Below are 72,089 nucleotides of genomic sequence, written 5' to 3'. Positions count from 1 at the left end.
AAGAAGGCTTACAATGCTCCCTTAACCACCAGGTCCTCATTGAAACTTCAATTCTAAGCTGTAAATGCTGGGCCAGACCCTCATACCTCATGCATGGCCTATGGCTGACTGCTGTGCCTTGTGCAAATTTCTACTGTGGGTCAATTGATGCCACTTTTCGTGGTGTCTGACCCTAATTTTAGCTGTTTGGAAAGCTTAAGATGTTGTGTATATGTTTGGTTTGGCCTCCCATTGAATCTATTGGGGTTTGGATACGTTCGTCGAACCTTTTGGTTCAGCAAACATCTAAATGATTGGCGAATCAAAGTGAACCTGTGCTAGCTCTGTTTGCTTTTCAGTTTACCATATTGTGCTGAGCACCTCGTTACAATTGCAGGAATATCTGTTTTAGTTCTGTTTGCTTTTCAGTTTGCTGTGATTTCCTATATTGTGCTGAGCACCTTGTTACAATTGCAGGAATATCTGTGTTAGTTCTGTTTGCATTTCTAATTTGTTTAAATACATCTTTTTGATGCAGCTTTGTTCTCAGACTGGTTTTATCCCATGCTATCAGATTCCTTAGTAGCTACATAATTGTTATACCCCCATCCTGGTATGCATCGGGTGAATATTCATTTCTCTTAAGTATTGGCACATGTGACCGCTGGCAGCAGCAGGAAGGCTCTGGATGACACTGTGCTCGCTAAAGAGCAATGAATACTCACTGTTCTCTGCGTACACAATCCCGGCATGCAGAGGATTGAGTATTCCGGCACCTGCCCTTCGGCTTGCAAGTGACACGCCCACCAGGACCGTGGGGTACTCAGATCCGGGTCGGACAGTTCTTTGGGGAAGTCACCAGGCTGTGACCCAACTCTGTGGCCCTGGCTGTGCCGTAAAATGGGGAATATGTTTAAGAGATTTAACGTGACACCACCTGTGGTGTTCGGCAATGGATGGTCGACGCTGCTAAAGGAGACTGCTGGGGCTGATGGTGACGCAGCTGGGATGGTTCTGCTCCCCACAGGTGGAGCGGTGCCCCAGAGCTACCGGTTCCATTTATGTCAGGTTTCGTGTACCTTGTGGTACAGGACTCAGGGAGCAAGAGATCACTGGAGGACACAAGGGCTGTAGTTTTCTTTTTCTTTACTTGATGGTTGATAGTACTGACCGGGGCACTGGTAATAGATCATAATGGAGAGCTGGGCAGCCTGGAAGCAATTTTTGATACACCTGGCCAGGTAAGTACGGAGGCCTTCCTTCTGCGCTGTACTCCCTTTTTCCTTGCTGCCTAACCGCTCACACTCCTGCTGCTATCTGTCTATCTCTGTTCTAATAACAAACCGTTACCCGCACCTGTGATAGGCATCTCAAGCCTATCACAGGTGCAGTTCCCTTTGTGTCGGCTCCAGGCTCTGGTATGCTGTTGTGCCGCCAGGTATTAGATCGGGCCAGGAGACCTGCAATCCCCCGCCCTCCGGATTTAGCTGCCAGGACTTCAGTACCCATGCAACCGGTATCCAGTTCCTAGCGCTCAGCTCTGGGGCAAGTTTAATCACAGCTCCACTCCCCAGGTTCTGCTTGACTTCTCTCCTACTAACACCTGGTAAGGGGACCCCTCCTTGCTTCCAGGCATGACATTACTCCCTGTGAAGGAGGCAATGCCACCGTGGCAACCGGACTCCTGGGGTGCCACACAAGTAGTGCATGACGTCCATGCAATACGCTGATTGTAAGCATTAAGCTGCGGCTGGCATGAGAGCAGGACACTGTGAAGGAGTATCGGGGAAGGTAAGTGTAATGGTTTGTTTTTTTAATGTTTTCTGATGGGGCCATGTATACCAAGATGAAGGTGGGGGCCAATCATACCATGATGGGGTTGGGGGCCAGTCTTACCATGATAAGGAAAGGATGAGACAATTTATACCAGGAACATGATGGGGGCCAATCATACCAGGATGCCATTAAAGAGGAATGAATATTCATTGCCCTCCATGCCATGTGCAAGGAGTACAGTGAATATTAATTTCTCTTTAGCAGTGAGCACAGGAATTAGCCGCAGCAGCCGGCTCCTGCCTCTGTGACCCACTGCTCCGCCGAAACTGTCCCCCCACCTCCCCACCATAGCCAGAGCCGGTACATCTGGACTATAAGACACACACGCCATTTTCCTCCACATTTTTGGAGGAAAAAAGTGCGTCTTATAGTCCAAAAAATACTGTAATCTATTTTTTTTAATTCTTCTATAGCACAAAAATGGATGCATACGTGGTGTAGTGCAAAGTGGGAGGAGAATTAGTTACTGGAAAAAAAAGTGCTGATCAGTGATTTGTGTTGCTGATCAGTGCATGGCAGCTGCAAATTAGGTGATGGTGTAGTTTTTAGTGTCATGAATTGATCTTGCATTATTGCCGTCTGTGCCACCTTTCTGGTATATTCTGTGCCTGCAGTTGCTACTGATGCTGATGCTACAATTTTTTGAATTGTGATGACTCCAAGTTGGGCCTTCATCTGGTGGTTTTCTGTAGTGGAAGGTGTGTCAGTGGAAATCACTGCCACTTATTGGTGTGTGACAATTTATTTTTTTTAAATGTGGAGACTCCAAGTTGAATCTCCATCTGATGGGTTGCCTGTGTAAGTAGGGCTCCCAGACAGGCAAACTTGTAGTTACTTTCAGTCAACAACCTGTGCTACTTTCCTTACATTTTTATACCAATATTTCTCTATGAAACTGATGTTTGTGCCATCTGAGTGTGACTGGGAAAAAAAATAATTGGAACTGTTGCATGTGGTATTAGGGCTCTCAGCAAAGAAGGCTTACACCGCTCCTGTAACCACCAGGTCTTCACAGAAACTTCTATTCAAAGCTGTAAATCCTTGGCCAGGCCCTGATACCTCATCCATGGCCCTTGGCTGACTGCTTCTGTACCATTATAAAATGTTCTACTGTGGGTCAATTGATGTCACTTTTCATGGTGTCTGCCCCTAATTTTAGCTGTTTGGAAAGCATTTTGTCACTCCTTAAGGTGTTGTGTATACATTTGGTTTGGCCTCCCATTGAAACTATTGGGGTTTAGGTACATTCATCGAACGTCTAAACGTTCAGCGAATTGAATCGAACCTGGAAAGGTGCGCTTCTCTAATCAATAGGACATTATCATTCTTGTGACTAGCTGCCACATGCTAAATTGTGCGACCACGCCCCCTCCTCTCCTAAGGAACTCATGTACACATGGAACATGGTGTGGTCAGGGTTAACTTTCTCAGCTCTACTACATGATGCATTTAAGAACTCTGATTGTGTCACAACAGCTGCACCCAGTAAACTAAGTGATACATGGTTGGACTCAGAGTCTCCTTGCTTACATTATGCTGCTCTCAGGTGAGGTAGTAAAAGCCTGATGACAGATTCCCTTACCGGTTTAAGAAAATATTACACACTGTTAAGAGATGTGTGTGAAAATGGATCCCCTAAATTTTATGGATGGTTCCCCTGATACCCATTCAAGGTACCAAGAGAACAAGAAGAATAAACCACTTGTTACCAAAGCATCAAAAGTTGCAGTGAAAAACATTCTAAATGTTTTAAATCAAGGTACCTCACGTTCATCAGTAAAATACAGATTTTTCTTTATTGTCAATAATATAATCTGTGTGAAATCAATAGAAATAAAATTCTTCCACAAATCAATATATAAAATAAAAGAAACACGGATACAACTTTGTCATTCTTTGCTACAGAAAAATCACACGTAATCCAAAATTCAATTTCCCACTCATGTGGCATGGGGATAGCTGCAAATTAAATTCTCTGTTGCCTCCTAGAGTGTTAGGGGCTCACTGAGCATTTCACTCCGGGTTACTCCTCTGCTTTCAACAACTGATCTTTATGCTCCAATAACTCCTCAATCTCTCATCTCAACCTGCCAAGCCACTAGGGCAGCCAGACATGATACGTGTCGTGTGTCTAGGGAAGAGGAAAATGTTTCAGCAGTATGTTACAACTGACGCCCTGTTATTGAACAGACCTTGACTAATGTCATGCCTCCTTATGCATAAAAACAATGATTTAAGCAATTTATCGCAGGTAGGTTTGTGACAAGGTTAAAATACCTACAGGCAAGAACGGATCCCATACACAGCCCACAAAGATCACTGTTCTATGCAAAAAAAAGGCTTAAATATGAAACGGGACTTAAAAATATGTTCATAATTTAGAAATAAACACTTTTACATGATATCCAAGGTGGTCAGATACATTACACTCAGGTTTTCTGAGGCCACTGATTTCCTCAGGACCAGTCTACCATCTATCGTACGTTAGGTGTTTCTGTTTACCCAAGTCCACTCCTAAGATGCTAAGAAAAAAAGGATTTGAACATACCCGATCAAGGAGATACGTCTCATCCTGGAGAGTCAGGCAATGGCGCTCTCCCTTCTACATATAGAAACCACATAGATTTTCAGCCAAACTGAGCATGAATGTGTATGAACCGGTTACAAGGAATAGTAGAAGGTGTATGGTCACCTTTATTAGGCCACATTCACACATTCAGTATTTGGTCAGTATTTTACCTCAGTATCTGTAAGCCAAAACCAGGAGTGGGTAATAAATACAGAAGTGGTGACTAGAGTTGAGCGAAACAGATCGGTCAGATTCAAAAATCGCCGACTTTCACCAAAGTCGGGTTTCACCGATCAAAACCCGACCCTAGCATCAGGTCGGCCATGAGGTTGCCGATCAGCACGCCAAAGTCACGTTTCAAATGGTGCTTTCAACGCCTTTTCTCACCCAATGATGGAGGACACACACTGTGGGCAATGCGATGACATGCGCAGCGGCCAGCACCATCTTAGAAAAGGGCATTGAAGTGATTGGCTGGCTTTGTGTGGCATCACAGAGGGTATAAAAGGCTAGCTGCATTGCTGTGTGCACACTGCTGTTCAAACTGCTTTTTTCAAAGCACTCCAAATTGTATTATTTTGTCCTGGTGAGTTACTGAGCGTTCATCTTTTCACACACCGGCTAGTGGTGTACGCTCCTCACACACTACCGTGTACCGACTGGTATCACGGAGAAATAGAAGCTATCTGGGTGTGACTCTGGAAGAAAAAGCCGAGGAGTTTGTCCATTTTTCCAGACCTACACCTTAGAGTTGTGTCTGTTTTTCAAACAGTTTAGTATATCTGCTGTTTGTTTACAGTCAAAACTAGACAGAGACAGCGTGTGTCAGTCGGCATACAAATACACGGAGCTTGACAATTTTCCATACAGATACCGTCTAGCGGTGTACGCTCATCACACACTACTGTGTACCGGCTGGTATCACGGACAAATAGAAGCTATCTGGGTGTGACTCTGGAAGAAAAAGCCGAGGAGTTTGTCCGTTTTTCCAGACCTGCACCTTAGAGTCGTGTCCGTTTTTCAAACAGTTTTGTAAATCTGCTGTTTGATAACAGTCAAAACTAGACAGAGACAGCATGTGTCAGTCCGTATACAAATACACGGAGCTTGACAATTTTCCATACACACACCGTACAGGGGTGTACGCTCCTCACACACTACCGTGTACCGCCTTCTAGCACGGACAAATAGAAGCTACCTGTGTGTCTTTGGAAAAAAAGCCGAGTAGTTTTTCCGTTTTTTCAAACCTACACCTTAGAGTCCTGTCCGTTTTTCAAACAGTTTCGTACATCTGCTGTTTGATGATGGTCAAAACTAGACAGAGACAGCGTGTGTCAGTCCATATACAAATACACGGAGCTTGACAATTTTACATACACACATCGTATAGAGCTGTCCAATTCTCCAACAGTACTGTATATCTGCCGTTCGCATTACAGTCACATTTATACCTTGTCAGCGTGTGTGTGACACTCCGTAAATACATATACGGAGATTGTTAGTTGCACAAAAATCGTATATAGCTGTACACTTCTGATACAGTTCCGTATATCTGCTTGTTGGATTATGGTCCAATACATACTGTGAGAGCGACTGTGACTAACATAATATATATGTTGATTTAATATGTTTAATACACCTTACACAGCTGGACGCTCCTCATACAGTACCATCTCTCTGCTGGTATTTTTGGTACATTTTCCAAACATGAGGAAGTATGGTGGAAGAGGCCGCGGACGTGGGCAGGGGGGCGCAGCTGGTACTGATGGTGGTGGTGCATCGGCTGGTTCTGGCAAAAGCACAATAGCAGCTAAGGCAGGAGGTGTTGAGCCTGCGTCATCCTCTGGCCCAAGAAGGCCTGTAAGGTTGCCTTTTCTTGGAGTAGGAAAACCGCTTTTAAAGCCGGAGCATCAGGAACAGGTTTTGGCGTACATTGCCGAAACAGCCACCAGCTCTATTGCCTCCTCTTCTGAACGGTCGAAAACTGCAAGCACGGAGTCATCAGTGCAGGGTTTAGGTCATAAACAACCCCCTTACTTGTGTCCTTCACCCCCACCAAAAATTAAGGATGCGGCAGCCCACACTTCAGATTACTCTATGGAGCTCTTTTCACATACCATACTTGGGTTATCCAGCCTAATCCTGAATTCCCAGGATGAATCTTACATGGAGAACACTGATACACAGCCAGTGCTAGATGATTCTGCTGGTACATTGACCCACAGCATTACATTGCCCTCGCAGTCTATTGAGCCAGAATCTGACCCTGATGAAACCCAGGTGCCCCTTCCCGCATACTATACCACCTTACACGGTGACACAGAGAAATTTAAAGAGGAAGGTGCAGATGACTTTGAAGAGGAGGTGATGGATGACCCAGTTCTGGACCCGGATTGGCATCCATTGTGGGAGGAGGGTGGCGCTGGCAATAGTTCAGATAAGGAGAAGGATCCGTAGCAGGCATTGACATCGCAGCAGCGGTTATCTAGCAGGCCCGTAGCTGTCCTAAAACGTGGAACAAAAACTAAAAGAGTTGCAGGACAGCTTGACCAGACGGTCAATTTAGCACAGCGTGCAAGGCCAGAAAATGTTTACCATAGTAGGAAGAGTACAGTGTGGCACTTCTTTGTCCAAAATCCTACTGATGAGGCAAAGTTTACCTGTAAGAAGTGCGGAAGGACCTTTAGCCGAGGTAAACAACTCAGAAATTTGAATACCAGTTGCATGCTTAGACATTTAATCAACATGCACTTGCTAGCGTGGATGGACTACAAAACCTCAGGTAGCACATGTACACCTGTTCTGACTGAAGGTAGCCAACAACGCTACATCGCTACCCCGACTGTAAGACCACCGCCACCATTAAGCACACCACCAGCACTAAATGTGGAGGTGTCGTTGCAAGGCCAAAGCACTCAGGGAGTCACAATGGTTTTGCAAAACAACACTGAATCTAGGCTATCACCACCAATACCATCACCAACCCCCTCTCACTCCATCCGGTCCACCGCTACTTCCCCCATATGCAGCTCTTCAGTCCAGCTCACCCTACCAGACACTCTGAGTAGGACAAGAAAGTACTCATCCTCTCATCCGCGTACACTGTGTTTGAATGCCTACATTGCCAAACTAATCTCATTAGAGATGATGCCCTACCGTTTGGTTGAAAGCGAAGCTTTCCGTGACCTCATGGCCTACACTGTCACACGCTATGACCTACCCAGTCGGCACTTCCATTCTCGAAAAGCCATCCCTGCCCTCCACCAGCATGTGAAAGACCGCATTGTCCATGCACTAAAACAGTCAGTGAATGGAAAGGTGCACCTCACAACAGATGCATGGTCGAGTAGGCATGGACAGGGCCGTTACGTGTCCACCACTGCGCACTGGGTTAATGTGGTGGATGCAGGCTCCACTGGGGACATCGGCGGTGGAACAGTGCTGCCTAGCTCATGGTATAGGAAACAGCTGGCTGTAGGCTCCTCCTCCTCGTCTATCAGCGAGAGCTCGTCCACAGAGCGCAGTCACACGAGCACTAAATCCGCAGCTGATAGTGTTGCACACGAGGTGTCCCACTATCGAACAGCTAATGGTAAGCGTCAGCAGGCTGTGTTAAAGATGATGTCTTTGGGCGACAACAGACACACCGCAGAGGTACTGGCCGACTACATGCAGCGACAAACAGAGTCATGGCTGGGCAGTCTACGTCTTGAGGCAGGCAAGGTAGTCAGTGATAATGGCCGTAATTTTGTGGCAGCCATAGCCCGTGCAAAACTCAGCCACATACCTTGCCTGGCTCACACTTTGAACCTGGTGGTGCAGTGCTTCCTTAATAATTAACTGGCGTTAACATCCCTGCTCCATAAGGTGCGAAGACTGTGCTTGCACATCCATTGCTCGGCCGTACACTCCAGTTGTATGCAGAAGCTGCAGCGATTGCTCCACCTCCCCAAGCACCGCCTAATCATTGACGTTGCAACAAGGTGGAATTCCACCCTGCACATGGTTGAGAGGCTGTGCGAACAGAGGCAGGCTGTAATGCATTTGTGGGAGGATACACAGGCAGGCAGTTTGAGGGAAGACATGGAATTGTCGGGTGTGCAGTGGTCAAAGCTGAAAGACCTCTGTAAAGTCCTTCAGTGTTCTGAGGAATGCACATGGCTGGTAAGCGCAGACGACGCCATCATAAGCATGAGCATCTCACTTATGCGTCTGCTCAAGCAAAGTTTGACGCACATTAAGGATCAGGCATCTGCAGCGGAGGAGGAGGGAAGCCTTGATGACAGTTAGCCATTGTCTGGTCAGGGAACTGTCCTGGATGAGGTGGAGGAAGAAGAGGAAGAGGAGGATGAGGGGGATGATTATTTTGGGCAGGAGGATGTTTCTCAGGGGGCAAGAGAAAATGTTGGCATTCCAAGGTCAGGTACAGTGTTTGTGCGTGACTGTAGGGATGTGGATTTGCCAGAAACTGCTCCTCCACCCACCACAGGTAGTGCATCATTGACACCAGGAACATTGTCCCACATGTGCGATTATGCCTTGCGGATCCTAAAAAGGGACCCCTGCATTGCCAAAATGATGAGGGATGATGACTACTGGCTGGCCAGCATCATCGAATCACGCTACAAAGACAAATTACACATCATGCCACAGGAGAACCTAGAGATAATATTGGCAAACAAACAAGCAACTCTGGTAAACCGTTTGAGGCTTTCCCAGCACACAGCAGTGGTGCTGGTTCTCCCACAAGCCGTAGTGGGCACAATGGAAGAGGTGTTCGTGGTGCACACAGCAGAAGTGGCGTTGGAGACAGGAGTTTCATGACCATGTTGTGGAATGATTTCTCAAGTACCGCTAACACGACTGCTAATACTGCATCGATTAAAAGTGACAGGAGGCAGCAGTTGTCAACTATGGTTACAAACTACTTTTCCTCCCATATCGATGTTCTCCCTCACAGGTCATTCCCCTTTGACTATTGGGCCTCTAAACTGGACGCCTGGCCTGAATTGGCACAATATGCCTTACAGGAGCTCGCTTGCCCTGCTGCTAGTGTGTTATCTGAAAGAGTCTTCAGTGCTGCTGGATCAATCCTGACAGAAAAAAGGACCCGTATGTCGACTCAAAATGTTGATGATCTAACCTTCATTAAAATGAACCATGCATGGGTTTCAAAAGATTTTGTCCCACCTTCCCTTGATGACACATAGGTTACCAGAAAAGTGCCTCGGTTTTTTCCTCCTCTTCCTCGGACTTACCCAATACCAATGGTACTCCATATTCTGGTGTGTATTTGTTTAGTTCTGCATTCATAGCTGTTTAGTAGTTTAGTTCCCAAACCCTTGTTGTCTATTAGTTTAGTTATCCATCTTATGGTGGTTTGGTTCTACAAGCCTAGCTGTATAGTAGTTTAGTTCTCCAACTCCTGTTGTCAAGTAGTTTAGATATCCATTTTATGGTTTATTTTTCCATCCCCAAGCGCCCTGAAAGCCTTGGGGATTGCAAAACTTGTGGAGCAGCCCCTTCCCGACTGCCCCTACAGCCACCAGAGTCACCCATTCATGTAGCTGTAATTCCCCTGTCCATGCTTGCACATCCAGGTTTCATTGTTGAAATGCACCCTGGCAGACATGGAATTTTTCTGGGAACAGGTAATGCTGTCTGCGACTTGTTGCTGTAGTGCAGGCACATCTTTCTTACAGAAGTGATGGTGACTGGGTAACTGGTATTGAGGGGACTGTGATGGCCAACAGATTGGAGTGGTCTTGTAATAATCACAGAGATCACAGCCCATGAGTCATACAGAAACAAGCGCTGTGATCTTAGTAGCAAATGGTTCTCAGTTGGCCCCTATCGTCCGACACGTTTAGGCCACAAATCATCCGAAGAGGCCACAGGCTGTTCACAGTTATTAGTTCTCAGAAAAGTAATAGTGAGTGTACGGCTTATCCATGTTGAGATTACAACACATGGAATATGCATATATCCCACTATATTATCACTACTAACTCCACGATAACCCTACACTCCTCGTTACCAACACTCCTGTGATTAACCCAATAAATAAATGCAGGCCGATTGGACAAAATTCTTCTTTTGACGTTCACACCATCAGGGTGTTTAATCCCCTCTCACTCAGAGCAGCAATCATATACTGGCCCCCAGGCTCACCTACCCACTTCCTTGATCACTTTTATGCATTGCGGCCATTAGAGTTGAGCGACTTTTGGTTTTTTAGGGTCGCGTTTCGTTTCGTGAAACCCGACTTTTCCAAAAGTCGGGTAGAGCAAGATCGTCCGATTATAGGGAAAAGTCGGGGTCGTCCCGAAACACGAAACCCAAAGTAAGTCAATGGGGAATAAAAGTCGGCAGTGAGAGGAGGACAGGAAACACACCTACAGTGCCCATTTGAATGCCAAAAGCATCAATTCTTCTTACTTAAGCTTGTCAACCTTAATTAACTTCATAATACAAGTTACGCACTGAAAAATGGGGGTTATTTGGCTAAAGTTGTGGGGGGGAGGGCTGGCTGCAGGTTTTCATGTGCCCTGGGCGAAAGAGCGCCCCTTTAACACATACCACAACTCATCATGCTCCGATACGGCAGAGAAATAGCGGTATAGTACAATGAAAAATACCTCACTTTTTACATCTCATGACGAGGCCCATCTATTTCTCCATACAGAATCAATGGTCCCATATAATGTTTGAAACAGTATATGATGAGCTCCACATAATGCTACAGTATATGTTGGTCCCCATGGATGAAGCTCCACTGTCTTATGGGCCCAAATAATGCTCCAAACATAATGGGCCCCATTTCTAATGCTCTAGTGTATAATGGGCCCTGTAAATGCTGCTCCAGTGTCTGATGTCCACCTTTGGAATTTTCCAGTGTATGGTGGGCCCCATCTATCATTCTCCTGAGTATAATGCTCCCCAAAAATTGCTGTCCCAACATTGAAAACAATCAAATAAGTCTCCTCGCTAGGGAATCCCTGTACTTGTCTGGACTCCTCGTCGTCCCCATCTTCCATCTCACTGCACAGTATTTCAACTTTGCAAGTGCTGTGATCCTGGGCAAGCAGGGGGGGCCCACTCGTTGGCGACGGCACTGGCACAGGGCCCCTGATAGTACGGTGGTGTGTCTGATGGCGGGTGGGCCGAACCTGCACTTTCATCTGCAACTTCCTCTTTGTCACCGTGTAAGATGGAACTGTATATGGGAAGGGTAACCTGAGTTTCATCAGGGTCAGATTCAGTTCGTGTAGCGTGCGAGGGGAATGTAGTGGTCTGGGTCAATGTATCAGCAGATTCATCGAGCAGTGGCTGGGCATCAGTGCACTTGTGTCGCCCCCAGGAGTACGGTCGCCACAGTGGCATTACCTTCTTCCTAGGGAGTGTGATGTCATGCTTGGGAGCAATGAAGGATCTCTCTAGCAGGTTAACTGATTGGGCGGCGTTATTCCCACGAGTCATGACCCTCCAAACAGCGTTCATGAAGGCAAAGTGTTTGTTTTACGTGGGCAGTATGGTTGCAAAGCTGAACCTTAAAGGAATGTCCAGAAAGGCACCACCAGGAGTGGAGCCTACGGTTAAATTCGACTCCACCTGGGAAACCTCCACCATGCCAGCTACAGAACAGATGCACACATTGCAAGCTTAATTCCGTTAACAAATGAGACTCCGTCATGCCCCGCGGTCCGAGTCCGGCTTACTAGAGGGACACGTGAGGCTCTGGCACATGAGATTGGCCAATAACTGGTGTGTCATGCCCTTACATGTCCGTGGCTGCATGTGCGCTACACTGAAAAGGCCAGCTTTTGTCGCTTACAGGTGCAGATAACCCGCTGAACAACGTTAGTGATGGGGATCACTGATTACAATTATTACCCGCGAACAATGATTTCCCAGTAAGTGCAGGTCAACCGCAGTTCCGGAATTAGGCCTAACCGTCATTCCTGAAAAAATGAAAAACTTACGTGTGCAAACCACAGGTGCTGTAGCTTGCTTAACAGCTCGCCAGCCGTTCTCACGCCCAGTATGGATTACACGTGATTGCACAAAGGTGAGAAAGGGTACCGTATCCCCAGATAACAAGTATGGATAGCGTACACATTCAAAATATATGTCTATACATCAGGAGGCAGGCTCAGACGGTGTTAGGCCCAGTATCGATTGCACGTGATTGCACAAAGGTTAGAAAGGGTACCGTTTCCCCGGATAACATGTATGGATAGCGTACACATTCAAAATATATGTCTCAGGAGGCAGGCTCAGACGGTGTTAGGCCCAGTATGGATTGCACGTGATTGCACAAAGGTTAGAAAGGGTACCGTTTCCCCGGATAACATGTATGGATAGCGTACACATTCAAAATATATGTCTCAGGAGGCAGGCTCAGACGGTGTTAGGCCCAGTATGGATTGCACGTGATTGCACAAAGGTTAGAAAGGGTACCGTTTCCCCGGATAACATGTATGGATAGCGTACACATTCAAAATATATGTCTCAGGAGGCAGGCTCAGACGGTGTTAGGCCCAGTATGGATTGCACGTGATTGCACAAAGGTTAGAAAGGGTACCGTATCCCCAGATAACATGTATGGATAGCGTACACATTCAAAATATATGTCTATACATCAGGAGGCAGGCTCAGACGGTGTTAGGCCCAGTATGGATTGCACGTGATTGCACAAAGGTTAGAAAGGGTACCGTATCCCCGGATAACATGTATGGATAGCGTACACATTCAAAATATATGTCTCAGGAGGCAGGCTCAGACGGTGTTAGGCCCAGTATGGATTGCACGTGATTGCACAAAGGTTAGAAAGGGTACCGTATCCCCGGATAACATGTATGGATAGCGTACACATTCAAAATATATGTCTATACATCAGGAGGCAGGCTCAGACGGTGTTAGGCCCAGTATGGATTGCACGTGATTGCACAAAGGTTAGAAAGGGTACCGTATCCCCAGATAACATGTATGGATAGCGTACACATTCAAAATATATGTCTATACATCAGGAGGCAGGCTCAGACGGTGTTAGGCCCAGTATGGATTGCACGTGATTGCAAAAGGTTAGAAAGGGTACCGTTTCCCCGGATAACATGTATGGATAGCGTACACATTCAAAATATATGTCTCAGGAGGCAGGCTCAGACGGTGTTAGGCCCAGTATGGATTGCACGTGATTGCACAAAGGTTAGAAAGGGTACCGTTTCCCCGGATAACATGTATGGATAGCGTACACATTCAAAATATATGTCTCAGGAGGCAGGCTCAGACGGTGTTAGGCCCAGTATGGATTGCACGTGATTACACAAAGGTTAGAAAGGGTACCGTTTCCCCGGATAACATGTATGGATAGCGTACACATTCAAAATATATGTCTATACATCAGGAGGCAGGCTCAGACGGTGTCAGGCACAATATGGATTTGACGGCCCAGATTACACAGCGGAGGAGCAGGGAGAGGTAAAGATTGCAAATGCTGGGGCCCTGCCCAAGCAAGGGGGGCCCACTCGTGGGCGTCGGTACTGGCACTGGGCCCCTCATAGTACAGCGGTGTGTCTGACGGCGGGTGTGCACCACCACCGTCAGAGACACTTGATTGCACTATGAGGGACCCTGTGCCAGTGCCCGCGCCCAAAAGTCGGCCTACTCACCTGTCCAGGGCAACGGCACTCGCACGGTGTCGTGCGCTAGGTGGTGACCCCGGCCATGGGGGGGGAGGCAGCACAGTTAGGGAGTTTTAGAAAGTGGCATATGTTGATGTTGGACATTCAGCTGATGCAAAAGGCGAAATAGGTGAAGTCCCAGGAAGAGGTGGACCAAAGCAAGCCATTTTTCTGTCACCCTATGTGTCATCAGGGGAAGGTGGGACAAAATCCTTGGAAACCCATGCATGGTTCATTTTAATGAAGGTTAGATCATCCACATTTTGGGTTGACAGACAGGTTCTTTTTTCTGTCAGGATTGATCCAGCTGCACTGAAGACTCTTTCCGATAGCACACTTGCAGCTGGGCAAGCGAGCTCCTGTAAGGCATATTGGGCCAATTCAGGCCAGGTGTCAAGTTTAGCGGCTCAATAGTCAAAGGGGAATGACCTGTGTGGGAGAACATCGATATGGGAGGAAAAGTAGTTTGTAACCATAGTTGACAACTGCTGTCTCCTGTCACTTTCCATCGATGCAGTATTACCAGTTGTGTGAGCGGTATTTGAAAAATCAGTCCACAACATTGTCATGAAACCCCTGTCTCCAATGCCACTTCTGCTGTGTGCACCACGAACACCTCTGCCAAGCTGCCCCCGGCCCGTACGGCTCGTTTGAGAACCATCACCGCTGCTGTGTGCTGGGAATGCCTCAAGCAACCGATTTACCAGAGTTGCTTGTTTATTAGCCAATATTAGGTCAAGGTTCTCCTGTGGCATGATGTTTTGTAATTTGCCTTTATAGCGTGGATCCAGGCTGCTGGCCAACCAGTAGTCGTCATCGTTCATCATTTTGGCAATGCGGGGTCCCTTTTTAGGATCTGCAAGGCATAATCTGACATGTGGGCCAATGTTCCCGGTGTAAATGATGCACTGCGAGTGCTGGGTGGAGGAGCACTTTCTGGCAAATCCACATCCCTCCAGTCACGCACAAACCCTGTACCAGACCTTGCCACGCCAACATTTTCACTTGCCCCACGAGATGCATCCTCCTCCCCTAAGTAATCATCCCCATCATCATCCTCCTCCTCCTCTTCTTCCTCCACCTCGTCCAGGAGAGGTCCCTGAGCAGACAATGGCTGAATGTCATCAAGGATTCCCTCCTCTTCCTCCTCATCAACATTGGCTGCAGACTCCTGCTCCTTAAGGTGCGTCAAAGTGTGCATGAGCAGACGCATAAGTGGGATGCTCATGCTTAGGATGGCGTCGTCTGCGCTTACCAGCCGTGTGCATTCCTCAAAACACCGAAGGACTTTACAGAGGTCTTTCAGCTTCGACCACTGCACACCTGTCAACTCCATGTCTGCTCTCAAAGTGCCTGGCCGTGTATCCTCCCACAAATGCATTATGGCCTGCCTCTGCTCGCACAGCCGCTCCACCATGTGCAGGGTGGAGTTCCACCTTGTTGCAATGTCTATAATGAGGCGGTGGTTGGGAAGGTGGAGCAATCGCTGCAGCTTCTGCATACGAACGGAGTGTACAGGCGACCAGCGGATGTGCGCGCACAGTCTTCGCACCTTCTGGAGCAGGGCTGTTAACTCCGGATAATTTTTGAGGAAACACTGCACCACCAGGTTCAAGGTGTGAGCCAAGCAAGGTATGTGGCTGAGTTTTGAAAGGGCTATGGCTGCCACAAAATTACGGCCGTTATCACTAACTACCTTGCCTGTCTCAAGATGTACACTGCCCAGCCATGGCTCAGTTTGTCGCTTCAAGTACTCGGCCAGCACCTCGGCGGTGTGTCTGTTGCCCAAACACATCATCTGCAACACAGCCTGCTGACGCTTTCCACTAGCTGCTCGATAGGGGGACACATCGTGTGCAACAGTGGCAGCTGCAGATGGAGTGCTCGTACGACTGCGCTCTGTGGACGAGCTTTCGCTTCTGGAGGAGGAGGAGGAGGGTCGAACGCCTACAGCCAACTGTTTCCTATACCGTGGGCTAGGCAGCACTGTCCCACCACCGCTGTCCCCTTTGGACCCTGCATCCACCACATTAACCCAGTGCGCAGTGATGGACACGTAACGGCCCTGGCCATGCCGACTGGACCATGCATCAGTTGTGAGGTGCACCTTTCCGCTCACTGACTGCTTGAGTGCATGGACATTGCGGTCTTTCACATGATGGTGGAGGGCTGGGATGGCTTTGCGAGAGAAGAAGTGGCGACTGGGTAGGTCATAGCGTGGTACTGCATAGGCCATGAGTTCGCGGAAAGCTGTGCTTTCCACCAACCGAAAGGGCATCATCTCAAACGAGATTAGTTTGGCAATGTGGGCGTTCAAACCCAGTGTACGCGGATGAGAGACGGAGTACTTTCTTGACCTACTCATAGTGTCTGGGAGGGTGAGCAGGACTTGAGAGCTGCATATGGTGGAAGTAGCAGTGGACAGGGCGGACTGAGATAGGGTTGATGATGGTGATGGAGTTGGTGTTCTTTCTGATGGCCTAGAATCAGTCTTTCGTTGATATAACAGTGGGATTCCCTGACTGCTGTGGCCTTGCAACGACACCTCAACATTTGCTGCTGTGCTAACCGGTGGGCTTACAGTGGGGGAAACAATGTAGCGTTGCTGACTACCTTCGTTGTGATCAGTTGCACATGTGGCACTTGAGGTTTGGTGTTGTGTCCACGCTTGCAAGTGCATGCTGGTTAAATGTCTAAGCATGCAACTTGTATTCAAATTTTTCAGATTTTTCCCTCGGCTAAAGGTCTTTGCGCACTTCTTACAGATAACCTTGGCCTGATCATGAGGATTTTGTTCAAAAAAGTGCCACACTGCACTCTTCCTACTTTGGCAGACATTTTGCGGCCTAGCACGCTGTGATCTTTTGACCCTCTGGACAAGCTGTCCAGCAACTCTTTTGATGTTTGGAACCTGTCTTTGGAGTGCTACGGGCCTGCCAGATAACAGCTGTTGCGATGTCGATGTCTGCTCTGGATGCTCCTCATCTGAGCTATTGGAAGCAGCACCCTCTTCCCCCAATGGATGCCAATCTGGGTCAACAACTGGGTCATCCATCACCCCCTCTTCTATGTCATGTGCACCTTCCTCTGTGTCACCGTGTATGGTGGTATAGTGTGCGGGAAGGGGCACCTGAGTCTCATCAGGGTCAGAATCTGGCTCTGTACACTGCGAGGACAATGTAGTGCTCTGAGTGAATGTACCAGCAGAATCATCCATCAGCGGCTGTGCATCAGTGCACTCCATGTCAGATTCATCTTGGCCTGGGTAATTCACCATTTGACTTGATAATCCAGGCATGGTATGTGAAAACAGCTCCATGGAGTAATCAGTAGTATGGCCTGCGTCATCCTTCAATCTTGGTTGGGGTGAAGGACACTGTCATGGTTTGAACAGGGTTCTTGCCCTGCACTCACAGGGTTAAGTATTCGTGGCCTCTTTCTGGATCTGGGAGGGGTATTTATACTCACTCTTTACCAGGGTTCTCTGTCAGCTATACTGTTGTTCTGGTGTGTCTGACCCCTGGTGTGCGTGTATTCTGTGTTGCTTGTTTGATTCCCGTGTATGACCCGGCCTGTTCCCTCACTCTGTACTCTGTCTCTCGCTTTGGTACTACTGTCTTCTCCGGTTCTGACCTCCTGGCTTGGCTATCGTTACTCCGTTACAGTTTGTCCCTATTGTACCGTCTATTGCCCGTTCTGGTTTTCTGACCTATTGCTACTTCCTGACTATCCTTTCTGTCTAAACCCCGTGGTACTGTATTGCTATCTGGTGCTTTGACCCTGGCTTCGTCTGGTTTCTGTCTCTGTCTATGCCCCTTGGTAACATTGCCCCGTAGTTACCTTTCTAGGAGTTTCCCTGCAGCTCCTAGATCTGTGGAGCTTAGGCCACTCCCCCAGTAGTCATGTGCTTCAGGTCCTGATACTCTGAACCACGCATCGTCACCGCTGCTGCCCTGCTCCACAGGTATCTGTGAGTACTGTCTTTGTACTCAGGACACCCGCACTGGCACAGTGAGCAAGTGCAGTGCGGTGTTCCTGACATTATAGCTGACCGAGAACCCTGATAAAGAGTGAGTATAAATACCCCTCCCAGATCCAGAAAGAGGCCACGAACACTTAACCCTGTGAGTGCAGGGCAAGAACCCTGTTCAAACCATGACAGACACAAGGAAAGGTGTGGTTCATGAACATGAGCCTCCAATGACGACTCAGTGCTTTTACTTTTTACAACTGAAGAAGAGGAGGCGATAGAGCTGGAGGCTGAGTCAGCAATGTAAGACAAAACTTTTTCCTGATGCTCTGGCTTTAAAAGCGGTTTGCCAACTCCTAGAAAACTAAGCGTTCGAGGCCTTATGTAGCCAGACGATGACGCAGGCTCAACACCTCCTGCATTCGGTCCTATTTTGCTCTTGCCACTACCATCACATCCACCACCAACACCATCATTACCAGCTGCCAACCCCCGCCCAATTCCACAGCCTCTTCCACCAGCCTTCCTCATTTTTGGTAGAAATGTAGACAAAATCCAACAAACTATATAGTAATGTAAAACAAGGTACAAGGTGTCTATAGGACAGGGGAGATTTTGAATTTCTGCAGACACTTGTGGACACTGGACACTTTTGGATTGTGTGAGGCCCACTGATATCTGAGCGCTATGTCACAGGCTCGATGGCACAGCTGTGACCAAAGTGACTAGAGGATAAGGGAGATTTTGAATCTCTGCACACACTTTTGGACACTGGACACTTTTGGATTGTGTGAGGCCCAATGAATATCTGAGCGCTATGTGACAGGCTCGATGGCACAGCTGTGACCAAAGTGACTAGAGGATAAGGGAGATTTTGAATCTCTGCACACACTTTTGGACACTGGACACTTTTGGATTGTGTGAGGCCCAATGAATATCTGAGCGCTATGTGACAGGCTCGATGGCACAGCTGTGACCAAAGTGACTAGAGGATAAGGGAGATTTTGAATCTCTGCACACACTTTTGGACACTGGACACTTTTGGATTGTGTGAGGCCCAATGAATATCTGAGCGCTATGTGACAGGCTCGATGGCACAGCTGTGACCAAAGTGACTAGAGGATAAGGGAGATTTTGAATCTCTGCACACACTTTTGGACACTGGACACTTTTGGATTGTGTGAGGCCCACTGATATCTGAGCGCTATGTCACAGGCTCGATGGCACAGCTGTGACAAAAGTGACTAGAGGATAAGGGAGATTGGATTGCTTTTAAAAAAGCAGTTTGCGGAGCAGTGGGTAAACAGCAATGCCAGCCTGTCAGGAAGCCTTAAAAGGCAGCCCAACAACCAACACCACTGATACACCACAATATAGCCTCCCCTTGCACTGCACACACAGTGACTGGTGTGTTGTGCAGGCCAAATTGCTAGCAGCAGAAGCAGTTTTTTTTTCTTCTCAGCAGGACAAAAAAAAAAAATTGGGATTGCTTTTAAAAAAGCAGTTTGCGGAGCAGTGGGTAAACAGCAATGCAGGAATGTCAGGAAGCCTTAGAAGGCAGCCCAACAACCAACACCACTGATACACCACTATATAGCCTCCCCTTGCACTGCACACACAGTGACTGGTGTGTTGTGCAGGCCAAATCGCTAGCAGCAGAAGCAGTTTTTTTGTCTTCTTCCCTGCCTAACGCTCTCCCTACAGAATCAGCAGCAACCTCTCCCTATACTGAGATCGGCAGAAGTAAGATGGCGGTCGGCGTGCACGCCCTTTTATACCCCCTGTGACGCCCACCAATGCAAGCCAATCACTTGCATGCCCTTCTGAAAGATGGTGGTGACCCCTGCCTATGTCATCACGTTGCCCACAGTGTCCGTGGATCCTGATTGGCTGAAAAAGAGCGCAAAACAAACTTTTGAAATGCGACTTTGGCGCGTAAGTCGCCGACCTCGTGGCTGACCTCATCCTAGGGTTGGGTTTCGTTTCATGAAACCCGACTTTGACAAAAGTCGGCGACTTTTGAAATTTTTCGACCCGTTTCGCTCAACTCTAGCGGCCACTCTTCATATCCCCAGAATTGACAACCCTTATCCTGGGAGACTTCAACAGGTGCACCTCCCCAACTGAATCCCAGATTTTATCTCTAGCCAATTCTCATGGCCTCTCACAACTTTCAAACTATGAGACACACAAAGACGGTTAACACCCCTCATCTGGACTTTGTCCTGTTCAGTTCAATCTCCTACCTAGATGATTCACCTCTTACCCTTTGTCCCCCATGAAACTAGGAGTATAACCGCAACTTAGACATTTTTAGGTGCTGCGGGAAGGGGCTGCTCCACAAGTTTTGCAATCCCCAAGGCTTTCAGGGCGCTTGGGGATGGAAAAATAAACCATAAAATGGATATCTAAACTACTTGACAACAGGAGTTGGAGAACTAAACTACTATACAGCTAGGCTTGTAGAACCAAACCACCATAAGATGGATAACTAAACTAATAGACAACAAGGGTTTGGGAACTAAACTACTAAACAGCTATGAATGCAGAACTAAACAAATACACACCAGAATATGGAGTACCATTGGTATTGGGTAAGTCCGAGGAAGAGGAGGAAAAAACCGAGGCACTTTTCTGGTAACCTATGTGTCATCAAGGGAAGGTGGGACAAAATCCTTGGAAACCCATGCATGGTTCATTTTAATGAAGGTTAGATCATCCACATTTTGGGTTGACAGACAGGTTCTTTTTTCTGTCAGGATTGATCCAGCTGCACTGAAGACTCTTTCCGATAGCACACTTGCAGCTGGGCAAGCGAGCTCCTGTAAGGCATATTGGGCCAATTCAGGCCAGGTGTCAAGTTTAGCGGCTCAATAGTCAAAGGGGAATGACCTGTGTGGGAGAACATCGATATGGGAGGAAAAGTAGTTTGTAACCATAGTTGACAACTGCTGTCTCCTGTCACTTTCCATCGATGCAGTATTACCAGTTGTGTGAGCGGTATTTGAAAAATCAGTCCACAACATTGTCATGAAACCCCTGTCTCCAACGCCACTTCTGCTGTGTGCACCACGAACACCTCTGCCAAGCTGCCCCCGGCCCGTACGGCTCGTTTGAGAACCATCACCGCTGCTGTGTGCTGGGAATGCCTCAAGCAACCGATTTACCAGAGTTGCTTGTTTATTAGCCAATATTAGGTCAAGGTTCTCCTGTGGCATGATGTTTTGTAATTTGCCTTTATAGCGTGGATCCAGGCTGCTGGCCAACCAGTAGTCGTCATCGTTCATCATTTTGGCAATGCGGGGTCCCTTTTTAGGATCTGCAAGGCATAATCTGACATGTGGGCCAATGTTCCCGGTGTAAATGATGCACTGCGAGTGCTGGGTGGAGGAGCACTTTCTGGCAAATCCACATCCCTCCAGTCACGCACAAACCCTGTACCAGACCTTGCCACGCCAACATTTTCACTTGCCCCACGAGATGCATCCTCCTCCCCTAAGTAATCATCCCCATCATCATCCTCCTCCTCCTCTTCTTCCTCCACCTCGTCCAGGAGAGGTCCCTGAGCAGACAATGGCTGAATGTCATCAAGGATTCCCTCCTCTTCCTCCTCATCAACATTGGCTGCAGACTCCTGCTCCTTAAGGTGCGTCAAAGTGTGCATGAGCAGACGCATAAGTGGGATGCTCATGCTTAGGATGGCGTCGTCTGCGCTTACCAGCCGTGTGCATTCCTCAAAACACCGAAGGACTTTACAGAGGTCTTTCAGCTTCGACCACTGCACACCTGTCAACTCCATGTCTGCTCTCAAAGTGCCTGGCCGTGTATCCTCCCACAAATGCATTATGGCCTGCCTCTGCTCGCACAGCCGCTCCACCATGTGCAGGGTGGAGTTCCACCTTGTTGCAATGTCTATAATGAGGCGGTGGTTGGGAAGGTGGAGCAATCGCTGCAGCTTCTGCATACGAACGGAGTGTACAGGCGACCAGCGGATGTGCGCGCACAGTCTTCGCACCTTCTGGAGCAGGGCTGTTAACTCCGGATAATTTTTGAGGAAACACTGCACCACCAGGTTCAAGGTGTGAGCCAAGCAAGGTATGTGGCTGAGTTTTGAAAGGGCTATGGCTGCCACAAAATTACGGCCGTTATCACTAACTACCTTGCCTGTCTCAAGATGTACACTGCCCAGCCATGGCTCAGTTTGTCGCTTCAAGTACTCGGCCAGCACCTCGGCGGTGTGTCTGTTGCCCAAACACATCATCTGCAACACAGCCTGCTGACGCTTTCCACTAGCTGCTCGATAGGGGGACACATCGTGTGCAACAGTGGCAGCTGCAGATGGAGTGCTCGTACGACTGCGCTCTGTGGACGAGCTTTCGCTTCTGGAGGAGGAGGAGGAGGGTCGAACGCCTACAGCCAACTGTTTCCTATACCGTGGGCTAGGCAGCACTGTCCCACCACCGCTGTCCCCTTTGGACCCTGCATCCACCACATTAACCCAGTGCGCAGTGATGGACACGTAACGGCCCTGGCCATGCCGACTGGACCATGCATCAGTTGTGAGGTGCACCTTTCCGCTCACTGACTGCTTGAGTGCATGGACATTGCGGTCTTTCACATGATGGTGGAGGGCTGGGATGGCTTTGCGAGAGAAGAAGTGGCGACTGGGTAGGTCATAGCGTGGTACTGCATAGGCCATGAGTTCGCGGAAAGCTGTGCTTTCCACCAACCGAAAGGGCATCATCTCAAACGAGATTAGTTTGGCAATGTGGGCGTTCAAACCCAGTGTACGCGGATGAGAGACGGAGTACTTTCTTGACCTACTCATAGTGTCTGGGAGGGTGAGCAGGACTTGAGAGCTGCATATGGTGGAAGTAGCAGTGGACAGGGCGGACTGAGATAGGGTTGATGATGGTGATGGAGTTGGTGTTCTTTCTGATGGCCTAGAATCAGTCTTTCGTTGATATAACAGTGGGATTCCCTGACTGCTGTGGCCTTGCAACGACACCTCAACATTTGCTGCTGTGCTAACCGGTGGGCTTACAGTGGGGGAAACAATGTAGCGTTGCTGACTACCTTCGTTGTGATCAGTTGCACATGTGGCACTTGAGGTTTGGTGTTGTGTCCACGCTTGCAAGTGCATGCTGGTTAAATGTCTAAGCATGCAACTTGTATTCAAATTTTTCAGATTTTTCCCTCGGCTAAAGGTCTTTGCGCACTTCTTACAGATAACCTTGGCCTGATCATGAGGATTTTGTTCAAAAAAGTGCCACACTGCACTCTTCCTACTTTGGCAGACATTTTGCGGCCTAGCACGCTGTGATCTTTTGACCCTCTGGACAAGCTGTCCAGCAACTCTTTTGATGTTTGGAACCTGTCTTTGGAGTGCTACGGGCCTGCCAGATAACAGCTGTTGCGATGTCGATGTCTGCTCTGGATGCTCCTCATCTGAGCTATTGGAAGCAGCACCCTCTTCCCCCAATGGATGCCAATCTGGGTCAACAACTGGGTCATCCATCACCCCCTCTTCTATGTCATGTGCACCTTCCTCTGTGTCACCGTGTATGGTGGTATAGTGTGCGGGAAGGGGCACCTGAGTCTCATCAGGGTCAGAATCTGGCTCTGTACACTGCGAGGACAATGTAGTGCTCTGAGTGAATGTACCAGCAGAATCATCCATCAGCGGCTGTGCATCAGTGCACTCCATGTCAGATTCATCTTGGCCTGGGTAATTCACCATTTGACTTGATAATCCAGGCATGGTATGTGAAAACAGCTCCATGGAGTAATCAGTAGTATGGCCTGCGTCATCCTTCAATCTTGGTTGGGGTGAAGGACACTGTCATGGTTTGAACAGGGTTCTTGCCCTGCACTCACAGGGTTAAGTATTCGTGGCCTCTTTCTGGATCTGGGAGGGGTATTTATACTCACTCTTTACCAGGGTTCTCTGTCAGCTATACTGTTGTTCTGGTGTGTCTGACCCCTGGTGTGCGTGTATTCTGTGTTGCTTGTTTGATTCCCGTGTATGACCCGGCCTGTTCCCTCACTCTGTACTCTGTCTCTCGCTTTGGTACTACTGTCTTCTCCGGTTCTGACCTCCTGGCTTGGCTATCGTTACTCCGTTACAGTTTGTCCCTATTGTACCGTCTATTGCCCGTTCTGGTTTTCTGACCTATTGCTACTTCCTGACTATCCTTTCTGTCTAAACCCCGTGGTACTGTATTGCTATCTGGTGCTTTGACCCTGGCTTCGTCTGGTTTCTGTCTCTGTCTATGCCCCTTGGTAACATTGCCCCGTAGTTACCTTTCTAGGAGTTTCCCTGCAGCTCCTAGATCTGTGGAGCTTAGGCCACTCCCCCAGTAGTCATGTGCTTCAGGTCCTGATACTCTGAACCACGCATCGTCACCGCTGCTGCCCTGCTCCACAGGTATCTGTGAGTACTGTCTTTGTACTCAGGACACCCGCACTGGCACAGTGAGCAAGTGCAGTGCGGTGTTCCTGACATTATAGCTGACCGAGAACCCTGATAAAGAGTGAGTATAAATACCCCTCCCAGATCCAGAAAGAGGCCACGAACACTTAACCCTGTGAGTGCAGGGCAAGAACCCTGTTCAAACCATGACAGACACAAGGAAAGGTGTGGTTCATGAACATGAGCCTCCAATGACGACTCAGTGCTTTTACTTTTTACAACTGAAGAAGAGGAGGCGATAGAGCTGGAGGCTGAGTCAGCAATGTAAGACAAAACTTTTTCCTGATGCTCTGGCTTTAAAAGCGGTTTGCCAACTCCTAGAAAACTAAGCGTTCGAGGCCTTATGTAGCCAGACGATGACGCAGGCTCAACACCTCCTGCATTCGGTCCTATTTTGCTCTTGCCACTACCATCACATCCACCACCAACACCATCATTACCAGCTGCCAACCCCCGCCCAATTCCACAGCCTCTTCCACCAGCCTTCCTCATTTTTGGTAGAAATGTAGACAAAATCCAACAAACTATATAGTAATGTAAAACAAGGTACAAGGTGTCTATAGGACAGGGGAGATTTTGAATTTCTGCAGACACTTGTGGACACTGGACACTTTTGGATTGTGTGAGGCCCACTGATATCTGAGCGCTATGTCACAGGCTCGATGGCACAGCTGTGACCAAAGTGACTAGAGGATAAGGGAGATTTTGAATCTCTGCACACACTTTTGGACACTGGACACTTTTGGATTGTGTGAGGCCCAATGAATATCTGAGCGCTATGTGACAGGCTCGATGGCACAGCTGTGACCAAAGTGACTAGAGGATAAGGGAGATTTTGAATCTCTGCACACACTTTTGGACACTGGACACTTTTGGATTGTGTGAGGCCCAATGAATATCTGAGCGCTATGTGACAGGCTCGATGGCACAGCTGTGACCAAAGTGACTAGAGGATAAGGGAGATTTTGAATCTCTGCACACACTTTTGGACACTGGACACTTTTGGATTGTGTGAGGCCCAATGAATATCTGAGCGCTATGTGACAGGCTCGATGGCACAGCTGTGACCAAAGTGACTAGAGGATAAGGGAGATTTTGAATCTCTGCACACACTTTTGGACACTGGACACTTTTGGATTGTGTGAGGCCCACTGATATCTGAGCGCTATGTCACAGGCTCGATGGCACAGCTGTGACAAAAGTGACTAGAGGATAAGGGAGATTGGATTGCTTTTAAAAAAGCAGTTTGCGGAGCAGTGGGTAAACAGCAATGCCAGCCTGTCAGGAAGCCTTAAAAGGCAGCCCAACAACCAACACCACTGATACACCACAATATAGCCTCCCCTTGCACTGCACACACAGTGACTGGTGTGTTGTGCAGGCCAAATTGCTAGCAGCAGAAGCAGTTTTTTTTTCTTCTCAGCAGGACAAAAAAAAAAAATTGGGATTGCTTTTAAAAAAGCAGTTTGCGGAGCAGTGGGTAAACAGCAATGCAGGAATGTCAGGAAGCCTTAGAAGGCAGCCCAACAACCAACACCACTGATACACCACTATATAGCCTCCCCTTGCACTGCACACACAGTGACTGGTGTGTTGTGCAGGCCAAATCGCTAGCAGCAGAAGCAGTTTTTTTGTCTTCTTCCCTGCCTAACGCTCTCCCTACAGAATCAGCAGCAACCTCTCCCTATACTGAGATCGGCAGAAGTAAGATGGCGGTCGGCGTGCACGCCCTTTTATACCCCCTGTGACGCCCACCAATGCAAGCCAATCACTTGCATGCCCTTCTGAAAGATGGTGGTGACCCCTGCCTATGTCATCACGTTGCCCACAGTGTCCGTGGATCCTGATTGGCTGAAAAAGAGCGCAAAACAAACTTTTGAAATGCGACTTTGGCGCGTAAGTCGCCGACCTCGTGGCTGACCTCATCCTAGGGTTGGGTTTCGTTTCATGAAACCCGACTTTGACAAAAGTCGGCGACTTTTGAAATTTTTCGACCCGTTTCGCTCAACTCTAGCGGCCACTCTTCATATCCCCAGAATTGACAACCCTTATCCTGGGAGACTTCAACAGGTGCACCTCCCCAACTGAATCCCAGATTTTATCTCTAGCCAATTCTCATGGCCTCTCACAACTTTCAAACTATGAGACACACAAAGACGGTTAACACCCCTCATCTGGACTTTGTCCTGTTCAGTTCAATCTCCTACCTAGATGATTCACCTCTTACCCTTTGTCCCCCATGAAACTAGGAGTATAACCGCAACTTAGACATTTTTAGGTGCTCCTTAAAAACACATGTGTTTAGGGCGGCCCATCACATTCCTAATCAAAGTCCTTTTTATATATATACAGTATATATAGCATATTCTTTACTTCTATTAACATACAGTAATTCACTGTCAAACTCAACCATACCCAAAAGGCCCATGCAACCTTCATCTACCCCCCATTTCCTCAAGATGGTTGTACCTCCATTGTAAATACGCACCTGTAATTGATGTCACCCCCACCTTATTGTAGATTGTAAGCTCTGAAGAGCAGGGCAGTCATTATTTTTGCTTTGTTTGATTATCTTAAACTTGGTAACTTTTCACTGTTTTATATGAACTACAGACTCATAAAGCTATGCATAATGTGTTTGTGATATGTAAATAACATTTATTATTTTTAGTGGATTGAAGATGGTGAAATTCAAACTGTTAACTGTGCCATATGTAGGAGTAAAGAATCTATTATGTGAGCACAACTGCACAAACGAGGTGTGACGAACACCAGGGAGGAGCAAGGAGGAAGCAGTAGTCTAGAGTCAAAGTGTGCGGCCGTACGCTAAGTGCGAGCTGCATGAGACCCCTGGGGGAGCGGACGGGGTGGAGCTAACTCCCGTACAGGATAGCGAATGAAAGCGGGAGCTGGGAGCGAGGTCAGACAAGCCGAGATCAGTAACCGGAGGGTAACGTAGAAGCCTAGGGGTGAGACAGAAAGATGGTGCAATACAAGCCGAAGTCAGAAACCAGACAGGAATGCGGTAACCAGGGGAGTAGAGAGAAGGGAAGTCAGACAACTTAGCCAAGGATCAGAACCAGAGAAACAACAGCAGTACAGAATCACCAAGCAGACACAGAACGTGAGACAAGCCTAATCATACACAGAATAAGCACCCAGGGGAACAAACGGTATGCACCGGAGTCACTAGGTTAGCTGCTCAGCTGAGAATGGAAGTACCACTGATAAATAGCCCAGCACCAGAGCGAGTACAAAAAGCCCTCCCCAAACCAAAGGGAGGCCATCCAGAGTTAACCCCAACAAACCCAGGTCGTAGAAGGAAATCCCGTCCTGAGCTATGACACGAGGATTTGCTGCTGTGCCAACTCAGGGTGGAGTAGGGTGAACACGACAAGCTGCTGGACTGTGAGAGCGGTGCAGGTGAGGATGTTACGGTGGATTGAGAAAGATGGGATGTGTTTGGTATGTAAAATCTGTCAAAAACATGAGGCATGTCCAATTCCATATCAGCTGACAGGCTCTCAATCACCCCAACAGTAGGGGGTAAACAAGTAGACATTCTTCGGCCTGTGTGACAACACTTGCCATGGTGAGGGAGGAAGAAGAATCAGAAGATGCAGTTGATAAGGTGAGACACGCTAGTCTGCATTTTAGCATAATGAAATTCCAAGATTAACGCATTTTGATCACGCATGTGCCAAGTCATGCATGTAGTACTGAAATGATTTCATTTTTTTACCATACTAGGTTGCTTTTAAAAAAGTCAACAGATAATATGATTTTTTAAGATTTTTGCCAATATGAAAAAAAGACCCAAGCTAGGCAACTGCAAAACTGCGACCACTGCTGTCCACGGCCAGAGTTGCACCTCAGGATGCATTGATTCTCATGGTTGCATAACTTCTATGTAACCTCCTCATCTTCCTCCCCCCTCCTCTGCTGAGCTACTCAGCTGCATGCATCTGGGTTTACACCAAGTGTGATCTACTACCTCATTGTCATCCTCTCTGTTCTTCCACTTCTTGCCCTGAGAGTCACCCTTCTCCTCTTCCTGCCTTGACAGCACAGTACAATCTGCGGGCACCTCAAATATTTGAGTCTCGTCTCAAATGGATCGCCTTCACCCAATGGGGTTAACATCTGTTGAAGAGGGTTTGGTTTATGCTTGGACAAAACTTCCTCTGGCCATAGCTCTAAGTCAGAAAAAATTTGGCCATCGGTGCAGATGATTTCCTCCTCTTGACTCTGTGGATTTTTAGAGTACACTTCCTATACCCATGGCATACAATCAAGGTTTCTGATGAACATAATGGGTGTAATATATCGATATCCAAGTATAAATTCAAAAATCACCACCCAAGATCAGGACAAATATTAGACAACTGCATAAAGCATAGCAAACAACAAAGGAAAAGCAGTCACCAAGTCCAAGAAAAGGTCAGAAAATATCTTTTATTGAAAAAATACATGTAAAAGACAGACTAATTGCAAAGGTGAAGCTAGAAGATGGAATTAGATGAACTCCAGCATAAAATTGCCCAAGGAGAGCTAGACCCTAGTGCAGGAAGACACTCATAAGGCATGTATCAAAGTATCACTGAATGTAATAAACAGTATATACTTATGGGTGAAAAATATATTATATTTTAAAGCTACACTGGCCATCCCTCTGACAGTGTTAGATTAATTCAATCATGGGTAGGGCAAAAAAAAAACAAATGATACCCCCATAGCACATGGCAGAAAGGAAGCACCCACATACAAGAGCAAAGTCATACAGGCACATCAAAACATACCCTCAGCAGAGTGAGATGCTGCACAGGATCAGCCCGCCTACCCCAACGCGCATTTCGGCCAGTAACGCCTTCCTCAAGGGGCATACAATGTGTGAAGAAATCTGCAGACTCAGTCATCTGCGGTTCCCAAAAGTCAGTTGGGTGCTTGGAGAGTTGTGATGTGGGGGGAAAATGGTTTATTGGGGTGCCACCACTGAGGACTGTACAGTGTGTGATGTTAAGGTGGAGGAAGAGTAGAGGCCACTTGATGCAGCGCTTCCCATCTACTGGAGCATATGTTCTTTCTGGCCCTCATCTACAAAGCGTACGATTTTATGGCTGCAAAAGAAAGGGAGCGGAGTTGCCCATCCAGTAAAAGAAATTGTAAAAATGCTGCGCAAATTCTAACTGCAGCAAAACAAACCAACTTCTCATCCCTCATATCATACCTGTCTCACAACTCTAAACAACTATTCAGTACTTTTAATTCTTTCCTGCATCCAGCAGTTCGCACTCCCTCTCCTTGACACAATAACATCCCACCTCATTCCAAACTTAACCAGTCTTCATTACAAGCATAACCCACCTCTTCAACCTGTCACTAAAAACTGGTGTCTTCCATCCTGATTGAAACATACCTTGATCTCACCCATCCCCAAAAAGCTCACCCTCGACCCATCCTCAGTGTCTACCTATCACCCCATATGATTTCTCCCCTATGGCACTAAACTATTGGAACGTGTCCATTTTGAACTGTCCTCCCACCTCCTCTTTGACCGCATACTATCTGACTTCAGACCGCACCATTCCACTGAAACTGCCTTGACTAAAGTCACCAAGGACTTACTAACGGCCAAACGAAATCGACGCGAGTTTGTCCTCCTCCTTCTCCTGGGCCTGGCATCTGTCTGACACAGTGGACCATTTCCTCTTACTACAGACTTTCTAATCTGTTGACATTCAGAATTGGCCCTTTGTTGGATCTCCTCATACCTAACAAACAGGACATTCAGTGTCTCCCACTCACACACCACCTTCTCATCTTGCCCCCTGTGTCAGTGTCCACCAAGGTTCAGGTGTAGGACCCAGAACTATGCTTAGAGGGTGCACTCGCACGCTCCCTCCCTCTTAAAGGGACGACCTACATCAACCTTAGGTATTCTCAACCTAGAGCTAGGCGACAACTTCTATTTAAAGCTTTTCCTCCAATATGGAGGTGCCTGAGTTACGTTGTTAGTTTGCCTTGCATGCATGCTAGTTGTCAGGTTCCCCAGTCCATCTGTCTGCTTGTCTACCTTGTACCTGTCTGCTCGTACCTGTCTGCACTGTTCTGTCCATCATCTGGTCCAGATCGCACCTGCTAGCATCTATATGTCTAACTCCTGGTACAGCCCACACATGCCAGGCTTTTATGTTCCTCAGTCAGTCCCATCTGCACCCGTGGTTCCAGAGTCCCTACAGTACCTGCCTGCATTTTTCATCCCTCCTTTGGGCCTTAGCAGCTTACCCACTGTAGGGGGTCAGCTGCCACTTTTTGTAGGTCGGCCATGGAGTAGCACCTGGTCCACCTCTTTGTACCTCCTTGGGTCGCCAATTTCACCTGCTGCCACTTGTCCGAGTAAGGATTTGGTAGGCCACCTAGTTACGCTCCTTCCAGGCTTTCAGAGGGATACAGAAAAGTGATTCTACCACCTTGTCCATTACAGTCTCCACCTGCTGGGCCGGCTGTAGTGGAAGAAGTGTCTGTCCCCGGTACACTAATTCTACTTTATTGCAATTGATGACACTTTGTTGGTGTCTGCAACTAATTTTTGTAAATGTGTAGACTCCTGGTTGAGTCTCCTTCATGCGTGTTGCCTGTTGCAGTAGGCTTCCGAAACCATCAGGCCTCCACTTTCTTGGACACAACTACCTGTGTTACTATCCTTAAATTTTTCTGATAATGGTAGTCTACTAAACTGATGTTTGTGCCAGCTGAGTGTGGCTCAGCATGAAAGCAGGTAGAAGCGTTGCATGTAGTATCAGGGCTACTAGCAAAGGAGGCCTAGACAGATCCCTCACCCATCTTATCTTACTGTGACATTCAATTGAAAGCTGCAAATGCTGTCCCAGACTCCGATACCTCATGCCTGGCTGATTGCTGTAGTTCCATGCTGCAATTTGTACTGTGGGTGAATTGAGGCCACTTTTCTGGTGTCTGTCCCTCATTTGATGTGTTTTGGCAGCATTTGGGGTTGTTAAAAGGTGTTTTGCATGCGTTTTTTTTTTGCCTCCCATTGACGTGAACGGCTTTCGGTAATGTTCGACGAATTAATTGGCGAATATTGCAAATTCGGCGAACGTAATCCGAACCGAACATTGAAATATTCACTCATCTCTAGTCATAATATCCTAGGACCCATAACTTTTTTTATTTTGCCATTGATAAGACTATGTGAGGGCTTAGTTTTTGCAAGATGACCTTCAGTTTTTACTAATACTATTTTGTGGTGCATGTGACTTTCTGATTCTGTTTCATTCCATTTTTGCTTGTGGAATCAAAGTGACTCGAAAACACAATTCTGCCATTTTGATTTTTTTCTTTTTCGCGCCGTTAAACACAGTTTTTTTTGCTTTGTTTTACATTTATTAGGGGGGCTTGAATTGTTTTTTGATTTTTTTGGAGGGGGGGTGACATTCCAAATTTTAAAGTGCGTAATGCCGAAACAATCCATGCACTTAGCAATGCGACATTAGCAAAGATGTTAAACTGCTCTTTGCATTAATTTTAATATGGGTAAATGTGGAAAAAGCAATTCTTCCCTTTTTATTTATGTTGATAACTGTTGTACTGAATGTTATTGGGTACTGAATATGTTTCTTATTGTTTTGTGGTATTTATTTAAAAAGTGTATTGAACAATGTGTTTATTAGTATTTATTGAGGTCCCTGTTTAATTGTCGAGTGAAGAAGCTATAAAGCACATGAGAAACTATCCCGGATGTAACTAAAGAAAGGGAGCAGCAGTGGTCCCTCACCAAATGCCGACACTGGAGCCTGTAATCTAAAGTTAGAGTAGAGGCCCACTAACTGCTCAAAGCCAAGAATGAGGCTACCTCTATGTGTGCTTTAATAATGGCAACAATATGAAATTGACTTATGAAAATACATAAACACTCTACTAAAATCTTGACGTTTAGGCTGAGTTCACACGTTGCATTTTTTTCGCGTTTCCGCGGCGGTTTTAACCGCGCGATTTTGCCGTGAAAAATAAGCATCCCATGCATTCCTATGGGATTCCGCAATGCTGTGCTAATGCTGCGGTTTTTACCGCGGCGGAATCGCTTCATGGTAAAAACCGCAGCATGCTCATTAATTTGCAGAATCGCGGCGATCCCGCACCCATAGGAATGCATTGTTCCGCTTACTTCCCGCATGTGGCTGTGCACACCATGCGAAAAGTAAGCAGAACAATGGCGGATGGTACCCACGGTCCGGAGGAGAGGAGACTGTCCTCCGGGCTTTGGGTACCATATCCCTGTAAAAAATAGAATTTAAAATAAAAAATATTGTTATTCTTACCCTCCGACGTCCCGTGCAGCCTTCCCGCCTCTCTCCACGCTCCGGTCCCAGTAGTCCTTTGCGAAAATGCTCGCGATGACGTCCGTTCTCGCGGGATCGCGAAGTCTCGCGGTCATTCGCGCGACGTCATCTCGAATTACCGCGAGACGTCGCGATCCCGCGAGAACTGACGTCATCGCGGGCATTTTCGCAAAGGACTACTGGGAACGGATGCGCGGGACGTCGGAGGGTGAGAATAACACCGTTTTTTATTTTTATTTTTTACATTTTATCTTTTACTATTGATGCCGCATAGGCGGCCTCAGTAGTAAAAAGTTGGTCACACTTGTCAAACACTGTGTTTGACGAGTGTGACCAATCTGTCAATCAGTTCTCCAAGCGATGCTACAGATCGCTTGGAGAACGCTAGCATTTTGCAAGCTAATTACGCTTGCAAAATGCTAGTTTTTCCGCGGGAAAATCGCGGGAATTTAAAATGCGATTTTCCCGCGGACTGGAATTCCGGAATTCTCGCGGTAATTTCCGCGAGAATTCCGGTACGTGTGCACTTAGCCTTAACATGCTTTCAATAATTTCCTTCGTACATGCCAGAATAAAAAAAAATGCTTGAACCCCTGTGTGAAGACATAGCAGTGTATCTTAATTAATCAGACAACTATTTTTAGCAAACCAGGAAGAATAGACTTATCTATATGTTGACTTTTGAATTTAAGCATTAGTTTGTGCTTGGTCAAGAAAACAGACTTTTGTTTATGTAAGCCTGTAATATTGACATTTGATACAACAAAGTGTTTTCTAATCCTGGATGACTATTGATGTTTACAGATATGCTAATTATACATTGTGTAGGCTAGATAGTTTGGTGACTTCGAAAAGAGAGGAGGAAAAACTATACAAATAGATTAAATAATCAAGTAATGTACTTGATCTCATCTCCATTCTTACCTTTTAAGTCACTACTGAATAAAGGACACTTGTTAAGTATAAAAACAGGTTACATGCCTCTGTATAGAGAGACTGAGAGACTGGGAGACAGTCAGAGATTCAGCCAAGACATCCAAAGGGACAGAGACACATAGAGATTCAGCCAGTACATCATGGCTCCATCACGAGGGACAGATTTATTATTCTACAGGATGCCGGCTTAGGGGACTTTGTAAGAATACATATCTGCTAAATTGACCATCACAAATCCATGGATACTTTTGGAGAAGGCCTGGATTTGGACCTGCTGGTCGCCTGGCTCCTTAGCGATGTTTGTAGAAGCCAGGTTGTGACCTACCAGTTAACTGGACTTGTACCTCAATGGACTGTCATCTTCCTAAGCTTGTTGCTACCTCCTCTCTGTGTGTGCCACAGGTGGGGTAGTTGACCTTGGAAGATGAAGCCAGGTTGTGACCCTTTGGTCAACTGGCCTTGTATCTGAATGGACTGTCATTTTCATAGTGTTGTTTTTACCTACTCTCTGTGCATGCCACAGGTGGGGTAGTCAACCCTAGAAGCTCTGAAGTAACAGCTGCTATTATCCCAGCAAGTCAGCAGAAGGGTGAAACTCTGTAATGTGAATCCTTTTTGGGGTATTTTATTGGGACTGTTCTATGTGTTATCTGCCTATTTTGTGGTTCAATAAAGCATTGCCACACTGTTTTACGTTCACCCTGTGTTGTCTGAGTAGCTTTATGCCCACATTAAAAGGAGAGTGGGCGTTTGGCAGGACGATTCCTAGCCCATGCGGTTCGGGCTAGCAGACCTGGGTACATGCCGACCCCCGTGTCTCAACACCCTGCAGTTTGAATACTTCCAATATGTCATAGGTAAAAGCATAAGAAACTTATCCACATTGCAACTGCTTAGGCTTGGATCCCAAGACAATATGAAAAAAAGAAAATCAGTTTGATTTTCATCGAGAAAAGTGGGACAATGTCTTTATCACTTGTCATCTGTATAAAATCTATGTTTTTAATCAGCAGCTATTAATCATTTACAAGCCCATTTATAGTTTCCTTTGTTACAGGACTGCAATGTACTGTATCTGTAAAAATCAGATGTTGTACAGCGGCTCTGTATGACATCTGATTTTTTTTCTCACACCTATATAATGCAGTAGGTGAGTCTCATCTGATTTTCAGAGGAAAAACATGTGTCTTTTTTAAGGGATAGCTCTCAGATCGAAAATATGGTGATGTGCACAAACCCTTAGGATGGCTTATTTTCCCAGACTAATTCATTCAACACCATAAGAAGACTTAAAAAACTTGAAGAAAATCTCTCTCGAACTGTTTTCTGGATTTCTTAACCCTAATGCTATAACCTGTGAAAAGTGGATTCTCCTGTGGTTTCTAAGGAAACTAAATAGTTAGCACAAAGACAACATCTTGGCTTTTTGCAGAGGAGCAATTGAGAGTCTGATAATTTGTATAAAGCCTGCCAGTACAAGGTCAACTCTCCCTTCACCAGTACAGCCGATCACAAGAAAGGACTGCCTTATTCTATCTGCTAGAAAAAGAAAAAAAAACATATCCCATAATGAAGAGACTGTCATGTAGAGATGAGCAAATATGCTCATAAAACGATCCCCAAACATAAATTCGGCACAGATATGGTACATTCGGATTTGGTAACACGACCATTTTTCTTAAAATTGGAAAAAGTCAGTAACATTCGGTAAAAGATAGGATAAAAGCCGGCAATTCATGTGCCGTGTTCAGTAAAATCACAGCTAACAGGTTAGAATAGAATAGATAGAATAGATGTTGTGGCATGGCGACTGGTTGTGTGATTGATGGGTGGTATGTATCGCAGAAGTGGGTGGCCCTGTGATGGAAGCCTGGGCATGTTTTGCTCAGCAGATCTACTGCTTAGGGTTTTTGCTATACATTGGGATGCTTCCAGGTGACTTGGAGAGATGGGTGGGTCCAGTCACCTACAAAACCACCCAAGGGATGCGTGTTGGAATACCCAAGATGAAGCCTGTATGTGGTTGTGTAAGTTTAAAAACCTGCGGTGATGTCATGATCACCTGACCAGTGCATGTGATGTTACCTCACCTGTGGGTGTGGTTAGAGGCTACCTAATGGAGCCTGTGTGTTTGGCACATGTGGCAGTGCTGGCTAGTCTGAGTCAGAGGAAGGAGGGCTATGAGATACCTACGGATTGGACAGTCTGACAACCGTGTTACTGACCGGAGTCAGTGAGAGACATTGTGGGATACCTCTGAAGAGGCATCCGGGAACCTGTGTGGCTGACACCAACAGGTAACAGACAGGGATCCGTGGTATGCTGACTGGGGTCAGAAAGACTGTGTTTAGGCTATAGAACCTGCATGCTGGACATGGCACAGCCTATGTTCCCACAGGCCTGACGGAGCCAAGCCCTGTTTATGGACATTATTTTGTTTTGCCGGATCTAAAGGCTGCTTTACTTTGTGTTTTTGCTGCTGGGGACATGGAGCAATAAACCCAGGTGAACTTTTGAAGAAAATTAGAGTCCTCCTGCATGTTATATCGCTACGTCACAATTTATACACATAGAATACATATACTGTATATATAGATGTCAGTTACTTACACACATATGTATTTGTAAAACATAGCAGGAGTTGACAGGATAGAAGAGAAAGAATACATACAGTAAATACAAATAGAATAGGTAGATATATAGATGTCAGTGACAAAAAAAGTTAGTACAGTTTGTGTGCAGCATACTGTACATGTATTTAATAAAAGATTATTTTTCTGAAAAAAATGGCGTGGGCTCCCACGCAATTTTCGTAACCAGCAGAGGGAATGCCGACGGCTGAGGGCCGATGTTTATAGCCTGGGAAGGGAGCAATACCCATGGGGCTTCCCAGACTAATAATATCAGCTCACAGCTGTATACTTATGCCCCCATTACTGACTCCATAGTCAAACTGTAAGAAAAAACACAGCCTGAATAAAGTCCTTTATTTGAAATAAACACTTCCCCCACTTTTTTACCTATTTATTTTAAAATATTAAAAATAAAAAGCAAAATGATACTCATGAGAAGACAATCCATCGATGGCCATGTCCCCTGTGAAAGACAAAAAATAATAAACAACTATATTACTCACCTGTCTGACGAGCAGATAATCTATTTGTCCCGTAACAAGTCTAGCACTGCCACATCTAGATGCCATGTTGAACCTTGGCATAATGCGAGCATTCAGTCAGGTATCCAAGAGAGATACTAAGCTGCATTTGATAGCACAGCATTAGTGTCTTGAGGTGCTGTGAATAAGGTGAGAGGAGTTCATAACCAATGAACTCCATTCACTTCACTGATGTCACCACTAGTGCTTTCTGTAGGTTTTATAAAATCACTGATTTATCACCAGGATATTGTCATTAGATGACTAGAAAATCTGCTTCCATGTAATCCTTCATATTTATGAGCACTGTATAATCCCAATCCCACTACTGACTGGCAACTTTTTGGCTATGCAGAGTGTACACAGAAAACTGCTAGTGGTGTTGGCAGAGATTTACAGATTTCAGCATTTAGTAAACCGGTAGATCTGCAGCAGATAAAACAGGTATTTTGTAAAAACTGCAGCAAGTAGCCCAGTAATTGATACATCGGTGGGATCAAGGTCTCTGCCTCTACATTATGCTGCACTCGGGATAGCAAAAATCTGGTGACAGATTCTATTTAACCTTATTCAACACCTTTATGATGAAACAGAGTTCTGATTTACATACATTAAGAACTTGAAGAAAGCCTTCCCAAAAGAGCTGCTGTTGTTATAGTTGCAAAGGTGGGATCAATTCCATAATAATGTCTGTGAATTTTGAATAGGATGTGATAAAGGCTCACATAGGTGTAATATGTAGGTGTCCCAATACTTTTGACCATATTAACCATTGCAGCAATTCTCCAGCCACAGAAAAAATTAAATGTTAAATGTAGAGCTGTTCACACATCCTAACATGCACGTGGAAGACCATTGCGGATGCTACGGCCGTTCTCTTTTTGTTGGGATCCAATACAACAGGTCTGTACTTTGAAATATTTAGCCTGAGTTAAATAGAGTTCTTCCCAGCAAGGCACAGTTTCTTGTAGGAACACACACCACCATAGTTCCATTGAATACAGCAACTGGTACTAAAGCCTTTGTTATAAAAGCAGAATTTCCCCTTTGCAACTTATAACCTTGAATTTCTTTCAACACTTCTCAAGTTTTCAATTCATGCATTTAGCCTTGTCGACATCTTGTTTTCTCCATTATTTAATGTAAAATATTACAATAAATCCATTTATGATATGATGGTTCAGGAAAACAATTCAGCTGATAGTGGTAGCTAGTAGGCTGACTTGATTTTTTAACACTATTTTTGCATTTCTCCTGATTAGAAAGTTCTGATCTAAATAATTTCTAATTTTTCATCAGATTATTGCCACCTGCTACCATGTTTGGAATGTATTTTCTTTTGGCTACATCGGCTTTGGAGTTGGGGTATAAGGTCCAAGGGATTCCCAATATGGAAGGTATTACCCAATGTATGAAACATTTTCTACAACAGCTGAAGAGGTTATTTAAAAAAATAATAATATTTCACACAACAATCATGATGCCAGTAATGTATGCTACAGTGGTCATGTGCCATAAACAAACAGTGAGGGCACCTTTGTAGTGTCAGGGATGGATTGGCAAGGAAGTATTGTCCCCTTTGTTAGTTTACAACATCTGCACCTATTTTTTTTAAATGAGGATATTCAATTATCTGCACCCAGTCTAGCCAACTCTGTATATAGGTGCACAAAAATGGCAGACTAATGGGTTTGCACTAAGCAGCTGGATGCCATGACAAGCAAGGGATAGAGGCAGTTTGTAATCATAATTAGAGATGAGCGAATATTTCAATGTTCAGTTCGGCTAACAAATTTGCAATATTCAATGATTTAATCGATTAAATTGCAGAATATAGCAGAACATGCACAGCACAAAAGCCGGTGTTTCCCAAGCTGCATGACAGCGTGGGAAACACCGGTATAGCACTTCTGATTGGTGCGAGCGCTCAGCTGTGATTGGAGGTATAAAGCTTACCTCTGATCACTGGTGTCAGGTGATGGGACTACAGCTCTCATCATCTGACACTTGCTGCCGCTAATAGCAGTGAGAGGAGTGGTGGATGGAAGTATTCATCAGCCACTCCTGCACTGTAAATAAAAAAATGTAAAAAAAAAATCCCTGCGTAGGTTCCAATGTATTTCTGATAACCAGCCAGGCAAAACTCACAGCTGGGGGCAGCAATCCTCAGCTGTCACCTTCAGCAAGGTTGGTTATCAAGAACAGAGGGGTCCTCCCAAAAGCCAGCAATTCATGTGCCATGTTCAGTAAAATCACAGCGTGACAGGTTAGAATAGAATAGGTATACAGTGGGTACGGAAAGTATTCAGACCCCTTTAAATTTTTCACTCTTTGTTTCATTGCAGCCATTTCGTAAATTCAAAAAAGTTCATTTTTTTCTCATTAATGTACACTCTGCACCCCATCTTGACTGGAAAAAAACAGAAATGTAGAAATTTTTGCAAATTTAAAAAACAAGAAAAACTGAAATATCCCATGATCATAAGTATTCAGACCCTTTGCTCAGACACTCATATTTAAGTCACAAGCTGTCCATTTCCATGTGATCCTCCTTGAGGTAGCTCTACTCCTTCTTTGGAGTCCAGTTGTGTTTAATTAAACTGATAGGACTTGATTTGTAAAGGCACACACCTGTCTATATAAAGTATAGGAGTAACCCCGGCACACTAATAACATGAAAGTAAAGTCTTCTCAACGACAGTCTTTAATTGTTGTGATTTTATTGATTGTGAAAAAAAAGGGTGGTGTTACAATCCAAAAAAGGGTGGTGTTACAATCCAAAAAAGGGTGGTGTTACAATCCAACGTTTCAGCTCTACATCTCGAGCTTTCATCAGGGATATGACTACAATATATACAATAAAAGAACAAAAATCAATAAATAAACTTTATAAAGTATTATAAAACCAAAAATCTAGTGATAGGTGATACATAAGGTGGGGACAGTGTCAAACATCCTTTGTGAAGGTGTGTATGGATCTATAATGATGTGAGGCCAGTGAGTATGTATTGTGGTGTGATACGGTGAACATGTGAGAGGTTGAAAAGAGGAATAGAGTGAAGGTGTAAGGAGTTGAAAAGCAACACATTCATGCTTTTCAACTCCTTACACCTTCACTCTATTCCTCTTTTCAACCTCTCACATGTTCACCGTATCACACCACAATACATACTCACTGGCCTCACATCATTATAGATCCATACACACCTTCACAAAGGATGTTTGACACTGTCCCCACCTTATGTATCACCTATCACTAGATTTTTGGTTTTATAATACTTTATAAAGTTTATTTATTGATTTTTGTTCTTTTATTGTATATATTGTAGTCATATCCCTGATGAAAGCTCGAGATGTAGAGCTGAAACGTTGGATTGTAACACCACCCTTTTTTGGATTGTAACACCACCCTTTTTTTTCACAATCAATAAAATCACAACAATTAAAGACTGTCGTTGAGAAGACTTTACTTTCATGTTATTAGTGTGCCGGGGTTACTCCTATACTTTAGTCTTGTTTTCCCAGAGCACCTAAGTTGGGGTTTGAGCCTGTCATATCTACTTTATACCTGTCTATATAAGACCTCACAGCTCACAGTGCATGTCAGACAAAATGAAAATCATGAGGTCATTTTTTTAAGGTCTCCCATTTTAATATATAGCAAAATCATCACCCGTGGTCATTTTTTGAAATGCTCGTCTCTGCGAGCAAGTCAGTCTGCTGCTGGTGCTGCTGTTGCATCTGTTGTATAAGTAGCTTACTCATTTCCTGTTGCTCCTGTAATTGCTGCTGATGCTGTTGCTGCTGCACTTGTACCAGATGTTTGAGCAAGTCCTACATTTTGTCTGATGTTGTTAGGGTTCAAGTTCCTCATGGCTGACTGTGAGACCTATAGTTTTCTGTTGTTGTAGCAAAACCCTAGATTGCAGTTTTAACAAGGCCTTGATAGGATCCATAATAAGATTAGTGGTGAGTAAATTTGTTTGGAAAACGATCGTCAAATATAAATTCGGCACGAATATGGCACATTTGGATTCGTGATAGGAAACACAAGCAAAATTTTATAAAATTGATAACATTCGATTAAAAGGGCAGAAAAATATTTGAGTTGCCACTAAAGTATTTTGAGCATTTTTGCTAAGATAATGTGATGTATGATGAACGTGGGGCACATGTTTGATGAGGATAGGGGGTTGGCAGAACTCAGAGGAGCGGTGTGCTTGTAAATTTTTTTTTTCCAACTTTATGTGTGCACATTGTGGCAAGCCAATCAGAGCGCAGGAAGCATCCACAATGTCCTGACACAACGGCTTGTGTCATTGGCTGATGAAATCACATGTCCCTCTCCATATAAAGAGCAGACATCTTGTTTTAGCGCCATTTGGACAATGTAACAGTGCAGAGAGGCTGCTCCTGATGGATGTTAGGACTGGTTGCTGATAGAAACAACCTCCTAGCAAACTAGCTAAAATCTAAGTCAGACTGTTTAGATAGCTAGTGTCCTGTGTAGCTGTGAAATCGACCTTCCAGCAGATTTTTTTTGTGCCATTACTGAGGTCCACAGGCAAAGACAGCAGGGCACATTCATACAAGTGTGTTGTGTACTTATTCTATTGTGCTCCATGCATGAGTAGACCTTTCTAAATCTTAATTTTTCAGTTGCTAAATGAGATACAGCAAGGCATATGTCACCTTGTCATTTAGTGGTGGTGACATTGTTCTGTGATTTGAGCTGTTGGCCAGGAAAAAATAATTCTTTTGGCAGTTGCTACCGCGATTCAGCATGCCATATCTCACCTTGTCATTTAGTGGCGGTGAAATTCCACTGTCTGCATAGCTCATGCAGATTGAAAAAAAAAAATTCTGTTGCTAGATGTGATACAGGCCACCATATCCCAACTTGTCATTTTGTGGTTGTGAAATTGTTCTGTGTGCAGAGCTGTTGCACATTTAAAAAATATATATATTTTTTACAAATATGATTCAGCAGGCTAGATCCAAGTTTGAAATTGTTGGAACATACCTTCTAGGTTATACAGGCCTTAGGCTAGTTTCACACTTGCTTTTTTTTGCAGCGCGTTTTTCCCGCAAAAAAAACGCATTGAAAAAACGCATACATAAGCATACAACTGCTGAGTTTTTTTCAAGCATTTTTATGAGCATGCATGAAAAAAACGCAGCGTTTTTATGCGTTTGTATGCGTTTTTAGTGCGTTTTTACCGCGTTTGCGTTTTTTTCCAACATTTTTAGGTGGCCCCTCACACTACCCAAACCATGACTTTACTAACCCTAACCCTGACCCTAACCCTAACCCTAACCCTAACCCTGACCCTAACCCTTAACCAAATCATACTTAACCCTAACCCAAACCCTAAACCCTAACTAACCCTAACCCTAACCCTAACCCTGACCCTAACCCTAACCCTAACCCTAACCCTGACCCTAACCCTAACCCTGACCCTGACCCTAACCCTTAACAAAACCATACTTAACCCTAACCCTGACCCTAACCCTAACCCTAACCCTGACCCTAACCCTTAACCAAACCATACTTAACCCTAATCCTGACCCTAACCCTGACCCTAACCCTAACCCTAACCCTGACCCTAACCCTTAACAAAACCATACTTAACCCTAATCCTGACCCTAACCCTGACCCTAATCCTTAACAAAACCATACTTAACCCTAACCCTGACCCTAACCCTGACCCTAACCCTAACCCTAACCCTGACCCTAACCCTGACCCTAACCCTGACCCTTAACAAAACCATACTTAACCCTAACCCTGACCCTAACCCTGACCCTAACCCTTAACCAAACCATACTTAACCCTAATCCTGACCCTAACCCTGACCCTAACCCTGACCCTAACCCTTAACAAAACCATACTTAACCCTAATCCTGACCCTAACCCTGACCCTAATCCTTAACAAAACCATACTTAACCCTAACCCTGACCCTAACCCTGACCCTAACCCTGACCCTAACCCTAACCCTAACCCTGACCCTAACCCTTAACAAAACCATACTTAACCCTAATCCTGACCCTAACCCTGACCCTAACCCTTAACAAAACCATACTTAACCCTAACCCTGACCCAAACCCCAACCCTAACCCTGACCCTGACCCTAACCCTAAACCCCCTTAACTAACCCTAACTCTAACCCAAACCCCTAAATTCCATGGTTTAAAAAAAAAACGCATATGCAAAAAAACGCATACATGAGCATGCCAGTGCGCACATATGCGCATCCATAGGCTATAATGGCCATTTTTAGCGCAAAACGTGCGCATATGTGCGCATGCGCTTTTTTGCAGGGCCAAAAAATGCAACATGCTGCGTCTGGAAAATACAAACGCACACCCCAAAAAAACGCAGCGCATGAAAATCGCATACATGCGCTTACAAGCGCGCAGGTATGCGCACCCATGTTAAATATAGGGGAAAAAACGCATGCGCACATATGCGTTTTTTTCCAGCGCTAAAAAACGCAAATGTGAAACCAGCCTTACCCACACTAAAACAAATTTGTTCTGTTAATCACATTATACAGTAAGGGAGATCTTATTTTGAAATTGTTTGGCTCATATCTTATTTGTCACACAGACCTCATTCACAGTCAAACAATTCTTTCTTATGTTACAAACATCATACAGTAGGGAATATCTCATTTTGAAATTGTTTGTAGCATATCTTCTTTGTCATACAGGCCTCATCCACACTCAAACAATTATTTCTTCTGTGACTAACGTGATTCAGCATGCCATATTTCACCTTCTCATTTAGTACCGCTGAAATTCAGCTGTGTGCAGAGGTGGTATAGAGTAAAAAATCTAATTTTATGTTGCTAATTTTGTCCTCATACCACACTATCTGAGCAACATGACTGGGAAAAATTGAGGTTGTGGTGGAAGGGGGATTAGGCTTAGTGTTCAAGGTGTACATGGGGTAGGTGGTAATGTGAAGTTTGTGAAGACACTAGCGAACCAACAACATTGGTGATCCTGATGAGACTCAGATATCTGAGGCTCACACGGACTGTACTGTGCTGTCAGAGAAGGAGCGTGAATCTCAGGGCAAGGAATGTGATAACACAGAGGATAATGATGACTTGGTAGATCCCACTTGGCATGAACAGAGGTGAGCAGCTGAGTAGGCCATCTGAAGAGGTGGAGGAGGAAGACGAGGTTACGGTGCTCTCTACGGCGCAGAAACATAGTGATGCAGCCACGAAGAGCAATGCATCCTCAGTCACAACTGTGGCTGTGGCCAGCAGCCTTCGCAGCTCTGCAGCTCACAGGGGGGGGCAAAGGTTGCCTAGTCTGGGCCTTTTTGGACACTGCAAAGGATGAGCCAACTCACGTTGTCTACGAAATTTGCAAAAAAAAACTGAGTAGAGGAAAAAAGTGCAATAATTTGACTTACATGCATGAACCTTCACACGCGCAATCAACATGAGTTGAGAATCCCACTGCACAAATATGAGGACCAGTGGACCTCAACAACCATCAGCCGCCCCATAAATCACATCTGCTGCTTCTTCCTCCTCCTCCTCCTCTGTTACTGTGCCAAGTATGGTGACGCAGGTCACAGACCGCAGAACCTCGGGTTCTTTACCTGCTCCAGTCAGGCTGAGTGAAAGCCCATCAGCTGTAATGGAAGTGGACATGCCTGCTGTTTTTGACCGATCTCACACCACAACTTTCTCAATCCACCGTAACATCTCCACCTGCCTCCAGAAGTTTGTCTGGTTCACCATACTCCACCCTCTCTCAGCACTGCAGCCAGCCCACGATACCGCAGTTGTGGTCATGTAAAAGATTGTTTCCTCCTACACATGACAAAGCTAAGAGGTTGAACTCCACCATTTCCAATCTGTTGACTACGGTAATGCTGCCTTTCCGCCTGGTAGACAGTTTCCGAAAGCTGATGGCCGTCGTAGTCTCTGCAGTAACAGTTGCATAGTCGCCATTACTTTTCTAAGAAAGCTGTGACTGTGCTACATCAGCATGTCGCAGACAACATCACCCGTTCTTTGACTAAATCTATGTCTGCCAGGGTGCATTTCACCACACACACTTGGATGAGTAAGCATGGCCAAAGGCGTTACATCTCGCAGACTCGGCACTGGGTGAATCTAGTGGCTGTGGGGACAGGCGGCAAAGGGGCTGCTCCACAAGTCTCAGAATCGCTAAGGCTTGCAGGACAAACCTCTATCTTTCACACTTCCTCCTCTGCTTCTGTCTCCTCCACATACGCCCTCAACCTCTACCCTGAGACATGCATTCCAGCAGTGCAGAGAGAATCCCAACCACCTCCGTACTGTGCAGCCAGGGCTCACCGAAATCAAGCAGTGTTAACATTGATATGCCTTGGAGATCGCAGTCAGAGTTTAATCAATGGCTGTCTCCGCTGAACCTAGATCCAGGGAAGGCCATGTCCAATAACGGTGCAAACCTGGTGGCGGCCCTATGCCGAGGCAAGCTCACACACATGCCTTGCATGACTCACATCCTCAACCTGGTGATACAGCGTTTTGTCCACCACAATCCTGGCCTGGGTGAGCTGCTGCAGAAAGCACGAAAACTGTGTGCTCACTTCCGCCGTTCGCACATCTCAGATCATAGACTTGCATCATTATATAGGTCTTTGTCCATGCCAGTTAAAGGGAATCTGCAGAGGAGAAAAGACGTGCACTCTTGCTGTGGAGATAGGTGCTGACTGTACGTGGAGAGTCCACAAGCAGTAGTCAATAGATGAACAGTCGCACTCAAGTGTGAATTAATCTTGCCAAGCAATCTTGAAGATTTTTGAAATTCTTGATTTTTTTATTTTATTTTAAATACATCTAATAGTGTAACACCGCAGACAAAAGAAATATCCAACGCGTGGGTATAATATCGTTATCCAGGATGTGAGTATAATATGGTTACGTTTCGACCTACTAAGAGGCCTTTCTCAAACCATACTCAAGAAGTGTCAAGGTAAAAGAATAATTAGAGCATTTTCAGAAGTCCCAAACAGGGGCTGATGGCATGGGAGCAGCCTGGACCTGCGGTGTTGTTATACCCACACTTTGGATACTTCTTTTGTCTGCGGTGTTACACTATTAGATGTATTTAAAATAAAATAAAAAATTCAAGAATTTCAAAAATCTTCAAGATTTCTTGGCAGGATTAATTCACACTTGAGTGCGACTGTTCATCTATTGACGACAGTTAAAGGGAATCTGTCAGCCCATTTTCAGCCTATAAGCTGCGGCCACCGCCATCAGGGGCTTATCTACAGCATTCTGTAATGCTGCAGATAAGCCTCCAATGTAACCTGAAAGATAAGAAAAACAAGTTATATTATACTCACCTGGGGGCGGGTGCAGTGGGTGTCGCGGTGAGGCATTTCTCATTTTCCAGGACCCTATCTATGCCAATCCTCGCGTTTTTAATTAAAGCAGGGCCATTACCCCTCCACAGAGATATAGACTTCAGTCTAAACAGAGGATTTGTATAGGTTCCCATTCAGATGAGGACTTCAGTCTAAGCGAGGATTGGCATAGATAGGGTCTTGGAAAACAAGAAATGCCTTACCGTGGCTTCCAGGTACACATAAAACTGGCCATTTTATGTGCTAAACTTTCTAAATTTTTCATACTTCTAATGCAGTAATGCAATTCATTTTTCATATTTCATGTTTTACAGAATGCTGTAGATAAGCCCCTGATGGTGGTCAAAGTGTGTGTGGTGAAATGCACCCTGGCAGACATAGATTTAGTCATTGAATGGGTGATGTTGTCTGCGACATGCTGATGTAGCGCAGTCACTGCTTTCTTAGAAAAGAAATGGCGACTATGCAACTGGTACTGCAGAGACTACGACGGCCATCAGCTTTCGGAAACTGTCTACCAGGCGGAAAGGCAGCATTACCGTAGTCAACAGATTGGAAATGGTGGAGTTCAACCTCTTAGCTTTGTCATGTGTGGGAGGAAACAATCTTTTACATGACCACAACTGCGGTATCGTGGGCTAGCTGCAGTTTTGAGAGAGGGTGGAGTACGGTGAACCAGAAAAACTTCTGGAGTACAGTGTGCTTCCTTTTTTGTTTCAAAGTTTCAGACTGTCGTCACACAGGCAGAAGCCAAGGGAGGGTGGATTACTGCAATCGAGGGGGGCTGGTGATACCAGACACACTACACTGTCTGCAGAATTATTAGGCAAGTTGTATTTGAGAGGATTCTTTTTACTATTGAACAACAACTATGTTCTCAATCAACCCAAAAAAACTCATAAATATCAAACCTTAATATTTTTGGAAGTTGGAGTGGTCGTTTTTTAGATTTGGCTATCTTAGGAGGATAATTGTTTGTGCAGGTAACTATTACTGTGCAGATTTATTAGGCAACTTATTAAAAAACAAATATATACCCATCTCACTTGTTTATTTTCACTAGGTAAACCAATATAACACAAAATTTAGAAATAAACATTTTTGACATTCAAAAACAAAAAAATAATCAGTGACCAATATAGCCACTAGAGTTGAGCGACTTTGGTCGGATCGGCTTTCATGAAACAAAATTTGTTTCAGATGAAACTCGTCCGACTAGGGCAAAAAAAGTCGGAGTTTCGTCCGAAACCCGACCCCAATGCAAGTCAATGGGGAATAAAAGTCGGCATTGAGTGGATGAATGTCATCTGCTCAATGCCGACTTTTATTCCCCATTGACTTGCATTGGGGTCAGGTTTCAGACGAAACTCCGACTTTTTTTGCCCTAGTCGGACCAGTTTCATCTGAAACAAATTTTGTTTCATGAAACCCGATCCGACCAAAGTCGCTCCACTCTAATAGCCACCATTCTTTACGATGACACGCAAAAGCCTTCCATCCATAGATTCTGTCAGTTGCTTGATCTGTTTATGACCAACATTTCGTGCAGCAGCCACCACAGCCTCCCAGACACTGTTCCGAGAAGTGTACTGTTTTCCCTCCCTGTAGATCTCACATTTTATGAGGGACCACAGGTTCTCTATGTGGTTCAGATCAGGTGAACAAGGGTGCCATGTCATTATTTTTTCTTCTTTTAGACCTTTACTGGCCAGCCACGCTGTGAAGTATTTGGATGCATGTGATGGAGCATTGTCCTGCATGAAAATCATGTTTTTCATGAACGATACCGACTTCTTCCTGTACCACTGCTTGAAGAAGGTGTCTTCCAGAAACTGGCAGTAGGTCTGGGAGTTGAGCTTCACTCCATCCTCAACCCGAAAAGGTCCCACAAGTTCATCTTTGATAATACCAGCCCATACCAGTACCCCACCTCCACCTTGCTGGCGTCTGAGTCGGAGTGGAGCTCTCTGCCCTTTACTAATCCAGCCTCGGGCCCATCCATCTGGCCCATCAAGAGTTACTCTCATTTCAACAGTCCATAAAACCTTAGAAAAATTAGTCTTAAGATATTTTTTGTCCCAGTCTTGACGTTTTATCTTATGTTTCTTGTTCAAAGGTGGTCGTTTTTCAGCCTTCCTTACCTTGGCCATGTCCCTGAGTATGGCACACCTTGTGCTTTTTGATACTCCAGTAAAGTTGCAGCTCTGAAATATGGCAAAACTGGTGGCAAATGGCATCTTGGCAGCTTGACGCTTGATTTTCCTCATTTCATGGGTAGTGTTGAGCATTCCGATACCGCAAGTATCGGGTATCGGCCGATACTTGCTGTATCGGAATTCCGATACCGACTTCCGATATTTTTTCAATATCGGAATTCGGCATCGGAATCGGAAGTTCAAAGTTGATTGACAGCCTGACGTCATCATGATGCGCGGTGTGTGCGCATCATGATGCTCCGTCATTTCGGGCCTTCCGGGGGTCTCTGCCGGCCTGCCGGGGGGCTGTGTGGACTGCCCGGGGTCTGTACCGGCCTGCCGGGGGGCTGTGCCGGCCTGCCGGTGGTCTGTGCACCCTGTGGGGGTCTGTACCGGCCTGCCGGGGGGCTGTGCCGGCCTGCCGGTGGTCTGTGCACCCTGTGGGGGTCTGTACCGGCCTGCCGGGGGGCTGTGCCGGCCTGCCGGTGGTCTGTGCACCCTGTGGGGGTCTGTACCGGCCTGCCGGGGGGCTGTGCCGGCCTGCCGGGGGGCTGTGCCGGCCTGCCGGGGGGCTGTGCCGGCCTGCCGGGGGTCTGTGCAAGCATCGTCCGATGGGACTACAAGTCCCATCTGGCGATGCCTGCTACCATGACAGTGATTGACACATTAGCCAATGATGGGACAGTAGTAGTCCCATCATCCGGCTAATGTGTTAAATGTTAAAAAAAAAATAAAAAATACTACATACATACTACATACATACTACATGCATGCTACATACATACTACATGCTACATACATACTACATATATACTACATGCATGCTACATACATACTACATGCTACATACATACTACATATATACTACATACATGCTACATACATACATTCCCATACAGCAATGGCATAAAGTGAGACTAGTGACTTTTTTTAAGTGGCGGAGGAATACAGTGACGGAAGGATACCTACCTTCCGTCATTGGATTCCTGCAGCCCGTAGAGAACGGCAGCAACAGCTGATGCTGCAGTTCTCTACCCAAGATCGTCGTGGGACACACTCGTGGACTGCTTCGGATCGTGGGTGAGTATTTTTGTGGTTTGTTATGTTAATATTTATTCCGGAAAAGACAATGGCTTCGGGGAACAATGTGACAAGTATTGGTAAGTATGTTACTCTATGTTATATGTACTGTATGTCTATGTATGTATTGTATGTATGTAGTATATATGTGGTATGTATGTAGCATGTAGTATGTATGTAGTATGTATGTGGTATGTATGTAGCATGTAGTATGTATGTAGCATGCATGTAGTGTATATGTAGTATGTATGTAGCATGTAGTATGTATGTAGTATGTATGTGGTATGTATGTAGCATGTAGTATGTATGTAGCATGCATGTAGTATATATGTAGTATGTATGTAGCATGTAGTATGTATGTAGTATGTATGTGGTATGTATGTAGCATGTAGTATGTATGTAGCATGCATGTAGCATGCATGTAGTATGTATGTAGTATGTATGTAGCATGCATGTAGCATGCATGTAGTATGTATGTAGTATGTATGTAGCATGCAGTATGTATGTAGCATGCATGTAGCATGCATGTAGTATGTATGTAGTATGTATGTAGCATGCAGTATGTATGTAGCATGTATGTAGCATGTATGTAGTATGTATGTAGTATATATGTAGTATGTATGTAGCATGTAGTATGTATGTAGCATGCATGTAGTATATATGTAGTGTGTATGTAGCATGTAGTATGTATGTAGCATGCATGTAGTATGTATGTAGCATGTAGTATGTATGTAGCATGCATGTAGTATGTATGTAGTATGTATGTAGTATTTTTTTTTTTTTTTTTTAACATTTAACACATTAGCCGGATGATGGGACTACTACTGTCCCATCATTGGCTAATGTGTCAATCACTGTCATGGTAGCAGGCATCGCCCGATGGGACTTGTAGTCCCATCGGACGATGCCTGCACAGACCCCCGAAGCCTGCACAGACCACCGGCAGGCCGGCGCAGCCCCCCGGCAGGCCGGCACAGCCCCCCGGAGCCTGCACAGACCACCGGCAGGCCGGCACAGCCCCCCGGCAGGCCGGCACAGCCCACCGGAGCCTGCACAGACCACCGGCAGGCCGGCACAGCCCCCCGGCAGGCCGGCACAGCCCCCCGGAGCCTGCACAGACCCCCTGGCAGGCCGGCACAGCCCCCCGAAAGGCCCGTACAGACCCCAGAGAGGCTGTACAAGGCAAAAACAGGGTTTTTCTTATTCCGATACCGGAAGTCCCATAGACTTGAATGGGACTTCCGGTATCGGAATCGGCGATACCGATACTTTTTTTAAAGATCGGCCGATCCATTCCGATCCGATACTTTGAAGTATCGGACGGTATCGCTCAACTCTATTCATGGGCAGTTATTTTGCGCCTTTTTTAATCAACACGCTTCTTGCGACCCTGTTGGATATTTGCCATGAAACGCTTGATTGTTCAGAGATCACGCTTCAAAAGTTTGGCAATTTCTAGACTGCTGCATCCCTCTGCAAAACATCTCACAATTTTTGACATTTCAGAGTCCATCAAATCTCTCTTCTGATCCATTTTGCCAAAGGAAAGGAAGTTGCCTAATAATTAAGCACACCATATATAGGGTGCTGATGTCATTAGATCACACCCCTCTTCATTACAGAGATGCAAATCACCAGATTTACATAATTGGCAGTTGGCTTTCAAGCCTATGCAGCTTTGAGTAGGACATGTATAAAAAGGATGATGTGATCAAAATACTTGTTTGCCTAATAATTCTGCACACAGTGTATTAGTGAAGGTGCGAGAGCCAGGGAACAAATGGAGGAGGAAGAGGTGATGAGCGAGCAACTGTCAGGAGATGAAGAGGATAATCATCCCCTCTTTGTTGTTCATTGTTGGTGGGAGGGGACGGAGAATACACCAAATTTCCCAACTAAAGTTCCAAGTTATTGAACACGTTCCCATAACAAGACGGGGGTACGACCGGATACGGACACTTAAAAAGCGTGAAGCCTTTTGGAATCATGAACTTCAAACACTTGCACTTAGGGGTCTCAATAGAGTTTGATCTCTTTTCCTTTATTTAAATTGTGTCATTCCCTGCTGTTCCTTAGGACCCTTTCTGTTATGCACCCCTTCTGGGAATGTTGCCCTATCAGTGGTATCTAGTGCCAGATATATTGTTTTTTTGTTTAGTATTGCATCTCTTTTTTGCTGTATGCACGATACTGGATTGATCGCATTTGCATACAGTCATGGCCAAAAGTTTAGAGAATGACACAAATATTAATTTTTACAAAGTCTACTGCTTCATTTTTTCTAATGGAAATTTGCATATACTCCAGAATGTTATAAAGAGTGATCAGCTTAACAGCAATTACTTGCAAAGTCAATATTTGCCTAGAAAATTAACTTTATCCCCTAAAACACATTTCAACATCATTGCAGCCCTGCCTTAAAAGGACCAGCTAACATCGTTTCAGTGATTGCTCCATTAACACAGGTGTGGGTGTTGATGAGGACAGGGCTGGAGATCAATCTGTCATGATTAAGTAAGAATGACACCTGTTGTGAGTTCATTTTCCCCTTCGTCACTGAGGTCTGGTGAACTCCCTATTCTGGTAAAGGAAGGTAATGAGCCTGATTATCAGGCACCTGAGCCTAATGAGGATGACTGGCTGAGTGAAGTCACGGACTGGATATAAGGCTGCCAACGCCCTTCTGCCCTGCGGGTGATTTCTCTGTGGACTTCTAGGAAACCAGTCTGATTCCTGCTCCTCTAAAGCTAAGTTTTCTGCTTTGCCTTTTAGCATTTGTGTTTTGTTTTTGTTTGCCTTGCTTTTCTGGATTCTGCCATTCCCTGCTGGGGTGAGCTGATTCTCCTTTTGCCTGTTGCTCTGTCTTCAGAATATTCCTGAGTACTGATATAGTATTTTTGAAGCCTAGCGTCTTCAGGGCCTTTTTCACTGTCAGTCTGTTGGCTCTTATTTTCATAGGGTTTTTCACGGATTGCAGACAGCAGCCTTCCTGTCCGTTCCTATCTAGTTAGCTTGGGCCCCGTCTTTGCTCAGTCTATCTTTCTGTCTGTGTTGTGTTCTTAATTCTTGCTTCACCGTCATTATATGTGGGGGGCTGCCTTTTGCTTTGGGGTCTGCTCTGGGGCAGTTTAGATTTCCCTTTCTGTCTTTAGGCTATTTAATTCTCCGGCTGTGATCGAGGGGTCTAGGGCATCGTAGGAACCCCCCACGGCTACTGCAAGTTGTTTTGATAGATTCAGGGGTCTGCAATCCGATAGCTGCCAACCTCTCTGGTTTTCTGGACTTAGCTAGCATTTCTGTTTTTGCCTCCTACGGTGACTCAATCATAACAGAGTCACCCGCCATACCGCAGATCCTAGGGTACTCAATAGCAGGAAAGAATTGTGTTTAAAAAAAAAAGTGTGTATATTCTTTCCTCTATATCTCTGAGGCCGTAGGGGGAATTTTTTTTTCCTCTCAATGGAGATAAAGCAATTGTCTGATCGTGTGGAGCAGCTCGCTGCGGAAGTGCGGGGAATTTCCGCCTACCTTGCTCGTTCGCATACTGTTGAACCAAAGATCCCTACACCTGATGTATTTTTCGGGGATCGATCTAAATTTTTGAGTTTCAAAAATAATTGTAAATTATTTTTTGCCTTGAAGCCTAACTCGTCAGGGAGCTCCGCGCAGCAGGTTAAAATTGTCATCTCTTTGCTGCGTGGCGATCCCCAGGATTGGGCGTTTTCTTTGAAACCAGATGATCCTATTCTGACTAATGTGAACGCATTCTTTCAAGCCTTGGGGTTGTTGTATGACGAACCTAATGCTATTGATCAGGCTGAAAAGACCCTGTTGGCATTGAACCAGGGTCGAGATTCTGCAGAGTTGTACTGTCAAAAGTTCCGAAAGTGGGCGGTCCTTACTACCTGGAATGATAATGCCTTGGCTGCTCTCTTTCGGAAGGGTTTGTCAGAAGCCATAAAAGATACTATGGTGGGATTTCCTGTTCCCTCTGGTCTGGACAATTCTATGTCATTAGCCATTCAGGTTGATTGGCGTTTACGTGAACGCAGGATTGCACGAGAGGTGTTGCCACCGGTAGAACAGACGTCTGAACCTATGCAATGTGATAGAGTTTTGTCTAAGGCGCAACGTCAGGAGTTCAGAAGGCGTAATAAGCTGTGTTTTTTCTGTGGAGATGCCTCGCATATTATTTCTGTTTGTCCTAAACTAGAGAAACGCTTTGCACACACGTTTTCTGTTGGTGGTGTTCAACCTAAGTTTCTTCTGGCAATTACTCTGATCTGCTCCCTGTCCACATTTTCCGCCAAGGCTTTTGTGGATTCGGGAGCAGCGCTAAACCTAATGAACTTGGATTTTGCTAAACGTTGTGGATTTCCCATGACACCTCTGCAGACGCCTATCCCTTTGAGGGGGATTGATGCTACTCCTTTGGCGAAAAATAAACCTCAGTTTTGGACCCAGGTGGTCATGCGGGTCGCCCCAGACCATCAAGAAAATTGCAGATTTTTGGTGTTACATGGTCTGCATGATGCCGTTGTTCTGGGGTTTCCCTGGTTGCAAATTCATAATCCAGTCTTGGATTGGAAATCTGTGTCTGTGGTGAGTTGGGGTTGTCGGTGTGCCTGTAGTGAGGCTCCGGTTTTTTCCACCTCTCCTCAGTCGCATGATGTTCCTGACTATTTGGTGGACTTTTATGATGTATTTAGTGAGAATGAGTCTGCGTCCTTGCCTCCTCATAGGAGTTATGACTGTGCAATTGAACGGAGCCCGGGGTGTAAATTTCCCAAGGGTCGGCGCTTCAATTTATCTGTACCCGAGCACGAGGCTATGCGGTCCTATATTAAGGAGGCGTTGGAGAAGGGTCATATTAGACCATCCTCTTCACCCTTAGGTGCCGTTTTTTTTTTTGTGGCCAAAAAGGATGGTTCTTTAAGGCCTTGTATTGATTATCGTGCCCTCAATAAAATTACTATTAAATATCAGTATCCGTTACCCCTGATTTCGGATCTATTCTCTAGAGTTAGAGGTGCTTGCTGGTTTACCAAGCTTGACCTCAGGGGGGCGTATAATCTTATCTGCATTAAGCAGGGGGATGAATGGAAGATGGCGTTTAATACTCCGGAGGGACATTTTGAGTACCTGGCGATGCCTTTTGGGCTCACTAATGCCCCTTCTGTCTTCCAGTGCTTCATGAACGATATTTTCCGAGACTTTGTCGATACATTTTTGATTATCTATCTGGATGATTTTTGATCTTCTCCAAGGATTGGGATTCTCATGTGGAACATATTCGGACTGTGTACCAGATCTTGAGGGAGAATTCCCTGTATGTCAAAGGATCGAAATGCCTTTTTGGAGTACAGAGGATTTCATTTTTGGGATTTATTTTGTCTCCATTAACTATTGAAATGGACCCGGCCAAGGTACAGGCCATTTATGATTGGGTTCAGCCCACTTCTTTGAAGGCCCTCCAGAAGTTTTTGGGTTTTGCTAATTTTTATCGGAAATTTATAGCAAAATTTTCTAGTATTGCCAAGCCATTGACTGATCTGACTAAGAAGGGTGCTGATGTGTTGAATTGGTCTCCGGAGGCTGTTGCTTCCTTTCAGAAGCTGAAGCGAAGATTTACCTCCGCCCCGGTTTTGCGGCAACCTGATGTCTCACTCCCGTTCCAGGTAGAGGTGTATGCTTCTGAGATTGGTGCAGGAGCTGTTTTGTCCCAAAAGGATCCTGTAACATCTAAAATGAATGCCTGTGCTTTCTTTTCCCGAAAGTTCTCTCCATCTGAACGTAACTATGATGTGGGGAATCGGGAACTGTTGGCCATGAAATGGGTATTTGAGGAGTGGAGACATTGGTTGGAGGGAGCTAAACATCAAGTTGTGGTCCTCACTGACCACAAGAATTTGATTTACCTAGAGTCGGCTAAACGCTTGAACCCTAGACAGGCTAGGTGGGCCTTGTTTTTTACACGTTTTGATTTTGTGGTCTCTTTTCTTCCTGGAACTAAGAATGTCAAGGCAGTCGCCCTCTCTAGGAGCTTCTTTGCTGATTCTCCTGTGGTGACCAAGTCTGCTACCATCTTAGGCGAAGGGTTAGTTCTTTCTGCCATCTCGCCTGATTTGAGACTTGCTCTGCAAGAGTTCCAGGAGGACAAACCTGAGCGTTGTCCCAGTGGAAAGTTGTATGTTCCTGACCAGTGGAAGAAGAGAGTGATGTCTGAAGTTCATTGCTCTGCATTGGCTGGTCATCCAGGTATTTTTGGTACTAGAGATCTGGTGAGTCGCTCTTTTTGGTGGCCCACCTTGTCTCATGATGTCAGGAATTTTGTGCAGTCCTGTGGGACTTGCTCCCGGTCTAAATCTTGTTCTCGCTCTAGTGGGTTGTTGATGCCTTTGCCGGTCCCCAGGAGGCCATGGACCCATATTTCAATGGATTTCATCTCTGATATGCCGGTCTCTCAAAGAATGACTGTTATTTGGGTGATTTGTGATAGGTTCTCTAAGATGGTTCATCTTGTACCACTCCCTAAGTTGCCGTCTTCCTCTGAGTTGGTGCCCCTGTTTTTGCAACAGGTGGTTCGCTTGCACGGGATTCCTGAGAACATTGTATCTGACAGAGGAGTTCAGTTTGTGTCTAGATTTTGGAGGACTTTCTGTTCCAAGCTGGGAATTCAGTTGTCCTTCTCCTCTGCTTTTCACCCTCAGACCAATGGGCAGACAGAGAGAACAAACCAGACCTTGGAGTCATATTTGAGATGTTTTATTTCCGGTGATCAGGATGATTGGGTTTCATTTTTGCCCTTGGCCGAATTTGCTTTAAATAATAGAGCTAGTTCTGCCACTTTGATGTCACCTTTTTTTTGTAAATTTGGGTTTCATCCTCGATTTTCTTCAGGGCAGGTGGAGCCTTCTGCCTGCCCAGGTGTTGACACTGTGGTGGAGAGAATGCACCAAATCTGGGACCAAGTGGTGGATAAGTTGTCTCTCTCCCAGGAAAAGGCCCAGCGGTTTTCCAATCAACATAGGACCATTGGTCCCCAGTTTAAGATTGGTGATATGGTGTGGTTATCATCAAAAAATATTGCTATGAAGGTGGCTTCTCCTAAGTTTAAGCCTTTATTTATTGGACCTTACAAGATTTTGGAGATTATTAATCCGGTCTCTTTTCGTTTGGCTCTCCGTCACATTTAAAATCCATAATGTGTTCCATAAGTCCTTGTTGAAGAGGTTTGTTGAACCAGTTGTTCCTGGGGTGGCACCTCCGGACCCTGTATTGGTTGAAGGTAAAATGGAATATGAGGTAGAGAAAATACTGGATTCCCGTCTGGCTAGACGGAGACTCCAGCATTTGGTTAAGTGGAAGGGTTATGGTCAGGAGGATAATTCCTGGGTCTCTGCCTCTGATATTCATGCCAAAAGATTGGTGCGTGCCTTTCATCGGGCTCACCCTGATCGCCCTGGTGGCGTGGTTGAGGGTTCGGTGACCCCTCCTCAAGGGGGAGGTACTGTTGTGAGTTCATTTTCCCCTTCGTCACTGAGGTCTGGTGAACTCCCTATTCTGGTAAAGGAAGGTAATGAGCCTGATTATCAGGCACCTGAGCCTAATGAGGATGACTGGCTGAGTGGAGTCACGGACTGGATATAAGGCTGCCGACGCCCTTCTGCCCTGCGGGTGATTTCTCTATGGACTTCTAGGAAACCAGTCTGATTCCTGCTCCTCTAAAGCTAAGTTTTCTGCTTTGCCTTTCAGCATTTGTGTTTTGTTTTTGTTTGCCTTGCTTTTCTGGATTCTGCCATTCCCTGCTGGGGTGAGCTGATTCTCCTTTTGCCTGTTGCTCTGTCTTCAGAATATTCCAGAGTACTGGCATAGTATTTTTGAAGCCTAGCGTCTTCAGGGCCTTTTTCACTGTCAGTCTGTTGGCTCTTATTTTCATAGGGTTTTTCACGGATTGCAGACAGCAGCCTTCCTGTCCGTTCCTATCTAGTTAGCTTGGGGCCTGTCTTTGCTCAGTCTATCTTTGTCTGTGTTGTGTTCTTTCTTCTTGCTTCACCATCATTATATGTGGGGGGCTGCCTTTTGCTTTGGGGTCTGCTCTGGGGCAGTTTAGATTTCCCTTTCTGTCTTTAGGCTATTTAATTCTCTGGCTGTGATCGAGGGGTCTAGGGCATCGTAGGAACCCCCCACGGCTACTGCTAGTTGTGTTGATAGGTTCAGGGGTCTGCAATCCGATAGCTGCCAACCTCTCTGGTTTTCTGGACTTAGCTAGCATTTCTGTTTTTGCCTCCTACGGTGACTCAATCATAACAGACACCACTGGACACTTTAAAAGGAGGCTGGTGCTTGGCATCATTGTTTCTCTTCTGTTAACAATGGTTATCTCTAAAGAAACACGTGCAGTCATCATTGCACTGCACAAAAATGGCCTAACAGGGAAGAGTATCGCAGCTAGAAAGATTGCACCTCAGTCAACAATCTATCGCATCATCAAGAACTTCAAGGAGAGAGGTTCCCTTGTTGCCAAAAAGGCTCCAGGGCACCCAAGAAAGACCAGCAAGCGCCAGGACGTCTCTTAAAAGTGTTTCAGCTGCGGGATCGGGCTACCAGCAGTGCAGAGCTTGCTCAGGAATGGCAGCAGGCAGGTGTGAGTGCATCTGCACGCACTGTGAGGCGGAGACTCTTGGAGCAATGCCTGGTCTCAAGGAGGGCAGCAAAGAAGCCACTTCTCTCCAGAAAAAACATCATGGACAGACTGATATTCTGCAAGAGGTACAGGGAGTGGACTGCTGAGGAACTGGGGTAAAGTCATTTTCTCTGATGAATCCCCTTTTTGATTGTTTGGGACATCTGGAAAACGGCTTATTCGGAGAAGACCAGGTGAGCGCTACCACCAGTCTTGTCTTATGCCAACTGTCAAGCATCCTGAAACCATTCATGTGTGGGGTTGCTTCTCAGCCAAGGGAATGGGCTCTCTCTCAGTCTTGCCTAAAAACACAGCCATGAATAAAGAATGGTACCAGAATGTCCTCCAAGAGCAACTTCACCCAACTGTCCAAGAGCAGTTTGGCGATCAACAATGCCTTTTTCAACATGATGGAGCACCTCGCCATAAAGCAAAGGTGATAACTAAATGGCTCAGGGAACAAAACATAGAGATTTTGGGACCATGGCCTGGAAACTCCCCAGATGTTAATCCCATTGAGAACTTGTGGTCAATCAGCAAGAGACGGGTGGACAAACAAAAACCTTCAAATTCAGACAAAATAAAAGCATTGATTTTGCAAGAATGGACTGCTATCAGTCAGAATTTGATCCAGAAGTTGATTGAGAGCATGCCAGTGAGAATTGCTGAGGTCCTGAAGAAGGGTCAACACTGCAAATATTGACTTGCTGCATTAACTCATTCTGTCAATATAACCTTTTGTTACTCATAATATGATTGCAATTATATTTCTGTATGTGATAAAAACATCTGACAAACACACATAAAAACCAGAGGGCAGCAGATCATGTGAAAATATAATATTTGTGTCATTCTCTAAACTTTTGGCCATGACTGTATATCATGATTACTAATTGTGTGTTCCTTTGTTACAGAGCCGATTATACTGAATACTGAATATGTCTACTTGATCCACTCTCCCTGGACGCCCTCCTTATGCTCCTCCCCTCCTACTCGACTGCAGACCGCTTTTAACTTCTGATGAATTAATTACAAAAATAAAAAATCACAAGTGATTATCACTGTATCCTTTCTTTTCTTTATCTATAGATTTTTTATATTGTTATTTGCATGGTCGCTACATCCCCTTTTCATTCCGCCTCACTATTTTCACACTACAGCGATGTAATCTCACAGACCACAGTGGAACACAAACAAAGATGGCGGTGGAACGCTTACATCACATCCAGTTTCATACTTCCGGTGTGCGTGCTTCCAGAACCCGCCCTCTCTCTATATCAACTCTGCCCGGCGCGTCCTCTACATCTGACAAACGGTGGATGCCGAGTCAGTGTAGGAGAGACGTGTAGGACATGTAGGAGAGACGTGGCACAGCGACTGGTAAGCTAAATTTCTTATTATTTTTCCAAACACCTCCATATGGGCATTACCTTATTCCCCAGTGCCTCTTCCACCTGCAGTTATACTTCAGGCATGTTTACCACGCATCTCTGACCAAGTGAGCTACTCACTCCTGTATATACCCCCCTCCATCAATGGCGGTTTACAGCTACCTGAGCCAGTTTCCTTCTCCCTGGTCCGAGTTTATAGCACTGCCATTATATCCATCTGACATGTAGCCCTATTTTTTACATATTATAATGAAACTCATTTTTTCCACAGCCTCCAATTCTTACCCCTGGTCAACCTGACCTATACATTTTTTGCGTAACTGCAGGTACGCTCTCATATCTTTCAGTACTTACTTTAGGGAACGCTTGCAATTATTTAACATATCTATGTGCATGCTTCTTAATTACTGCAGGACTATATTCAACAGTCACCCCCACTGGGCTCTCCTTATACTTCCGGCACATATAGCCTCACTTCCATTTCCTTTCTCACAGCAGTTGGATAGGTACCTGAACCTTCTCCTTCCCTCCCCCACATTTTTTTTTATGTATATATTGTTTTATATTCTTGCTCCACTATGAGATTTGATGGCATATTTCTGCTTTGTTAATTATTCACCTGCATTTATTTGCATCTATTTTTGTTTCATTTTTCCTTTTTTTGTATATATTATTGTCAGGCTGATGAAGGTCCAACTGGGACCGAAATGTCCTGTTATTTTGACTGCATATTAAATTTCTGTATTTCCTTACCAAAAGTTGAGTGCCAAGTTCTTGTTTATTATTTCTCTGGCTTGGGAACCTACTTGAGCTCCTCCACAGTAGTGAAACGATTTATTTCACCAGCCCAGCATGGGCTTGAACCCTATGAAAGAGCCTGAAAAATGAGGGTCTTCTTGCTGCACTATCTGCTACATGATTTCCGCATAGTTATGATTCGAAATAGTGCTGACTACTGGGTTGCCACTTTGTTAGATCCACGTTATAAGACAAAATTTTGCCAGATGCTTCCCGACCTGGAAAGAGAATCACGAATTCTGGAGTATCGAAGCACGCTTTTACACAATCTTAAGAGAGGTTTTCCCTAAGACAACAGTAAGGCACACAGTGTGCATTGCAGCTCTAGACTTCCAACCTCCGGCATGTCAATTTAACAACTCCAAAACATTAGCAACAGCTGCAGTTGCAGCAGCAGTAGTGTAAGTGGCAGAAGCAATTTCTGTGAGTCCTTTGACATATTTCTTAGGCTAGCTCATGCAGCAGCACAACAGAGTCCAAGTCTGACAAGTGGTGAACAAATGGAGAGGATGGTGCAGGAGTATCTATGTCTGAATATCTATACCATCAGGGTGTGTTTGGACACTTTCACAGTTTGGTCTTCAAAAATGGATGAGTGGCCTAAACTCGCCTCTCACACTTTGGAGGTTTTATCATGCTCGGGAGTCAGTGTTCTCTCAGAATGTGCCTTCAACACTACTGATAAAGTCTTGACGGATAAGCGCAGCCAGCTGTCCTCCGAAAGTGTAAACCGCTTAACTTTCAACAAGTCATGGATCTCCAAGGACTTTTGCACCCCAATTGCAGACTGTACAGACTAGACACTCTTGGAGTTTTATCGTGCTGCATTGATCGCAATTGCAGACTGTGATATCTTTAGTGGGGCTTCTGTGCCTGCTGTTGCTGCTGCAAATGTTAACACAAATTTGTGGAAATGTGAACAGTAGGGTGACCGCAAAAAATCGATGTCGGAATTTTGTCCGTCTGGACCCCACAAAACGATTCCCCTTTCCAGATATTGAGATAGCCAAAATTTGAGCTCGATCAAACGACGTTAACCCATGCCGCTCGTCGCTCAAAGTTTGAAAAAATCCAAATTGAGGTATTTTAAGATTTAGGTATTTTGCATAGTCTGTTAGACTATAAAGAATGTGACAACAACATTGCAGAAATAGCCCTGACCAAATTTTCGAACCATTTGTGGTATTTGAATGCAGAGTTGGTGGGATTATCGTTTTTTGATCCCACCATTACAGACAATGAAAAGTTGTTAATGGCTAATAAATTGCTCAGTAGCACAGATGAACCATCAGAGCACGCTAGGGTTGTAAATCCAAAAGTTAGGAAAGAAAAATTAAAAGAGGTAGGAAGTAACCGACTTTAACGACCTTCTGACAAAAGATGAAGAACAAAAGCAATATGTCCTGCAAGTTGTAAGCAAATGCCGAGCATTATATTCTGACGTTTCAAAAACTACTTTAACAAAAGCTCTAGAATAGATTAGATAACTATGTAAAATTATCAACTCATGTAGGTTAGCGTGCTTTGATGGTTCATCTGTGCTACTGAGCAATTTATTAGCCATTAACAACTTTTCATTGTCTGTAATGGTGGGATCAAAAAACGATAATCCCACCAACTCTGCATTCAAATACCACAAATGATTCGAAAATTTGGTCAGGGCTATTTCTGCAATGTTGTTGTCACATTCTTTATAGTCTAACAGACTATGCAAAATACCTAAATCTTAAAATACCTCAATTTGGATTTTTTCAAACTTTGAGCGACGAGCGGCACGGGTTAACGTCGTTTGATCGAGCTCAAATTTTGGCTCTCTCAATATCTGGAAAGGGGAATCGTTTTGTGGGGTCCAGACGAACAAGATTCGGACATTTTTTCCCCCCCATATGAGATCCGGTCACCCTAGTGAACAGTCATGGTTGGTCTCCATCTAATAGGGTGTGCTTGGTATCTAAGATCAGACAAAAACAGCAGGCATGTCCACTTCCATAACAGCTGATGGTCTCTCACTCACCTCGACTGAAGTGGGTAAACAAGTGGAGGTTCTGCAGCCGGAGACCTATATGACAACACTTGCCAAGGTGAGGAAGGAGGAAGAAGCAGAAGAGGAGTTTGATGGGGTGGATGGTTGTTGGTGAGGCCCGCTAATCTGCATTTTAGTACCATGAGATTCCCAGATTAACACATATTGATAGCGCATGTGCCAGTTCATGCATGTAATAGTCAAATTATTGCATTTTTTTAACTATACTGTGTCATTTTTAATAAAGTTGGCAGATTATGTGAGTTGTGTCAGTTTCGGCGGTCTGAAAAAAAGACCCAGGCTAGGTAACTGCAGACCTGCAAATGCTGGCATATTTGGGGCTGAGGATGCAGTGCTTGTCGTGGTTACATAACTCTGTGTCTGTGCGGGAAGCCGCAATGTAACCTCGTCTTCCTCCTCCTCAACCTCCTCTGCTGAGCTGCTCAGCAGCAAGCCTCTAGGTTTACACCAAATGGAATCTACTACCTCATCATCCTCTCTGTTCACCCACTCCTCGCCCTGAGAGTCACCCCTCTCCTCTTCCTGCCCTGACAGCCAGCACAGTACAGTCCGCATGCACCTCAAGTATCTAAATCTCATCAGGATCACCTCCACTCCCCGGGATTAACGTCTGTTGACGAGGGTTTGGATTCTGCTTGGACCCTACTTTGTCTGGCCCTAGATCAAACTAAAAAAAAATTTGGACATCAGTGCAGATGATTTCCTTCTCTTGACTTTGTGAATCTTTGGAGAACACTTCTGATGCCCATGGCATGAACAGATCTGCAGACTAAGCCACCTGTGGTTCCCAACAGTCAGTTTGGTGGTTGGAGAGTTGTGATGTTGGTGAAAACTAGGGTAATTGGGGTGCCACTTCTGAAGACTGTACTGTATATGATGTGAAGGTGGAGGAAAAGGAGCAGAGGCCACTTGATGCAGCGCTTGACATCTACTGGAGCACGTTGAAGACTTTGCCTCATTCTTCAAGCAGAAGATTCACAACGTAAGTCAAAGCTTTTGCTTAAAGTCAAGTCCCCACAACTCCTCATCATAAGTACTTAACTCTCCTCCTCCAAAAATTTCATCATCACAGATCAACTTTCCTCTTTACTCTCCAAATCACCTCTCACTACCTGTGAATTTGACCCATACCATCCCACCTCATTCCAAACATTACTACAGTCTTCATCCCAAGTCTAGCCTACCTATTCAACCTGTCACTAACAACTGATGTCTTTCCTCCATGATTCAAACATACCTTGATCACACCCATCTTCAAAAAGTCCTCCCTTGACCCATCCTCTGTGTCTAGCTATCGGCCCATCTCGCTTCTCCTCTATGCTTCCAAAGTACTGGAACATCACATCCATTTTGAACTGTCCTCCCACCTCTCCTCTTGCCCCCTCTTTGACCACTTACAATCAGGATTCCGACCGGACCATTCCACTGAAACTGCCCTGACTAAAGTCAGCAACGACCTACGAACCGCAAAATCCAAGTGACGCTAGTTTGTCCTGGACCTATTTTCTGCCTTTGACACAGTGGACCATTCCCTCTTACAACAGACTTTCTGATCTCTTGGCATTACAGACTTGGCCCTTTGTTGGATTTCATCATACCTAACAAACAGTACATTCAGTGTCACCCACTCAGACGCCACCTCATCATCTCGCCTCCTATGTGGTCGGTGTCCCTCAAGGTTCAATTTTTAGGCCCAGTCACTATGTGATAGGCTAGTTTCACACTAGCGTTTTTTGGCGCTGCGCTTGGAGCGCACATGAAACGCATGTCAAAGGCGCATGCAAACGCTTGTAAACGCTGCGTTTTTTGGTAGCATTATTGTGCACATAACGACAAAAAATCGCAGCGTTTTTATGCATTTTTCATGAGTTTGCATTTTTTATGCACAATAAACTGGAGAAAAAATCCTTGAAAAATTCTTGCCACACACTCCACCAATGGGACACCAGTGGGCGTGTCTTATTGAAATTCTTTATATAGCCCCTGTTTACAGGTGAATTCTTCACATTTGCTTGCATTTGACTTGCGAAACATGGATCTGCGCTGGAAGAGTTTTGACTTTGACTTGGATCTGGACACGAGGATTGCTCAGGCTTATGCCGTTGCTTGCCATGAACAGAAGGAGAGAGAGGCAGTGAAGACGGCAGCAGCGGCGTTTGTGGATACATCCCATTATTGAACTCCAGGAGAGCCGTGGAGCGTACCACACCCTCTACAGCGAGCTCCAGGCAAACCCGGAGAAATTTACAGATTATACCCGAATGACCCAAGAAACCTTTAACTTTTTGCTTGGTCGGGTAAAAGTCGTCATCCGGAGACAGGACACGCAGCTTCGGCGTGCGATTACTCCTGAGGAACGGCTCCTGGTCACATTAAGGTACGTAGTTTTGTTATACCAATGCCTGCTGATTTTTCTTGGTTGTGACATGTACTCTTCCAAATCTGGCAGAATTATAGTTCTGCCATGTAGTTAACTAAAGGATGTGGTAATTTTTTGATGGCATGTATTGAACCAAAGGCTGCAGATATATATATATTTTTTTAATTAAACGTGTAATAAAAAATTACGTATACACAAATATTAATTTTTGTTGTTTTGTGTCACAGATTCCTGGCTACTGGAGAGACCCTCTCGTCACTGCACTTCCAGTAACGGATTGGAATCTCCACGTTGTCTAGAATTGTAGCTGACACCTGCCGGGCTTTGTGGAATGTTCTTTGTCCTGAATTCATGCCCATGCCAAGCGCAGACAAGTGGTTGGAAATTGCCGAAAGTTTCTGGACTGTATGCAATTTCCCTAACTGTTTGGGAGAGGTGGATGGGAAACACATCCGGATAAACAAGCTCAAAAGAACAGGCTCTGAGTTCTATAACTACAAAAAGCACTTTTCTACTGTACTGATGGTCATTGCGGATGCAGACTGTATGTTTATTGCAGTGGACATTGGGCATTTGGCCGTGGGAATGACTCCCAGGCTTTTAAGAACTCAGACATGGGCATGAGGTTGTATGGCAACAACTTCAATTTCCCCATGCCATGGCCTCTTCCTAACACCGAAAATCCGCCACCGCCATTTGTAATGGTTGGTGATGAAGCATTCCAGATGTGCCAAAACCTGCTCAAACCCTACTCCAGCTGTGACTTGGACCTCAACAAAAGAATTTTTAATTACAGGCTCACCAGGGCCAGGAGAACAGTAGAGTGTGCATTTGGTATACTTGTATCTAGATGGTGCATTCTTGGCACAGCTATTAATCTGAAACTGGAAACAGTGGATGAGGTGGTCAAGGCCTGTGTTCTACATAATTTTGTAATTTCTCGAGAGCACCCGAACTTTGATCTTGATGATGTTGCTCCTAATCCATTGCCTGAATTTACACAGCACCCTCTCAGGTCATCCGTTGAAGTTGGCCAAATGAGGGACCAATTTGCGGCATACTTCAACTCAGATGTAGGAAGGGTGGAATGGCAAGAGCAAATGGTGTAAAAAAATTTTTCTTGTCGGTATGTTAATAAAAAAAAAAGGTTTTAATACATGTTGTTGGTATGTTAATAAAAAAAAACTGTTTTGATCCCTGTACTGAGTGCATTCTCTGTTTTTACACTCCCAATACCATTAGCAAGTAGCCAGGTGTATCAGTGAATTTATGATGCTGTGTTTTGTGCATCATGAATTCACTAATACTCCTGAGTAGGTGACTATACATACACACAAGTTGTATTACCTCTACAGTATGTTCAATTAACAGCGATGGTAAAGATAATACAACTGTGTCGGGTAAAATACCCAGGCCTTGTGTCATGCTAAATACTTATCACAAATGGCCATTACAATACAGATTAAACTGCAGCATCACTACACTCTTCTGCAAAATATATGTAGAGTTATAGTAATGCTGCAGGTTCAAACTCTATTCACCTGCCCAGGTGTGATACTGATGCAAGGTCAGGGTATTTTTGAAGTATATATAACATTTATTTTCACCATCATCAATCTGTTTCTTCCACAAACACGTAATAGGGTATGTGGTTAATTACAAGGTATATCTATAGTTCCTTGCCTTTTCTCTAATAGTTAAATGAGAAAGGTACAAAAAAGGCAAGGTAACAATAGATATGCCTTGCACTGAACACCATCCTCTATGCCAGGGTTTCAAAAATGTAGTCCAAAATGTCAACCAACAGATCATGTTTAAATGATTTTTTTTTTTTCCTCTCAAATGGAATTACTAAAAACATGATTTGTTTGTTGGCTTTTAAAACTGTAGTTGGGGAACCCTTCCAAAATTCAGTGTGTGCAATACACCAGATATCTCCATTACTGATGTTTCTTGTGTCAGTCTTGGAGATATGTGTTGTCAACGAAAACAATGTACATGACTTCTCTTTTCCACAGCAGTCTCTACATTCTTGTAATATTGCACAGACTGGATCCAGCAGGGTTCCCCAACTCCAGTCCTCAAGGTCCACCAACAGATCATGTTGTAATGAAATCCATATCTCCGTTGATAACAGTTTCACAAGAGCCCAAAAAAAAAAAAGAGGATTCCATACAACATGATCTGTTGGTGGACCTTGAGGACTGGAGTTGGGGAACCCTGCTGGATCCACTCTGTGCAATATTACTAGAATGTAGACACTGTTGTTGAAAAGACAAGTCATGTTGATTTGTTTCATTGACAACACATATCTCCAAGACTGACACAAGAAACATGGCTCAGTAATGGAGATATCTGGTGGCAAAAACGCTAAGTGTACGGCGCAGTGTGTGTACGGCGCAGTATGTGTAGTTGGCGATTGACACAGTAACCAATCCAAATATTTTGAAAGCACAATTGCACATTTATTTTGTAACAAAAAATAAAAGAAAAAAAACATTTTTATTAGGAATGACGTTTGGGGGAAGATTGGGATACTTTGGGTGTGTGGAGAGACGAGGAACGACTGGAGGTTGACGAAGGGGTTCTAGAAGGGGCGACGAAAGTACTGGGGGAAGGGAGCTCTGGAATGGACATGGAGGCAGGTTGAGACACATTAGGAGGAGAGGGTGGATGGACGAACAAAGTTTTTTTTTTTTTTCTTTGGTGCAGGAGTATCCTGCCAGACTGACTTACCGCCTTACTTTGGTCGACCGCCTGGTGATGGTGGACTGTGGCGTTGCCCTGTAAAATAGGGAATGCGGTTCACCCCTTTGCTGCTCTGTGGTGGCGGTGGCGGTGCTGCTAGAAGGGGACAAAGTTTGGTCGGTGCTCCCAGCCAAAGTTCTTGGGGGACTCAGAGGAGGAGAATTGGTGGCGGTGCTCTTAAGATGAGGAGTGCTGGCGGTGCTCCTTTGATGAAGAGTGCTGGCGGTGCTCCGTTGATGAGGAGTGCTGGCGGTGCTCCGTTGATGAGGAGTGCTGGCGGTGCTCTGTTGATGAGGAGTGCTGGCGGTGCTCCGTTGATGTTGACTGGTGGTGTCGGTGGCCCAAGCAGGTTCTGTGGTGGTTTGGCTCCAAGCTGGAGGTGCTGTGGCGGTGGTGGTGCTCCATACAGGAGTAGCGCTTGCCATAGTGGTGGTGGCGGAGGAGTGTCCAGCAGCACTCAGACTTGAGGTGGTGTAGTGGTGTCCGGCTTCGCTGGGAATGCAGGTGGCAGTGCAGTGGTATGCAGCAGAAGTCGGTAGTGTGGTGAAGCGAGTCAGTGGTGGAACTGTTGAAAATGACACCACTGACTGCTGAACATACCGATTCTGCTGCATAGCCTGCAAGTAAGCAGTGTTGCAGGCCTGTAACACACTCAGCTGTTGCTCAGGACTAAGGTGTTCCACCATGCCCTGTTCAATTTGACTGAAAAAATGGTGCGCTGGTCTGTTGAGGTCGGCCTCCAGACGGTCAAGGCGCTGGTCAACAGAGTGGAAGCGGTGTTCCATGTGGTTAAAACCACGCTCCATCAGGGAAAAACCGCTTTCCATTCTAGCGGATAGCGCCTTGAGGCTGCCCTTAAAGGCCTCGCTCAAGAGCATGAACTCGGGCATGACAGGCCTGTTCGAGGCCCTCTGCCGCTGGCGGGTAGTGCCCGCATAACCAGTGACAGAGACATGGGACAGGGGAACACCTGATGGACCAGCTTCCTGGTCACCAGTTGTCTGTGTTGCTGACCTGCAAGATGCTTCCTGGATGTCGGATGGCTGGGACGGGTCCGAGGTCGATCGATGAAGGACCGCTCCAGGGAAAGGTTGCAGGGTGCTGCTCCAGGTGCTGTGGAAAGAAAAGTAAAACATTACTATCATGCATTTACTAGAAGCATCAGCTGTGGAATTGAAAAGCACATAGTAATAACAAACCAAAATAAAAAAAAAAAAAACTTACGCTCTGCTGGCAAGGACCGGTCTCAGGAAAGCCAACTCTCGATAATAGCGGTACTTTCTTCTGCGCCTTGCCGCTGAACCACTCCGAACCTGTCCCTCAGCACGAACATCAGTGTTGAAGCGGTCCTTCATCGAGCGCCAACGTGTGCGGATTTTGTTCACTGTTGGGGAAAAAAACGTTAGACAATGCACTTAAGGCAACTTAATTATCAGCACACACACCGGACAGAACTTAACAATCAGTAAATGCTGCAGTACAAATTTATTATAGACACAATGCAGTCACTGTTGATCCTGAGGACACTGTTGTTTCCTGCTAGAATATATGTAGCAGCCAAAACAACAGTATCCTCCACAGCAAGAGTGAAAACAGGATCAAGACAGCAGTTTAAAAAGCAATCACTGTTTTTCCGCAAGGCATTGGTGTGTTTGATGCAAGAATATATCTTGCCACAAACACATCAGCACCATGAGGACCAGAAATCAAGGCAGCAGTTGAATACAAAAATCAATCACTGTTTTCCACAAGGCATTGTTGTGTTTAATGCAAGAATATATCTTGCCAAAAACACAACAGCACCATCAGGACCAGAAATCAAGGCAGCAGTTGAATACAAAAATCAATCACTGTTTTCCACAAGGCATTGTTGTGTTTGATGCAAGTATATATCTTGCAAAAAACACAACAGCACCATCAGGACCAGAAATCAAGGCAGCAGTTGAATACAAAAAATAATCACTGTTTTCCACAAGGCATTGTTGTGTTTGATGCAAGTATATATCTTGCAAAAAACACAACAGCACCATCAGGACCAGAAATCAAGGCAGCAGTTGAATACAAAAAATAATCACTGTTTTCCACAAGGCATTGTTGTGTTTAATGCAAGAATATATCTTGCAAAAAACACATCAGCACCATCTGGAACAAAAATCAATGCAGTATCACAGAGCATCTTTATACTTCCTGAACACCCTTTTTGAACTCGGAGAGGTGCTGTCCCAGCCATCCATCATCGCTGCGGCCACCTCATTCCATAGCTGCCGGGTCACCACTGTGTCTTTGTACTGCTGGTCACGGCTGTCCCACAACGGGATACGCTCCTCAACAAGGCGGATCAGATGCTTGCAGTCTATGTACACTACTTCTTCGTCATCCCGTTGAGGAACCTAGAAAAAAAAAATATTAGAATGTTTACAAAAAGAAACAGAGAAGAAGCAAGATAAAAGATGAAAATAAAGACAGGAAAAAAAAAGACACATTATATACTCACATTACATCTCCTCGCCACGACTTGACTACGCTGCTCCCGCTCAGACCGCTCCCGCACTTCATCTTCACTGCCCGTGTCTGATGTCTGTAAAGCAAAAAAAATTAAAACACATTTCTAGAGGCAGCTATACTTACCCAAAGGCAGCAACATCCTCACCTCACGATCAGCTTGGGCCAGTTCTTGCCGAGATGGCGAATACAGTGATCCAGAAGAAGATATGCTGAAATGTAAACAAAAAATACATTAGTACATTATAAAATTGTACAGGACACACAGACATTATGTTGAAGAATACTCACATTTTGGCTCCTGAAGCTTGAATCCACAGGTGGAAGGCTCTTGGAGGTGCTTTTCTGGTCTCTGCAAGGCTGTCTGTAGAGTAATTGTGTGACCCTGAAGACACCTTCTTTTATCTACACTCCTCCCAAACAATGTTGCTTGTTTAGGGGGAGTTTTATAGACAAGTCTCTAGACATTGTTTACTCAAATCGCGTGCGTGCACAGGGCGCTGACGTGCGCGCAGCCAAGCGCACGTCAGCGACCACATAGACTGTAATGCTATTTTTGGGAGCACAACATGCGCACACGTGCGCACGCAATTTTTTTAATGATGTAGGCGGAACAAAAAATGCAACGTGTAGCGTATGGCGCACACCTGTAAAATGTGCAGCGCACGCTAAACGCTGATGATTGCGTACAATCGCAAGACCCTGCGATCACCATGTTAAAGATAGGGGAACATTGCGCGTGCGCCCGATAGCGCACGATGTGCTGCGCGATAAAACGCTAGTGTGAAACCAGCCTTAGGGACGGCGGAACGCACTAAATAATAATAGAAAGTGCGTTCGCCACCCGGGTCCACCATGCACAGGTGTTACACTGCTGCTATTTAATGGCAGACGCACAATATGGTGGTATTGCGCAAGCGGGTTGAATGTCACCCGGAGTGCGCTGGGCGGGCTCTGTTAATTCACAGAGACACCAAGGTGTTAAACACAAATGCTGAGCCTGTTGAACTCACAGGTCTCTGCGGCATGCATGCACGGTATATGGTCAAAGGACTCAAGACACAGGGTCAGCGTCCTTCTAGACCTACCGTGCGTACGGAATCGCAACCACGGACGCCAATAAGTACTGCTGACTGCAGGGCGGCGACAGGCACTGCCGCAAGACGACAATGCCCGGTAGCAGGCACACTGTCGGACGCTAGTACTGGGAACGGCGTCTGACCAGTGGAATCAGCCACTGCATAATTCAGTGCAAATTCGGCCCACGGTAGTAAGGATGCCCAGTCAGTCATCCTGCCTGGCAGAGACAAAATGTCGCAGGTACGTGACGAGAGTTTGGTTGGCTCTCTCAACCAACACGTTTATCTCGGGATGATAGGCGGAGTACAAGTTTAGCTCGATACTGAGTAGACTGCAGAGCTCCCTCCAAAACCGAGACGCAAAATGGGGACCTCGGTCACTAACTATTTTGGCCGACATACCGTGGAAACGAAATACGTGCTTTATGAACAGTGCGGCAAGACCTTGAGCGGAAGGCAGCCGCGCGAGTGACACCAGATGCACCATTTTAGAAAAATGATCGGTGACCACCCAGATGACCGTGCTGCCACCGGACTTGGGCAGGCCGACCACAAAATCCATGCCAACCATCTCCCAGGGTCTGTCTGCCACTGGCAGGGGTACAGTAACCCAGCTGGCCTCTGCCTAGAGGACCTGTTCCGAGCACAAGAGACGCATGCCTGAATGTATTCTTTTGTGTCCCGAGCCATGTGCGGCCACCAATAAGACCTTGCCAGGAGTTCTGTGGTCCGCTTATTGCCAAATTGACCACCTACCCTGGACGCGTGTGCCCACATGAGAACCTCCAGCCACAGGCGAGGAGGGACAAAGGTCTTGCCCGTCAGCACTGACTCGAGAGCAAC

This window comes from Dendrobates tinctorius, unplaced genomic scaffold, assembly GCF_039654945.1.
Source record: "Dendrobates tinctorius isolate UK_male_01 unplaced genomic scaffold, ASM3965494v1 ptg000022l, whole genome shotgun sequence".
Taxonomy (NCBI): domain Eukaryota; kingdom Metazoa; phylum Chordata; class Amphibia; order Anura; family Dendrobatidae; genus Dendrobates; species Dendrobates tinctorius.
Note: the sequence above shows the minus strand (reverse complement) of the source record.